This window comes from Cynocephalus volans, chromosome 1 (genome assembly GCF_027409185.1).
Source record: "Cynocephalus volans isolate mCynVol1 chromosome 1, mCynVol1.pri, whole genome shotgun sequence".
NCBI lineage: Eukaryota > Metazoa > Chordata > Mammalia > Dermoptera > Cynocephalidae > Cynocephalus > Cynocephalus volans.
The window spans coordinates 144,783,948-144,856,036 of record NC_084460.1 but is presented as its reverse complement, the minus strand read 5'-3'; the positions used below and the strand labels follow the sequence as shown (position 1 = coordinate 144,856,036).

The 72,089-nt window shown below is 37.4% G+C and overlaps 2 protein-coding genes and 2 pseudogenes across 3 annotated transcripts; 2 read left to right on the top strand and 2 right to left on the bottom strand.

Moving 5' to 3' along the window:
• Positions 1–5,383: 5,383 nt before the first annotated feature.
• Positions 5,384–5,942, top strand: LOC134364414 (large ribosomal subunit protein uL22-like; annotated as a pseudogene).
• A 21,455-nt stretch (positions 5,943–27,397) lies between these two features.
• LOC134391189 (poly(rC)-binding protein 2-like) lies at positions 27,398–31,934 on the bottom strand (annotated as a pseudogene).
• Positions 31,935–33,683: 1,749 nt separating this feature from the next.
• CLDND1 (claudin domain containing 1) lies at positions 33,684–41,096 on the bottom strand. 2 transcript variants are annotated; one of them, XM_063101078.1, is made up of 5 exons: positions 40,953–41,096; positions 39,211–39,520; positions 36,824–36,934; positions 35,259–35,396; positions 33,685–35,089 (listed from the first exon to the last, which is right to left on the bottom strand). In XM_063101078.1, exons 2-5 carry the CDS (start codon positions 39,500–39,502, stop codon positions 34,869–34,871), a joined length of 762 nt encoding a protein of 253 aa, XP_062957148.1. In that variant the 5' UTR covers positions 39,503–39,520; positions 40,953–41,096; the 3' UTR covers positions 33,685–34,868. The 2 variants fall into 2 exon arrangements, with proteins under 2 accessions (XP_062957155.1, XP_062957148.1); XM_063101085.1 differs by lacking the exon at positions 35,259–35,396 and having other exon boundaries at positions 33,684–35,089.
• A 7,451-nt stretch (positions 41,097–48,547) lies between these two features.
• Positions 48,548–49,630, top strand: GPR15 (G protein-coupled receptor 15). The gene has a single exon (XM_063076685.1). It carries the CDS (start codon positions 48,548–48,550, stop codon positions 49,628–49,630), a length of 1,083 nt encoding a protein of 360 aa, XP_062932755.1.
• Positions 49,631–72,089: the final 22,459 nt, after the last annotated feature.

Genomic DNA, 72,089 nt, shown 5'->3' with positions numbered 1-72,089 from the left:
CTATCAGAAAACTCCTAGAGCTCATAAACGAATTCAGTAAAGTTGCAGAATACAAATACACAAAAATTAGTAGCATTCTTTTACAACAACAAGCAAGCCTATTTATAATAGCTACCAAAAGAATAAAACACCAAAAATAAATTTAACCAAAGAGTTTAAAGATCTCTACAATGAGAACTGCAGAACTCTGCTGAAAGAAATTAAAGAGGACACCAAAAAATAGAAAGACATTCCTTGTTCATGGATTGGAAGAACAGACACTGTGAAAATGTCCATACTACCCAAAGCAATCCACATATTCAATGTAATCCCCTCAAAATACCAAAGACATTCTTCACAGAAATAGAAAAACAATCCTAACATTCATATGGAACAATAAAAGACCCCAAACAGCCAAAGCAATTCTGAGCAAAATAAATAGACAAATAAGACTGGAGGCATTACACTAACTGACCTCAAGTTATACTGCAAAGCTATAGTAATCAAAAAAGCATGGTACTGGCATAAAAACAGATACATGGAGTGTATTAGTCTGTTTGTGTTGCTTATAACAAAATACACAGAACTGGGTGATTTATAAAGAGAATGAAATTTATTGCTTACAGTTTGAGGCTGAGAAGTCCAAAGTCCATCTGGTGGTGGCAACAGTGACCCAGGGGTCTCACATTGCAAGATGGTGGAAGCAGAGAGATCAGAGAGAAAGAGAGACAGACTCTCTCCTCCTCTTTTAAAGCCCTCAGAACCATGCCCTTGACCACTGTTTTTTATCATTCACTATTGCACAGTCCTACAATCCAATCACTTCTTTAAGGCTCCACCTTTCAATTGCCATAATAGGATTTCCCACCCTCTTAACAGTCACAGTGGAGGCTAAGTTTCTAATATATAAAACCTGGGGGACACAATTCAAGCTTCAATGAGTTTTGGGGGGACATAATTCAATCCACTACAGGGACCAAGGAAACAGAACAGGAGAACCCAGAAATAAACCCAAGTACTTACAGCCAACTGATCTTCAGCTAAGTCACCAAGAACATGCAATGGGGAAAGGACAGCCTCTTCAGTAAATGATGCTGGGAAAACTGGATATCTGTATGTGGAAGAATGAAACTAGACCCATACCTCTTGCCATATACCAAAATAAACTCAACATGGATTAAAGACTTAAATATAAGACTTGAAACCATAAAACTCCTGGAAGGAAACATAGGGAAAAATATTTCAGAATGTAGGACTGAGGAAAGACTTTAGGAATAAGACCCCAAAAGCATAAGCAACAAAAGAAAAATATGAACAAATGGGATTATATCAAACCAAAAAGCTTCTGCACAGCAAAAGAAACAGTCAACAGAGTGAAAAGGCAACCTACAGAATGGGAGAAAATATTTGCAAATCATACATCTAACAAGGCATTAATATCCAGAATATATAAGGAACTCAACCTCACTGTAAAAAAACCACAAATAATCCAATTTTAAAAATGGGCAAAGGAGCTGAATAGATATTTTTCAAAGGAAGACATACAATTGGCCAACAGGTACATGAAAAAATACTCTACATCACTAACTATTAAGGAAATGCAAATCAAAACCACATTGAGATATCATCTCCCCCCAGTTAGACTGGCTACTATCAAAAAGACAGAAAAACAAATGCTGGCAAGGATGGAGAGAAAAGGGAATTCTTCTACGCTGTTGGTAGGACTATAAAATGGTACAGCCATTATGGAGAACAGTATGGAGGTTTCTCAAACAGGTACAGATAGAACTACCATACAATCCAGCAATCTCACTTGTGTGTATATACCCAAAGGAATAGAAATCGTCGTGTCAAAGGGATACCTGCACTCCCATGTTCATTGCAGCTCTGTTTACAATAGCCAAGATATGGAACCAGTCTAAATGTCCATCAACGGATGACTTGATTAGGAAAATATGGTATATATACACAATAGAATACTACTCAGCCATAAAAAAGATGAAATTTTGTCATTTGCAGCAACATGGATGAGCTTGGAGAAAATTATGTTAAGTGAAATAAGACAGGTACAGAAAGAGAAATACCACAAGTCCTCACTCGTAAGTGGGAGCTAAGAAAATAGACAAAGAAAAAAAGATACAACAATCACAATTATTTGTTCAACTTTCAAAAGGAGAGAACAGAACTGAGGCCAACAGAGGTGGGAATGGGGAAAGAGGAGGGGGGTTAGTGAGAAACTGGTAAATGATTACAAATGCGTAAGGTTGAATATATACTAATTGTCCTGATTTGAGTGTCACATATTGCACACAGGTATTGATGTTCAACAGTGATATGGGCAATCATATCAATTATGTTTCAATTAAAAAAAATTTTTTTTAACATCAAGGAAAAAAAAATAAAAGCTTCTACACGGCAAAGGAAACAATCAACAGAATGATGAGACAACCTACAAAATGGGAGAAAATATTTGCAAACCATACAATTGATAAGGGGTTAATATCCAAAATACATAAGGAACTTAACTCAATACAAGAAAACAAATAGCCTGATTATAAAATGTGCAAAGGACCTGAATAGATATTGTTCAAAGGAAGACACACAAGTGGCCAACAGGTATATAAAAAATATGCTCAACATCACTAATTATCAGGGAAATGCAAATAAAACCAAGAGGAAATATGACCTACCACCTCTGAGAATGGATATCATCAAAAAACAAACGGTAACAAGTATTGTCAAGGATGCAGAGAAGAGGGAACCTTTTTATACTGTTGGTGGAAATGTAAACTGGTAAACCCATTATAGAAAACAATGTAATGGTTCCTCAGAAAATTAAAAATAGAATTACCATATGATCTAGCAATCCCAGTGGGATCCATATCCCACTATACACATGCACACATCCATGTGTGTGTACACACACACACACATATACACACGTACATATACTTACACATAAAGGAAATAAAATCAATAACTCAAAGAGATATCTACACTGCTACGTTCATTACAACATTATTTATATTGCCAAGATATGGAATCAACCTAAGCATCTGTCAATGGATGAATGCACAAGGAAAATATAGTATATATGCATAATAGAATACTTATTAGCCTTAAAAAAGAAGGACATCCTGTGAATTGCAAAAATATGTATGAACCTGAAGGACATCACATTAGGGGAAATAAGCCAGATACAGAAAGACAAATACCACTATATGATCTCACTTATATTTGTCATTGGAGTCTTAAAAAATCAAACTCACAGTAGAAAGGAGTATAATGGTGACCAAGAGTTGGAACAGGGAGGAGGCAGGGGAGATGTTGGTCAAATTATACAAATTCTTAGTTAGACAAGAGGAATAACTTCAGTTGATCTAGTTGTATAATATAGTAAATATATTTCATAACAATGTATTGTATAGTTGAAAATTACTAAAAGAGCATATTTTAAATGTTCTCACCAGAAAAGAGTGACTTAATGCATATGATAATTAACTCGATTTAACCATTTCATAACGTACACATATATCAAAACATTATGTTATACACCATAAATATGTGTAGTATTTGTCAAGTTTTAAAAAATTATGGTAAAGCCAGAGCCCCTTAAATAAAACGCTGCAATCACCAAAAAAAAAAAAAAAAAAAAAAAAAAAAAAATGTGGGAAAGGTGCTACTCTGAAAACTGTTCACAGCACACCTCCTGCCCTCTCAACACCTCCTGCCGTCTCAGACAGCCAATCACAGCTCAGTTCCCACTTCCTCCACGAAGCCTTTGCTGACCACTCCAGTAGGAATTTTTTCTTCCTACTTAGGATTTTATGTTTAGATTGGTGATAAGGATAAATGGTAAAAACTCAAATTAATAAAAGTCATACATAGTCCTTAAAATTTGTTTAGCAATGAGAATTTGCCTTACTCTCTAGGTCTCAAAGGATACACTTAATTATTCCAGTCTAGAATGTCTATAGTGTTCAGAGGATTAGGTCTCTTGGCTATACTCTGATATCAATGCCGAGTAAATCCCCTCAGAATTATTTTGAGTATTTGAACCATTCTCTATCAATGACATAAATATTAACATTGACCTCTTCATAGAAATATTGCTCAGAAGAATCAAGAGAATAGAGTTTTATTTTTGGATCTACATTAAAAAATAACATCGGCCAACAAAATATCCTCTACAAAACTCTTAGGGAAATCCAGGTAAGAAAGAATTTAAACTCCTAGTTGCTAGAAATATTAACCTCCCCAAAACATGAATTTTTCTACATTCTTAAAGATTTTTTTCCCAACAATTTTGGTTTTTCAAATTTTCAAGATCCTCATCTTTCCTTTAATCTAAAGTCTTTTGTGTAAACGCTAGATAAATGACTACCAACCATTTGTATTGCTCCTGACTCAAGAGAAGCCTACATTTACCCCCCAATAAATGAGCACACTTTTGTAGTAATAACAGAATACATTAGTGAAGTTTTTTAAACCTCTTTGAATAATGTGGTTTGCCATATAACTTGCAACTTAGATGAAATAGGTTATTAGCCTCTATAATAAAATAGTGATTGAAATTTTTGTGTTAGTCATTTCCTATGTATTAAACAAATAATACTAGAAAGAAATATAATTTCAAGCCTGTCTTTTAAACTCTCAATGCAATTTCAGGGATCTTTCTATTACCTCTTTTTATAGAGAAATAAAATATGAATGTAAAACATTTTTTTCTGATCAATTATAATCAACTGGGAAAACTCAAGGGAATCTTATGTGACTTCAAGCTGGCAAGGGTAAACTATTTAACAACAACAACAAAAAATTCAAATTATATAGATTTCAAATGTTCATTTTTTAATATTGTTCTTAAAGGTATCAGCCCCAAGTAATCTGAGATTTAAAAGTTAGCAATAATTTCAGAAAAACAGAAAAGAAGAAATCTTTCTATATCTCTCTAAAATGTCTCTCCTCTGTTCCTGAAACTTTGAGTGTAGCTGTGATCAATGAATATCCAGACAACTATCAATATGAAGATGTCTAGGAGAATCAACTGATTTTCTGAAGAAAGTAGGTGGCATAGAGCAGTCACTCAATAAATATCAGATCAGTTAATAAATGATTCTCAAAGTAACAAAAATAAATGAAGAGGGATTAAAAAAATACACTCCCCAGTAGGTTAAAACTCTTTGTCTGTAAGGACATATTTGAAGGGTCAATAAAGAAAGTTTTAAAGATATGTCCTGAAATTTTAATAAATGTGAGCATCATAGAAGATCATGGAAACACTTGATATTCAAAAGAATAAAAGTTGACACCAAAGAGATATTGCTTTCCATAGAGGCAAGTGACTTTAAGAATACATTACCACATTCCTCTTCTCCTAAGCAACATAAGCTGATCTGTGAAAATGTTTCGCTATTCACTTGACCTAGAAAACCCCACAAAATCATGCAAATCAAGAGGTTCAAATCTCCATGTTCACGTTAAGAACACCCATGAAACTGCCCAGGCCATCAAGGGTATGCATATACAAAAGGCCACCAAGTATCTGAAAGATGTCACATTATAGAAGCAATATGTACCCTTCTGGCATTACAATGGTGGAGTTGTTAGGTGTGTCCAGGCCAAACAGTGAGTGGGGCTGGACAAAGGGTCAGTGGCCTAAAAAGGATGCTGAGTTTTTGCTGCACATGCTTAAAAATGCAGAGAGCAATGCTGAACTCAAGGGTTTAGATATAGATTCTCTGGTCATTGAGCATATCCAGGTGAATGAAGCACCCAAGATGTACCGCTGTATTTACAGAGCTCATGGTGGGATTAATCCTTACATGAGCTCCCCCTGCTACATCAAGTTGATCATTACTGAAAAGGAACAAATTGTTCCTAAACCAGAAGAGGAGGTTGTACAGAAGAAAAAGGTATCCCAGAACAGACTGAAGAAACAAAAACTTATGGCACAAGAATAAATTCAGCATCAAATAAACGCAAATAAGAGAGAGAGAAAAAAAAAGAATGCATTACCACAAGATGTGAGCACAATTCTAAACTATTTGAGATGCATGCAAGATTGTCAGCAAATTATTATTATTTATAACCGTTGATGTCATTATCACAAGAATGGAGCAGCACTTCCTCTACTCATCCATGTGAAGTTCTTTGCTGTACAATTCTAAAGTGCAGAAAACATTAATAGTTGGATCCTCAATTATTCTTATGGAGTTAGCCAACTTATAAAACAAAACACATCTAAGAGCATGTCATTTTATTTACTCAATAAAAGTTTTTGTTTTCTGATTATAGGAGTAATAGTCCTTGTAGAGAATTTGAAATAGAGGAAAATATAAAGAAGAAAAAAATAACCTATAATTTTTATTACATAGAGAAAATTAGTAATAACATTTTTTTAATGTATTTCTGTACTACCTTTCTTTTACGTTCATACCTAAGTACTTAACTGGAAACTAGGATTATTCTGTATATAAAACTTTGTATTTTTCATGCAATATTTTGTGTCTATTTTGTCATTACATAAAATATTCTAAGTAAACACTATTTTTAGTGATTGCACAACACACCGTCATCTGGATGATTCACTCATACTAATGAAATGGTTACCATTTAGATGTTTTGAATTTTTCACTATTACAAGTGACTTTACAATGGATATTATATGCAAATTGTTTTCTGAAGTTCAAATTATTTCTTTCTAATAGATTTATTATTACTGGTCAAACAGTGTGAGCCTTTAGGAGTTTCCTTAATCTATTACCAAATGATTTTTCAACTATTCCACCAATTTATACGATCTACCAGGAATGCAATTAGGTTCCCATTTCACTGCATTCTAGACAACACTATAAATTACCATTTCTTTTTTTTTAAATATTGCTATGTTGAAAAACAAAATAAATACACCCTCACAGATATTTTAAATATTTTTCTGATTAGTAATGAAGTGAAACATTTTTATTTTGTTAAAAATGGTTCCATTTTAAGATTTTTCTATTCCTGCCATTAACTTATTTTTCTAGTGATTATTCCTACTAATTTATATAAGCTTTTTATGAAATAAAATTATAAAAGCATTATCATATTTATTGCAAATAGTCTCCCAGTTTGTGTTTGATATTTGATTTTATTCCTGATTTTTGACGTGTAGTTATATAATTAAGATTTTTCCATTTTTAACTCAGGATTTCTCCAATTTATTTCTCAGCATTTAATTTTTTTATACAGTACACAGATGAAAAATTGTACATTGTATGCATTTTTTTTCTTTTTTCTTTTTTTTTTTTGGCTCGCTCCTATCTCTTCTCCCTACTTCCATCCACATCACCTTCCCTTCCCACCTCCCAGGGGTATAAATGCCTTGTAAAAGCTCCCTTTTCCCCAAAAGCATTTTATTTTAAAATTTGTACTCCACTAGTATTTAAGATAGTAATTCATAGAAATATGTGAATAAAAATAGCTTTTTAAACATTTTTATTGTGGTGAATTATCTAAAGAATAAAACTTACCATTTTAGCCATATTTAAGTGTACAGTTTAGTGGTATTAAGTACATTCACAGTGTTGTGCAATCATCACCATCATCGATCTCTAGAACTTTTTCTTTCTTCGTAAACTAAAACTAAGTACTCATTAAACAATAGATTCCCTTTACCCACTCTACTTTCAACTACCACGTAACTTTCAGTCTTTATAAATTTGACTACTATATGTGCTTCATATTATTAAATTCACACACATCTGTCTTCACTTAGCATAATGCCTTCAAGTTTCATCCACGTGGCAACAAGTGACAGAATTTTATTCCTATTGAAGGCTGAATAATATTCCATTGTATGGATATACCACTTTTATTGATCCATTCATCTGTCCATGGACATTTGGCTTGTTTCCACCTTTTGGCTATTGTGAATAATTATGCTATTAACAGTAGTGTATTAAAACAGTCTTTTCAACATTGTTAATCACTACATATTCAGTCACTGAAATTGTTTGAGACCATATATTACAAATGCACCACCAACATCATCCTGGTTATGGAGAAACTGATGGCTTTTCCTTTAAGAACAGGACTAAGATAAGGCTGCCTACTCTTGCCACTCCTATTTAATGTAGTATTGGAAGTATTAGCCAGAGCATTCAGGCAAGAGAAAGAAATAAAGGGCATCCAAATTGGAAAAGATGAAGTCAAATTATTGTTCACAAATGACATGATCCTATATAGATAGAAAAACCCATAACCTCTAGCAAAAAATTCCTAGAGTTCATAAACAAATTCAGTAAAGTTACAGGATACAAAATCAATACACAGAAATCAGTAGCATTCTTATATACCAACAAGGAACAAGCAGAAAAAGAAAGAAAGAAAGCAAGCCCATTTATATTAGTTACCAAAAGAATAAAATACCTAGGAATAAATGTAAGGAGTTGAAAGATCTCTACAATGAGAACTACAAAACTCTGCTGAAAGAAATTAAAGAGGACACCAAAAGATGGAAAGACTTTCCATGTTTGTGGATTGGAAGAATTAATATTTGAAAGTGTCCATACTAAAGAGATCTACAGATTCAGTGCAATCCCTATCAAAATACAAATGACATTCTTTAACAAAAGAGAAAAAAATAATCCTAACATTCATATGGAACAACAAAAAACCCCAAATAGCCAAAGCAATCCTGAGCAAAAAAAAGGAACCTTCAAACTACCTAACTTCAAACTATACTACAAAGCTCTAATAACGAAAACAGCTTGGTACTGGTTGAAAAACAGACACATGGAGCAATGCAACAGAATAGAGAATGCAGAAATCAACCCAGGTACTTATAGCCAACTGATCTTTGACAGAGGCACCAAGAACATGCATTGGAGAAAGGACAACGAGTCTCTTCAGTAAATTGTGATGGGAAAACTGGATATCCATATGTAGAAGAATGAAACTAAACTCATCTCTTACCATATATAAAATAAAATAAAAACAGATTAAAGATTTAAGCATAAGGCCTGAAACTATAAAACTTGTGGAAGATAACATAGGGGAAAAACTTCAGGAAGTAGGACTTGGCAAAGACATTATGAATAAGATCCCAAAAGCACAAGAAACAAAAGAAAAAATAAACAAATGAGACCATATCAAACTAAGAACCTTCTGCACAGCAAAGGAAACAATCAGCAGAATGAAAAGACAGCCTGCAGAATGGAAAAAAAATATTTGCAAACCATACATCTGACAAGGGATTAATATCTTGAATATATAAGGAACTCAAACAACATCACTGTAAAAAACAAATAACCCAGTTTAAAAAATGGGCAAAGGAGAATAGATATTTTTCAAAAGAAGACATACAAATGGTCAACAGGTACGTGAGAAAATGCTCAACATCACTAACCATCAGCAAAATACAAATCAAAACCACATTGAGGTATCATCTCATCCCAGTTTGGCTATTATCAAAAAGACTGAGAATAACAAATGTTGGCGAGGGTGTGGAAAAAAGGGAACTCTTCTACACTGTTGGTGGGACTGTAAAATAGCCAGCCATTATGGAACACAGTATGCAAGTCTCTCTAACAACTACAGATAGAACTACCACACAATCCAGAAATCCAACTTCTAGGTATATTCTGAAAAGAATGGAAATCATCATGTTGAAGGGATACCTGCACACTCCCATGTTCATTACAGCTCTATTTACAATAGCCTAGATATGGAACCAATCTAAATGTCCATTGATGGACAACTCAATAAGGAAAATGTGGTATGTATACACAATGGAATGCTACTAAGCCATAAAAAAGAATGAAATTCTGCCATTCACAGCAACATGGAGAACCTTGGAGAAAATTATAAGTTAAGCCAGCCAGGTACAGAAAGAGAAATACTGCATGTCCTCACTCATAAGTGGGAGCTAAGAAAGAAAGAAAGACCACAATAAAATGCTAAACTTTGAGAAGGAGAGAACAGATCTATAGTTAGTAGAGTTGGTAAAGGGGGAGGTGGAGGGAGGTTAGGAAGTAGTTGGGTAAGGGACACAAAGAATAATTATGATTTGTAATGATGAACATCTAATAATATTGATTTAACCATCACATACTATATATAAATACTGATAGCCAATTCTGTACTCCATAAATATGTATAATCAAAAAAAATTTTTTTTTAATTTACCATTTTTAGCTCATGAACATGAATTTAAATCACACAGCCCCACCTCAGTGAATACCAACTTTTCCTCTCTGATGTTCCTTTTTTTACAACTCACTGGATCCTTATTTACAGGGTGATACCTAGCTCTTACATCACTATAAATGCTTTACAAATCTACTTTTATGAAATAAAATTGGACCTTGGAACAGTCCTCAAAAGTGAAGCCTTCTAATGCATTCTCTCTGTCTAGAATTTCAAAGGCAAGTTTAGGAAAGAAAAAAAAGTAAGGGTGACACTGTTGTGGCTGCTCTGGTCTCTGTCTCTTAAGTCGACAAATCTGAACTGCCCAAGCTACTGTCTGAAATGGCAAGAATGGTCACTGGGCAAAATAGAACTACGGACAGATTCACCTGAGGATTACAGGTCATAGGAAGAAAAAAATCTCATTAAATTAATCCTTTTAGAATCTTGACCAATATTTAATAATAAGAAAAACAGAGATTTGTTTAGAAAATTATTTTGAAAAACAAAACTAAAGAATTCTCATACATAACCAAATATTAGTTATAATCACAAATGTATAATCATAAAAAGTGAATTAAGTGTTAAGGGTTTTCTTTGGTATTATTTCTCAGAAGAATGAAGTGTGATAACTTGATACCAAGTTTACTTAACTTTTAAGTTCAAGGACTAATACAGTAAAATACTAATAATAATGGATCAATGCTTTAAATTTTCCCAAGGTCCCCACTTAATTCTTCACTGTACAAATTCTTTGCTGTATTTGCTTTTATTTTTCTCATTTGCTTTTTATTCCTATTTTAATTGTCAAACTCTATCAGGCTGTATTTATCAATAGGGCTGTACATTTTATTCAAACAGTTCGCCAACTTTCATCAACTTCATGAAATCTATTGTATCTTGGTCATTTTTCGCTGAATTTCAGTAATGTTTACTATGTTAGAAAATTAATGGCTAAGATGTTGGCACAATGGGTGAAGACAGACACTAGTGTGAAGCAATGTTTAAGAGGGAAGTAATTCTACAAGTAGTCAGTTCATTTGGAAATGTTGATGTGTTATGACAATTCTTACTTCCCTAGACAGTACTGTCACTTCAGGGACTTGCATATTGAATTCTGTGATAATGAGAATCTCTGTGTTGGTGCATCAGTTAATATCAAAATATTACCTAATTATATATACAGAGGTTATCATTTGAGCTAATTTGTAAATATTTAAATGCTATTAACACTTTCTTTTTACATTTTAATTATTGGGGTTTTACCTAAATCCTAATATGCTATTTCCTAGTACCTGGCTGAATTGTCAACTCTCTGAGTATCCAGAGTTTGGTGGACTAAAGAATACTTACTCTATACACTTACCACTAGGCCCATCATTTACTCACCTACCACAGATCATTCTTCTTAAGATCATATTAGTTTTCAATTTCTACTAATTTCAGTCCAGGGAAAGTGCTCCGGAGTTGGCATTGCTTCTCGATAAAGATCTGCTTTATCGACAAGCCTAATTTCCCCACCTAATTTTAAGTATTGGTTATTAGATGATGCCCATGAAGATTCAGAGAAGAATGTAATATTTACGGTCCATTCAACTCTAGAAGTCATATCAACTATTGAAACTTTAATTCTTTAGTTTAATATAACTCTCAGGTTATATTTTTAATCTGTCAGGATAAGACTGTTAGGACTGTGTGCATGGGAGGAAATAAGCATGTGTTTTAATAGAAAATTGTACTTGTATCAGAACAAATAAAAGATCTCATTCCACCTTTGGATGTGCCAGAGTCTTGTATGTCTTTCAAAAATTGAAACCTCATGCCATCATCAGCACCGCACTCTCCCGAGTGAGTCACAGGCTGGCCCGACCTCATGCCATCATGAATTATTTCTATCAAGTTAAAGTTTTCACTAATTTTTTATACAAATGTTGGCTAAGTAAGCATGTGATTTTTTCATTTATTTGTCAAAGTTTTACTTATTAGTGGATTAGTTTCATTCATTCCTTCAAAAAATACGTATTAAATTGTCTGGAGCACCAGCAGTGGTGTAAGAAACAGGAAAAGAGGTATGCTGTGATACAGAAAACAAAAACATAGGGCCAGCACCATGGCTCACTCGGGAGAGTGCGGTGCTGTTATTGCCAAGGCTGCGGGTTCGGATCCTATATAGGGATGGCCGGTGCGCTCACTGGCTGAGCGTGGTGCAGACCACACCATGCCAAGGGTTGCAATACTCTTAGTGGTCAAGAAAGAAAAAAAAAAAAAAATATATATATATATATATATATATATATATATATATAACAAAGCAGTTATTTTAATTCAAAAACATTTTATTGCATATACTTAATAGATATAATCATAACTTAGTTCCATGACCTACAGCTCATGAGTCACAAGAAGAAAAGATTATATTTCCCTCTCATGATCCTTGGTAGTTAATGGGTAAAAATCTTTCAAACCTCAGAAAACTAAGTTTTAAAGATAATTATCAAAATATTTGTTACAATTTTATTTATGACTCTAGCTATTTCTTAAGAAAATACTTATCGGTTAACTACTCAAACTATTAAAAATCAAACACACAGCCTGCAACTCACACATGAAACTCCATCTCAGCTCTGACTGACCAAATACTCCATGGTCTCCCAAGAAATAGCAAAGATCATTTTCTTTTTTTTTTCCCCTCAAAATCTCCCTCAGGATAAGCCTCTGGCTTCTGCTGCTTTATTGTAATTTGTACTTAATACAATGCTGAGCTGGAAAAGTTCAGATTATACCATGGTACAAGTTCTTTCATGTAGCCTCTTCTCACCCTCTCTGGAAAATAACAGATAAATGACAATTTCGGTTTTCATCCACGACTGACTGTAAAATAGCACCCTTTGCTTGTTTTTCTATCTGACTATTTCCATATTCCTGTTTTCCCAACAGTTTAATCAGAGCAGAAGACTTCTTCTTTCATTTTTATTTTTTCCAGATGTACAAGACTCATCCCTTCATTCAGCCAACCTATTTTTGAGGTCTATAATATGTGAGGCACTGAGGTAGGTCCTAAATGAAAATAAAAATTAAATAAGACCTTGAATCAACTTGAAAGAGAAAAATTTGTACTCAAGAAGCTAAGCTATTTTAGGTTAACTCATTAAATCTTTTTGTAGGACAAAAATTGCATAATATTGGCAATTTCATGGTTCACCCAAATATATTTTTCATAAATAATTGGAATACTAGGTATTATCAGCAAGCATCTTTTCTTATCCCAGAATCTCACTAAAATCTCTTTGAACCATTCTGTTAGCAGACTGACAGCCTCTGCTCACTGTCTCAGCAGGTACTTCACACAAACTTTAATTCCTGCCTTTCACGTTCCTCTCTGAAGGTTCCCAAGTCCAGTGTAAGGGTCCAGAACAGAAATAAAAAACTATCATGTTCTTCTTCTCATGCCAAACCCATCTCTCACAAAAATAATTGTCACAGGCTGAATTTCCATAGAAACTGGCTGTGAAATGGAGTTTAGTTGTGCAGATGTTTATTAGGGGATGCCCTTGGGGTCAACTCTTGTGGAAGTGAGGAGAAAGAAAGATTTGGCAAGGAGAAAAATCCAGTACAATACAGACCCCCAACAACTTGGGCCAACCCCACAAGAGTCCTGGAACTAAAAGGGCTCCAAAGTTCTCATGAGAAAACAAGCAAAAAAAAAAAAAGACCACTTTGAAAAAAAGAGACAAATTAGATCATAAAACTTAAAAAAAATTATAAATCATATCATCAAAGAAATACCTTTGAGATGACTCTGGCCCCAGCCACCATCTGACTGCAACTACATGAGATATGCCGAGCAAGAACTTACCAGGCCATCTAACTGCAAAACCCACATTCTCAATTATCACATAAGAAGTCACAAAAGGTCATCCGGGGGGTGCATGGTATCGTTTAGTGCAGCCCATACAGTGCAGGACAGCATCATATTTTTATATAATTAATTTCAAAGATTTAAAAATCAAGAGAATTTTTATAAAAGCAAATTTTAACTTTTCTTGAAAAGCTGGGAGATCCGGCAACAAGTTGTTCTTATGTCACCTGTCTGGCCCTTCTGAACATTTGAATCTACAGCCTTGCATTACAAAATGCTGCCTCTCATTATACTTTATTATTTCAGTACTTACTTGCAATAAGAACATTTACCAAATTGCTATTGTAAGTTATAAAAAATACTGATTTAAATAATTTCTCATTATCTCAGATTTCCTTTTATAGTGAAAACATTAAAAAGGAGAGAAATAAACAAAAAGGTCCTGAATGAATAATTGATTAACTCATTTACAGTCATATATATAGTGGGTTATAAAAAAGCAAAAATAATAAATAAATAAGCTAAATACATTAATTCTTTTTTTAGAAGAAAATCTTTTACAGTATACAGTTAACTATTGAGCTGTACTATCTCTTTTTAAATTTATTTCAGTTTTACTAGGCAGGGGTATAGGTATGCACTTGACAAAAGTATGGCAGAACAGTAGTCAATATAATTTATTTTAAGCAAATATATGTAACCTTTTATTAACTATGAACTTAACTATTTGTCGGGTTGGGTCACAGACTCCTCTGCCCTGTCCTGTGCAGGTCACGTGAGTCAGGTAGTTGAAAGAAATATTCTGGCAGCTGATAACAGGATAGACATGCTTTATTCCAGACACAAAGTCCACCAGCTGGTGGTTCAGAGCCACTGCCTTATGGAAAGCACACAATAGCGGCAACAGCCAAGGGGTACACGGACGCACATGCGCAGTTACACCACTCTTACCTAACTTGTTTACAACAGATGTGCTGAATCATACCCATCTGGATATGAGGCGAGAGGGCCTGACGAAACTAACTCCATTTTCCTCACACCCTACCCCTCAGGGTCTCCTGCCATACAATCTATGCATCTGTGATCTTCCATAATGTTCCCTTAGCAAGGATGGCTGACCCTTGCATTCACATAACCTTCGTACCTATTGTACGTTCAATACACCTTGAGGCTTGTCCCTTTAGTTCTATCCTTTCAACTGATAGCCATGAAAACCCCACCCATACACAAGTCCAGTTAGCAGTTGCCATTGGGGTGATGTTCCATGGGAATCCTGCAGCCACACTGGTAGGAAACTCGGTGCATATTCAGTAAGCCGACACATTGGCCACACGAATGTATGTATGTATTCAGTCGACTCTGGTGCCTGCAGCCACAAGACTATGGGTGAAAAGACGAAAGTTACTGGCACCAATAGAGGGAGGTCTCATCCCCCTGGCAGAACACCTGCTAGCTTACTATCCTGGAAAGAATGATTGCAGGAACAGGTGCTGCAGCTCTATGCAACAGAGACTCCACTGGAGAGGGCCCATCCTTGCAGGGTCTCTCATTCAAGGTTCTGACTGTCAGCAATAACAGCCATGTCTAACCCATCAGGGATGGGGGTTGCACAGATAGCCCTAGTCCCTTTTTAAGAAGGCCACTGTATTGTTCAATCATTCCCACTGCCTGGGGATGATATGGCACATGTAACTTCCACCGAATGGACAACTGAGAAGCCCATTTCTGTAATTCGTATCCGGTAAAGTGGGTTCCATTATCACTTTCTGTGACCAGGGGCCAACTATAATGTGGCTGTAAGGCTATTCAGTGCCTTAATAGTGATTACCTGGTCTGGAGCCTTTCAAGGCCATACAAACAGAAGACCTGCAGCCATATCAATGTCTGTAAAGATATACCTGAAATTCTCTGACCTGGGCAGTGGTCCCACAAAATCCACTTTCCATGGAGTCAGGGGCACCCTTCCACGGGTTTTTGCTATCAGTATGTGGTACTTGCCAGGGGTGTGGACTCTCTCGAGCTCATGCAAGGCAAACACAACATGCATTTACTACATCTTCCCATGTTATGGGCAGGTTCTGCTTTTGAGCCATTGGCCACACAGTCTTGCAGCCAGCATGCTGCATTTGTCAATGTAACCACTGGGCCATATCAGTCACTGGGGCTCTCTCCAGACATCTTACCTTAGCCAATGCATTGGTTTCATCATTGCATGGAGTAGCTAAAGGGAAGTGTCCTGTGACATGGAAAAGAGTTACTTCCTTTTCATGTCCTAACTCCCATAACTCTTACCAAATGGCTTGTTCCCACAGGGGTTGGTGGCCTACCATCCACCGTCGATATTTCCAAGTAGAAATCTAAAGGGTGAGACCCTTATATACAGCCCACTCACATTGTTCCAAATGACCTAGCAGCGTTGGAGCCACCTTGGTTAAATCTGCAAAACAATCAGAGGTTAGTGAGACATCAGTAACTGTGCTGGGCCTAGTCAGCTTGGCTAGGTACCCAGCCACTAAACTGTGACAGATGTTTGGGCTATGCAAGTAGCCTCGGGGTAACACCTGAAAAGTCCAGTGCCTTCCCTCCCAGGTGAAGGCAAATTGATCTTGGCTATAAGCCAAGATTGGGATAGAGAAAGAAGCATTTGCAAGGTCCAGTACATAATGGTAAGTTCATAGCTGAGTCATCAGCTGATCCATTAAATTGTGAACTGAAGGCACAGCAGCGTGAAAGGAGGCACTACTTTGTTCAGTTCTCAATAATCCAGTCATACTCCAGGTCCCATCAGGTTTTATCATTGGCCATACCCGGGTGTTAAAGGGACTGTGTGTGGGACGAATGATGCCAACCTTTTCTAACTCCAGTATAGTGGCACCTATTTCTGCATGTCCTCCTGGCAGGCGATACTACTTTACATTAATCACATGCCTTGGCTTGGGTAACACCTGTGGATCATGCTTGACATGTCCCTGCAGCACAGGCTTTACTCTCTGGATCTACAACCAGAATTCCCCAACTGTTGTTTGCAGGTGTAGCCCGTAAATTATATCTATACCCAACATATATTCGGCTACTGGGGATACATACACAGTACGTACATGAGGGGGCAATCATCCAATGCTCAGTGGCAAAGACACAGCTTTGACTGTTAGAATGTCCTCCATAACCATCAACATTCACTGTGGCCCCCAGAAACTTATCTGGGTTGCCATGTATCAGGCTACATTCTGCATTGGTGTCCACCAGTACCAACACACTGCACATTTGTCTCAGACCAATGTACTGCCAGTTCAACATGGGGCCTCCAGTCCTCATCTGCCCCCAAAAGACAAGCACCCGGGCCTGGTCCCTAGCCAAAAGAGAACAGTCTGTCCAACTCCATGGAAGTAGCCATGAAATCTTTCAGATCCACTGGGCATACCTTGTTATGTGCCTCTTGGGGAAGTGTGGTATTATGCTGTTCAGGGCACAATTGTTGCCACAAGGCAAACAAGACCACATTTGGTTGCTGGTCAACTTTTTCCCTATCAACCTCTGCCATAAGAAGTCAAACCACATCTGCATATGGCTGGTCTTGCTCAGTCCCTTCAGGGTAAAATCCTGAGCATTTCTTGGGGATTTAGTCTTCACTGCCTTTCAGACCCCCTTTGCTTTTCTCTGCCTGTGGGGAAAATAGGATAATTTTAGTCAGGCTCCCTGGACATTTCTTGTAAACAGTTGTGTGTGAGTAGAGTGGAGTTTGTGTGCATGTGCACCCATGTATCTTTCTAGTTAATTGCTATTGTGTATTCTTCAGTTTGTGAAACAGGTTGGAGACAGAGCTGGTGTCTAAGTGTCTAAAAATAGAGTATGTTTACTCTGCTGGCAGCTGCTCAGTTTCAGTTTTTCTTTGGACCTTGCCAGTAGCAGTTGAGTTTTGGAGTTTCTCTTTGTACTGCTTAGTTCTCAGATGTGTGTGTGCTGAATAAAGACTATTCCTACTTCAGCCAAGGCTCCAAGGACCTTTTTACTTGTGACCTAGCTCGTAGACCTGCGTGTGAAGGGTTTGTGAACAGGCTCGAGGGGCCTGTGAGCACCAGAGACCCAGCCCTAGCTCTACACCTCCCCTCTGCCTCACCCAGACTGGCCATCATGGTCATCACTTCATGTATAGGACAACCAACATATGGGGCCAGTATGGCCATCAGTGACCCAAAGGATGTCGACAGAGCATTTTGCAGCACTATGTCTCTCATGCTGCTGGTAAAACATTCATTGTCTGGGCCACGGGTGTTCACATTAAACATGGACTGCTGCATCCCCAGCTCCTGAATTATTTGAACCAGCTTGGCATATGTTTGCCATCTACTCAGTTTCAGGCAGCTCTCTGGCAATCATTCACATGGTCCAGACAACTGCATTCATCCATTCCATCAAGGAGTGGCTGTCCTGTACCGGTGTATATCTGTGGCTGTTCTGTAGCCACTCCCTCAGGGATGGATGTGTGGTAATGGAAGCCAACTTTTCCATCTCCTCACCAGAGTACATCACACAATCCACCCCTAGGTCCCACAGCTGCAAAAGCCAAGCAGCAAGGAGTCTGCCCTGTTTCTGGGGAAACTGTTTCCCCGAGTCCATTAATTTGACCTGGGTATATGGGACATTGAGTCACTTGTGGGTTGCCTACCAGTTGTCCGCCTTGTCATATGGGCTATTCATGCTTCAGTTTGTGATGCACAACTGGTCGTGCCAGGAAACGCACAGTCTCCCCCAAATCACCATCAGGTTCATCATCATCCCTGGTGTAGAAAAGCAGGAGTGACCTGTTGCTGTACTTCAGCCTCCAGAACAAGTATCCATGCGTCCAACAAGTCTGCTTTCTGCGGCAAATCTCAAAGCTGCGCCGCTTCATGGAGTACCTGCTCCACGTTGACTCAAAGTACAGTGAGCAACAGCCAGACCTCGGTCAACAGGAAAGCAGCCACCGGATACCACACAGTCAAGGGTAGCCACATTTCCTCCCCCTCCCAAGGGGCTAGTGGCTCCCTTACCTGCTCAGAATCCTGATGACAACTATACCAATTGGCTGGATCACAAACCCCTCTGCCCCGTCCTGTGTGGGTGGAGTGCGTCAGGTAGCTGAAAGAAAAATTCTGGTGGCCAATAACAGGATAGACATGCATTATTGCAGATGCGAGCTCCACTGGTTCAGAGCCACTGTCTTACACAGGGAAAGTACACAATAGCGGCAACAAGCCTAGGGGTACATGGGCGCACATGCGCAGTTGCACCAGTCTTACATAACTTGTTTACAGCGGATGTGCTGAATCATACCCAGCCGGATATGAGGCAAGAGGGCCTGACTAAACTCACTCCATTTTCCACACACAATTTTACTTGGTTTAAATTGTCTTCATCTCTTTGTATTATAATTTTATGTTTTGTTTTTGTTGGTGAATTAATATCAATCCCAGGGAACAGGGAGAACAAAAACTAGTTAGTCCTGTTTAACATGTGAAGAAAGCCAGTCCCTTTCGTAAAGGTTTAAATAAAGCCAACGCTAATGTAGGAAAGCGGCTACTATCAAATTAGTATGATAATTTTGGAGAAATGAATCATACACTGATATGACTTACAGATATATTTTGTTTGATACTCCCTTTAGAAGATAAGGATAAAAGTACATTATGAAATAAAGGAAAACTGTGATAAAAACCCAAAAAATTTTATTGGGAGAAAAAACTACTGGGAATTTTTAAAACATGATTTCATACTGAGGTATGTATTTTTATGTAACTAGTTCTTCATAAAACCACACAGTGAACATAAGAAAGGTAAAGAACACCTTTTTTCTGTGATAGTGATGGGCATGTTAGGGCATTCTAACCAAAAACAGATGCCTAAGCTTACTGGCATACCATCTAAAAAGGGGACTTGGAGGGAGACATGTTTTAAATGTTTGCAATAAATCTGAACATAGACAAAATGAGTTACTTCAGGTTACCACAATTGGAGACAACACAACACAGGGCAAGGAAAATTAATTTATTTACCCCTGGAAGGCAACTATGCATATACTAGCTTTATGTGTAGGTAAAGTAATGTCATTTGAGGGGCACCCAAACTACTCTAGTCAAAATATTTCTTCATCTCTATACTAACAACATATTCCACCACTAGAATACCAAATTGAGACAAGCATGGTGAATAGATTTTATTTTTCCTGATAAATGAGCAAGTAAGAACACAATTGATTGTTTAAAGATACTGTTCATGGACTCACAAATGAAATGTGTTATGCCTCCATGTTCAAAAGATTATTCACTTTATTTTACTTTCGGTTGTAGCCCATGTTCCACATTATTTCCATAAGGGCAGGGGTGCAATCTGTATCTTCAGGGTTTATTATAATGCATGGAACCAGCTGAGGTGCTCAAAAACTATATTAAGAAAGAAAGAAAGGCAGGAAAGAAAAAAGAAAAAAACTAGAATTAAGATCTCGAAAGTTCAAGTGCTATAATGGAAATAATTTTTCAGGAAGGTGTAACTCGCTGTCTCAGTAGCACAAATCAGTTAATCTATTTTGCTAGCTCTTCAACAAGAAGCAGCCCAGATGAATAAGGCACATATTGAAAAAGCTATTAAGTCTCAAACACCGAGGCCAGATAATGCCCCAAGTGTGAGGTTCCTGGAAAGCTGGTGGCAGCCTGAGGACACTGGGTTTATAGGAAGAGACAGTCCTAAAAGTGGCTAAGAAGAGGAACCTCAAACAAGTTCTCTTCTTCTCAGTCTCATGTTGGCTGGACTAGAAGTGTGACTCTCCAAAAAACCCATCACCTAAGCACTCTCTTAGTTTTTTTCATTGTCACGAAAAACAAATATAAGACTGAAACTTATCATGACAAGAATGCATGCGGAGAGCCAGCCTAGGAACACCACAGAGATGAAATTGTTAACCATTTTCTCAGCATCTGTCCTCCTTTGTTACTATTCTCCATTGTCTCCTCCTCATCCCCTCCTGTAAAGTGACTAATCTTTCTTCCTGTCCTCACCAGGTAAGGGTGTGCTGAGTTTAGTTCCTCTTAGTATGGCAAATGAGGAAATGAAAGGAAAAAAAAGGTATAGGATATTTATAGTGCATTTAATGTAATCGACTAATAGAAAACTAAATAGAACTTCATTCTCCACAATACTTCACCTTTCTTAATTTTCTCTTCTATTTAACTAACTTCGTATTTAAACACATAGCCCCTTCTTAGAGAATAATATTAATTTTTGAGATAGATAGATATATTACTCTTTCCCTGAGGAAATATACACCAAGAAAATAACTTTATTAGTCTGAGGACTGATGGAGGAAAAAAAAAAGCTCAAAATCTAATAATTATGTGTATATCTAGGCAGTTAAAAAATGAGTATTATGGGTAACCAGACAAATGATTAGTTCATAGAGGACAAAAAAGTCAAACAGTTGTATAATCTAAACATATTTACTCATTCATGCATCATTCAATACATACTTATTAAGCATTTTTAAAATCAGGCACTGTGCTAAGCACTATGCCCTAAAGACAGACAAGATTTCTACTCTCGTGGGTTTTATGGTAGTCCTGGGAGGAAGATGTTGAACAAAAATTATTACAATTTAATAAACATGTAACAGGATTTAAGTGCAATTTCTCCTGCTATTTCAGTTTAATCAGAAGTTCCCCATTTTAAATTGGGGGGTTAGATCCCTGTTCAGGATTTGCAAAGAGGATGGTCTAAAAATCTGTCTTATGACCTTTGGCTCATCATCTCCCTCAAGGATCTATAAGTGTCTCGGGGATTAATCAGAGTTTGGAGAATTCAGAAACACATTCTCTGGAGAGATACTGAAGATTTATGGGCTTTCCCTTTGTCCCATCCGTTGCAGTAAGGGAGGGCTTGCCTTTCCCTTGCTCTCTTAAGCCAATTGAGAGGAACTTTATTCAGGGAGCTTGACACATGTCCCCTGAAGTTTGGGAAACCTATGGAAGAATATATAACTCACCTTGGAAGAGTCCAAAGGTGAAAGGGCTTGGTTACTTGGGCCTGAAGCTGCAAAGCAGTGAGACCCCAGGTTTAGGTGGGAGACACCTGCATTCCCACTATCTAGATATCTGTTAATCCCTCAGGGTCCTTAGGTGCTAAATAAATGTCTTCCTCACAGAAGGAACTGGCCTATGGCCCTAGTAAAAGAGAACTATTGAATAACCTGAGGGCAATGTGATCCCAACAGAGAGGAACCAGCCTGCAAGGTATAGGATGGAAGGGGGGAATGCTAAGCAGGAAGCTGGAGGACAGTGATTTCACTTGTTAAAAGAGCTTCATGCAGCCTGACGATGTGCAGGAGGGGCCCTGGTAAACTCCCAGAGTGGCTCTTAAAAGAGAGCCACCAATTGTGCATGGTCCCTCCAATGCCCCAAGGTCAGATGAGCATAGGTACAGCCATATTAGACTACCATTTTGCCTAATCTATTCTCCCCCCAGTTTGACTATAGAAGATCAGAAACAGTGACTGTAAATTACAAGCAAGTGATTGAGGACAGAGAAAAGAAGCTGACCAAGTCTCCTCCCCCATTGTAGGCCTCCCAGCCAGAGGCAAGCCTAAACTGAGAGAGGAGAGGTTTTAACCTTGAATGGAATTAGAATTTTTATACTTCATTAACTAGATTGACATTATTAGGCTGGACTGAACTTTTTAGTGCCCACCCCCTCCCACCCCCGCTGAAAAAGGGAATACATCATTAATTATTAAGTGACTCAAAAACCCACCTTAGATTTTATTTATTAAGGTTTGGGTAGAATGGATTTATGGAATTTAAAAGGAGTGGTGAAAAGCAGAATCACTCTTATTACATGACTTTATTTTCCACTGCATTCAATAAACTACTGCATTCAAGAACTTCAGAATGCTGTGAAAATATGAGAACTAACCCAAGATAAGTGGTCAGGGAAAACTTTGCTGAAGAAGTAAATATTAAGCTTTGATCTGAAAAATAAGAGTTAGCCAGGTAAAAAGGAGTTAGGGGGGTCGGGGGAGAGTAAAGGTCAGAAAAAGCCTTTTAGGAAGAGATTTTTAAAAAGCTTTTGAAAGCCTGTGGTAGTAAAGAGCATTGTTTCAGATACTGTGACTGCATAACAAATGACCCCAAAATGTAGCAGCACAATTTGTTATTAACTCTTACAGTTCTGTAGGTTTATTGCGCTCAGCTGATTGTTTCTTGATCAGGGCTCATAAGGCTGCAGTAAGACAATAGCTGGGGCTTCAGTCATGTGACAGCTCATCAAGGCTGAACATCCGAGATGGCTCAAGCACATGGCTGGAAGACAATCTTAGATGTCACCTGGGAGCTTAGCTTGGGATTTTGACTGGAGCACCTACACAGGGCCTCTCCATGTGGCCTGACTTCACAGCATGGCAGCTTGGTATTGAGAAGGAATGTCCCACAAGTAGTGTTCTAAGACCCAGGTTCCAAGAAAACAGGTCTGAACCCCATAACCTTTTCTGACCTTATAGTGTCACTTCAATCAAACTCTATTGGTCAAAACAATCACAAGCCATCTCAGATTCAAGGGAAGGGGAATCTCAATGGGAGGATGATCAAAGAATGCTAAGGCTATGTTTTCAAATGCCACAGACATGAACCACTGGGAAAACTAAAAAGAAGAACAGAAATTGCTAGTGAGCATGTAAGGCCATTTAGAGAGCTTGGAAGCTTTCCTACAAATAATGGGACAAAATTAAAAGACTGTTGATAAATAATTATGGAGGCTAATGTAGGAAATCATAAAAATTATTCATTGAGCCAATAATCTGACAAATTTCTTTCAGAAGGAAAGAAATTATTGTTTATTAACAATCTATTAATCAAAATGAGCACATCTGTTGAAATTAAGATAGAAATGCATAATATTGGGAAGATTTTGGCAGGAACAAGGACTAAACGAAAATGTAGTATAAAGTTTCCTCTTAATGAAAAGTTAGCTCTCGATGAATACGTATTTGAAATAAGGGACATCTTTTTTTTTTTAAGTGTTTATTATTTTAAAATTTATTTTTATTAGCATATTCATTGTTACAAATTGTACTTATTCTTTATGTTCCTTATCCAATCTCTCTCTTCCCATCTCTCCCTCCATCCTTCCCCCATCCCTTCCCTCTCCCCTTCTTTCCCTTCCCTCGCCCCTTTCCCCCTCTAATAACCATAGATTTGTTCTCTCCATCTGATAGATTAACTGTTCCTCTATTGGTTTGTTGCCTAGATCATCTGTCCAGTGCAGAGACAGGTGTGATCAAGTCCTCCCCTATTATTGTAAATCAGATGTTTCTTCTATTACTCGAAACTGTTTTGTGGAGAGAGAGAACATCTTACTTACTTACTTACTTTTATTTATTTATTTATTCATTCATTCATTCATTCATTCATTCACTCACTCACTCACTCACTCACTCACTCACTCATTTATTTATTTATTTTTTGGTCTCCACTGGTGCCATTCCTTGTGTCAATGCAGTTGAGAGTCTGGTGTGCCATCTGAATAGTGGCTGTAACTGCTGCTATAGCAACTGGCCACTTTTGCAGCAGCCATGGCAATTGCAGTTGCTGTGGCTCTTTACCTGGATGTGGCTGGGTTCAATTTCTCCCAGCTCCATGCCTCAGAACCCTAGTGGGGCCCAGGGTACTGGTGGCAGCTTGCCTAGCTGCAGCTGGTTTTGGCTTCCCCTGGCTCCACGCCTCATTCTAAGATGTTGTTGCAGAGCAGCTGTCAGGGAGAAGGAGAGGGGAAGGGGGAGGGAAACAAGATGGGAAAAGGGGGTAGGAGTGGGGACATGATCAAGGCCTGTAGCCTCCCCCCTCATTCCAGCAGGGAAGACCAGGGGGCTTCCAGCAGTGGCTGGGTCATTGCTGGGCTGGATGCAGATGTCAGGGGGGTGTGACCGAAGCCCTCAGCCACTCACCACCTTGGGTCAGGAGCATGGGGAACTTACTGTGGCAGCTTGGTGGTTGTCACTGGGCTGGTTGTGGATGTCAGGGGGCATGGCTGAGGACTTTGGCCCTCCCCCATCCCTATCTTGGAAGCCCAAAGGGTTTCTGGTCTGTCTAGGTTTCATAGGTGTTCTTGGTGGTGTTAGACCTTTACTAGTTAATATGAAACTTTGTCTCTGATATGTGGGTATTTGGGGTTTTCTTTCAGTTCTGTTTTGGATTATTTGCTGTTCCCACTACTTAAACTCTGTATTAGAACTAATTTTTTGTCCTTCACTTACTTCTAAAATGGAGGAACTTCCTGTGGGGACTGGCACTTGAGCCCTGTGGTTGAGCTAAATTGCTTCATTGCTGCTGATTCCCTGGGAAAGACTTTTTGTGCAGCTCAGGTTTTAATTGTTGACTTTGTATGTACTTCTGGGTCTTGTGAGGTCCTATATACCTGGGTTGTTTGGAAACTCTGGTCTGGGCTTGAGACTTTTCAGCAAACTGCACCCCATGCAGATCAGTATTCCTGACTAGTCTCCACTGAGTGGTCCTGCACTGATTGGAGGGCAGATCAGCTGTCCATGCTGTGCTCCAATGTTCCACCAGTGGGCCCATCTCCCCCACCCTGCACTCCAAACACTTACCATGGGACAGGCCATGTTCCAGTCCCTTGCAATGACTCACCAGCCTCTGTGTGGTTCCTTTTTTCTGTTGTCTGTGGCTCCTTGCTCCTATGTGGGTTCATGGGAACCCTGTTAGTGATCTTGCTGTCCTGGGGGCCACCAAGGCCCTCTTTTCCTCTGCAGCCTCCAAGCAACTTCATATGAAGGGCACAGCTGCAGGTTTTGTCAGCTCTTGCTCTGTGTGCTCAGCAGCTCCAGCCTTGAAGTGGCAGGGACTCGAAAGGCTGAGAATGATCCTTTTTTTTTCTTTCATTGTGGCTTCTCCTGCCTTCATGAACTCTGTAGGTCTCTCCTCCTCTTCCCCTTAGCTCTAGTGGCCCAGCTTGGCTGTTGTTGCTTTTTAATAGTTGTAAATTGGTTGATTTATGGGAGATAGTGATGCTGGGGACTGTCTATTCTGCCATCTTGACTGGAAGCCTGAAATGAGAAACATCTTTGAGTTTGAATTTGGACTTGAGTTTTAGGTATCATGAAAATACTCAAATGGAGCTGATTTGAAAGCAGGTTTGGACTTGGAGTTTAGGAGAGAAAGCAGGGCTGGGGATTTGAAATCATCTGCAGATTAATAATGGTCACATTTACTGAAAGCTTACAGTGTGCCAGACACAGTGCTAAGCTCATTACATGTATTATTTTATTTAAGCCTCACAATGAACATAAAAAGTAGACATTATTACTCTACCAGGACCTAAAGAATGACAGAGCTTGCCCAAAATTTTTCAACCAGTAAAAGGAAGAGCTGGGATTACAAGCAGATGTGTTTAAATCCAAAGTAGTTCTATAGATGTTAAAGTCAGGAAATAACTAGAGTAGCTCTACTCATTCACCTAGAATGGTATTTAGCAAGTAGGAGGGAGTTCACACCTACTCTTCTGTGGTGGAGAGGGAGAGGCCAGAGCACCCTCCACTCAGACTCAAGGCCTTTCTCTCCCTTTCCTTCCTCCAGTCATCTCGTTATTTCAAATACTTGGAAGAGGGGGGTTGTGGGGGAGGTGTAGGAGGAGGGGGTACTGCCTGGGGTGATGGTTGGATGATTAGAATATTAAATTGGGTTCTGCTGCCTCTCAATAAGTCCCAGAGGGGGTGTGAGGAAGAATCCAAGCGTCTAAACTCTCTCCAGAATTTTTTTAGATAATTTATCTTTCATATCTTTGAATTCTGCTTTGAATCCAGGGCAACAAGAAAAGTGCCACTTGGGAATTTTTTTCCCCTCAGCCTATCCTTTAATTTTTTTTGAAATATTTCTGACACTACAGAACTAAATAGAAATGTATTAATATTCCATTCTTACATTTCTATGACAGACAGAAAAATTCATGAGCCGAAAACAAAGAACAACAACAACAACAAAGAAGCCAGTGAGACGTTTTTAAAACTAAATATGAATCTCAGCATTAACAGCTGAACAGAGAAAGGAATTAAAACCCATTTATTAAAAAATCATGAGTGGATGATAATGTGTGCAAAAACTGAAAATTTACAAACTATTTAAAACCTAGAATCACTGTCTGTTTGGAAGCTACACAGATGGATCATGGGTGGTGGTGAAGAGCAGAAATGGATTAGGGATGAATCTGCATTGTTCTAGCTGCTCCACAGGCCTCCGAGAAAAGCCTGACATTGATTACTGTTGAATATACTAATTATCCTGATTTGAGCATCACATATTGCACGCAGATATTGATATTCAATGCTGTACCCCACAGATATGTACAACCAATTATGTTTCAATTAAAAAAAATGAAAAACATGTTGTTGAAGGGGGAAGAAAGACATTGAGCACTGGCAGCAGATCCAGTGATGGTAACCTATCAGTTAGATCCTTCCACTGAGTTCACGGTTTTGATCTGTGCCCCATACATCTGCCAGATCTCATTGATTTTGGCACCTTGATGCCAGATTATGTAGCAAATCAAATTGTTTGAAATAGTGAATCCAAGAGAAACAGTCTGAGCAGATGTATCCAAACCAGCACTGAATTGGGTGTTGCAATGCATCATGTGAAAATGAAACTGTTGTATTCCAACTGGTGCAGCTCGGTCAAATCTGGCTGTGAATGGCATACCATCCTTGTATGGTCCTCTAGAGGTGGTCCCTCCAGGTCAGGGTTGAGGCACATGGACAGGGAGATGTGGAGAAAGCTTGCACTGTCGCTGTCTGTGCTGTCCCTGTCCTATCTGCAAAGATGACCAGAGAACTGGACAGCCTGGGCTGATATGGATGATCACGCACTTCGTGGGGACTCCAACATGACCACACAGATCTGTTTGACACTCAGTAATGGATTGTGATTGCAACAGTGACTGATGGCCTGCTCAGTTCAATTGGGTAGCATATCTCCTGCCACCTGGACCTAAGCCTCTGTATTCCCTTGGTATTTCCTTGATCTTGCAACCACCTTTTCCATTAACAGAGCCACAATGACTAACAGGGACCACCGGCCTCAGGGTGACTGAGGGGTCTCCCAGCAACTATGCTATTGGAGCTGTTGATGTCCTCTTCCAGTTTGTCAGTGATCACAGCAAAGGCTTTGAAGATGGCATTGGTGGGTCCTGCCAAAATGATAATTCTCTCAGGACAATTCGCTTCTGAGATGTTATGTGCACCACTCTCCTTGTGCATCTTCTTACCTGATACTCCTTTCATTTCCACAATACTGCTAGCTTCCTTTTCATGCATAAGTAGCCAGATAGTGAGAGTGACATTTAATCCACCTTTAATTACAGCGGTGTCCCTGTTGAGCAGTGTTCTGGGGAGCTGGACTCTGAGTAGTCAAGTCATTGGTCACTGGTGGTGGTGAAAGCCAAAAACCACAGGTGCGAGGCAACAGGGAAAAGGGGAGCAGGCAGGAAGGGGTAGTCGGGAGGCCCAGGCAGAACAATAGGGGCAGGCTGGAGGATGAGGGGACCCCCTGCAGGTGGGTGGAGGAGGAAGGGTGAGTGGTGTGGAAGAGGTAGGAGAAGGAAAGGGGAAAGAGACTCCAGGGTAAGTGGAGGGCAGACAGGCAATGACGAGGGTGAAGGCTGTTCCAGCTGCTGCCTGTTAGTCTGGTGCCACTTGGCATCTTGTTAAGTGCTCATGAAAAAACCCACCATAACTCAGCAGTTGGACCTATGGTGGAGCCCCTGAAATTCACTGCCAGCCTCAGAACTTAAAATGAATCATCCAAATCAAATTGGATTCCATAGTAGCTGATTTTGGGAGCCTGTGAACAAGTCACAGGAATCCAAGTTCTTCCAGCTGCCTAAAGATAAAGATAGTGCAATGGTCTGAATGTTTGTCTCCTCCAAAACTCATGCTGAAATTTAATTACCATTGTAATAATATTAAGAGGTGGAACATTGTAGAAGTGATTAAGTCATGAGGGCTCTACCCTCATAGGTGAGATTGGTGCCATTATAAAAGGCTGACTTTGGCCCCCTTGTGATCTCTTTCGCCCTCTGCCCTTCTGCTCTTCCACCATGTGAGGAACAGTGTCCCTCCCCTCTGAAGGATGCAGCATTCAAGGCACCATCTTGGCAGCAGAGACAAGGCCCTCACAAGATACCAAACCTGCTGGTGCCTTGTTCTTGCACTTCCTAGCCTCCAGAACTGTAAGAAATAAACCTCTGTTCTTTATAAATTACCCAGTCTCAGGTATTCAGTTTTATAGCAGCACAATAGGCTCTAAGACAGACATATTTTTGATGTAGCTAATCTCGATTCACCAACTGATGATTAGCAAAATCACTGAAAGGCCAAAAGTCCCACACTAGTGCAGTCCTATTTGAGATAAAGGATAAAAAAGTAAGTTTTAAAAGCAAAAATTCTTCCACCCTGAGACACATAAACATTTAAAAAGCTCACGTAATGAAGCTCTGCCTTTTTTGAAATGAACCTTAACTGGAAACCAAAGACTCTCCCCAATTATGTAACACCAGCCCAGCTCTAATCCCTGCTAGAGGGCAGCCACAAGGTAAACCCCAACAGCTCAGCATCCCACATGCACCAGAACCTGACCACACAGTCGAGGCAAAGGCTGCCTCCTCCACATGTGCTGAATCGGCCTCCAGATAATAATAAGCCCTAACATTTACTGAGCTCTTCTGTTTCAGAATCTGTTACTCACTTACATGCCTTTTTTTTTTAATGAAACATAATTGATTATACACATTCATGGGGTATAGAGTTGAATATAAATACCTGTGTACAATAGAATCAGGTTAATTACATGTATATCTTCTTATTTAACCCTCACAATAACCGAGGCAGATACTATTTTATAGATAATGCCATCTTGCATCTTTTCTCAAGAATTTATGGCGTGTGTAGAGGCTAACATCAATCACTCATGCCTCTTTCCTTCCTGATTCTAAATTAAGAGTATGAATACAGTGAACTGATACACAGACTGAGATCATTATATTCACTTTCTTTATGGAGGCCTAATCACCTCATACTAAAGTGTCCCTGAAAGTACTGAATTAGAGAAGGTAATTTGGAACTGAAGCCGAAACAAATGAGGCTTCCTATTACCTCCTGTCAAATCTAAACTGAGGACCGGACACTAACATATCTCCAGCCAGCAGTGATGTGATAGATTAGGACCTGTCTCAAAGAATCAGTAGTCAGCAGAAGACAGTGCTAGAAAGCACAGGAGGGAAGTGGCTTCTAGAAGGCAGGCACTGTGCCAGGTCTGTTTACTACACAGTCCACTGTCTCTAAACATCTGCCTAGGAAAAAGAATCCTATTTCTGTCTCTCCTAGCTTTCAAACACAGCTGTTAACCTTAGCTTTCAAACACAGCTGCCCACTGGAATCACTTGGAAAATTTTTTTAAAAATTGAATTGACCTGACCACATCCCAAACTAACTAAATCAGATTCTCTGGGACATGAGTATTTTTTTAAAGTTCTCTGGGTAACTCTCATGCACTGCATAGGCTGAGAACCACCACTTTCTGGGTTTCACAACCCCATCCCCTTACAATGCAGCCAGTCAGAACTAGCATTTTTTGAGTGACTACTTTATCCTGAGCAATCTACATATTCCTCATCCCAACTCTATGAAGCAGATATGATGATCGTAGCATTTCACAATAATTGCTGGGAAAAGGGGGGCTTGGAAAGGCAAAGAGACAAGCCTGGGATTACAAATTTAGGATTGTCTTCCAAGCTGGATACTTAACCACTAAACACCATGCTGCTCCTGTGGATGATCCCAACAACCTCTCCAATTATATAATACATTCCTTCTTCTATAGGGAGGAGCAATTATGGGCTGGAGATATGGGAAGAGTTCATTCCAATATTCCCTTCTCAAAGAGAACATAAATTCCTTCCATGGAAGTTGAGGAGAAAGAATAAGAATTTCCAACAAGTAACTTTTGTAGAGATTTGGAAAATGTGCAGTAAGGAGTAATAAATCAACAGATGGTTAGGTTACCAAGCAGTTAAATGACAGCACAATTTTGTATAGAATCAACTTTATAGTTCTGAACAGCCATCCCTAGAATCTTGAGATTAAGAAAATTGAACAGCACGGTCTATGAAGATAAGGCTAAGGGTTGTGAAGGAAGGTGCCATGGGAGCTTATGGGAGCAAGAAAATCAAAGATGCTTGTGAACATATGATGACACCACAAGCTAACTAAAGAAAAATGAGAAGGCTAGAAGAATATGAGGGATTGAAAGGCTTTAGGACAGGTGAGGTAAAGTTCACATCCTGAGACACTAACAGTGAATAATCAGTAGATAAACGATGATGCATTACCTAGTAACTCAGATATTTTAAAAGGCAAAGACAAAACAGAATTCTATTTCACATTTCTAAACCTCTACAAAGGTAGATGGAAAGTAATATAAAGTGGACCTTGCAAACTTTTACATGTTTGCTGAAAGTATATAAATGTTTATAAGTCAAATAATCTATTAATTTTGCTAATAATAAAAACTCTGGCACTAAAGAGAATTTAATAACTCTTTGGTAACTTCTATAGGGCAAATAATAATTTTCAGGTTTTTTTGCAATTTAGGATTTCCACATAATGAATTGACAGATATCTATAATTTGACCCTAGGGAAAAATGCATCTCATTACAATGGAGTATCAGAACACCTGATGAGCAATAGAAAGAGACATATACATAGATGTAGTTCCTTGTTTTATTACTTTCTTTTCAATGTATGAATCATTATTCCCTTATGAGAAGAGAAAAGGAGGATAAGACTCCACCCATCTGTGCCAGGATAGAGCTGCTCTGAGCTTACGAAATAACAATCTGCATCTTCAGAGCAGCACCTATTAGCTGCTGTTAGCTGCTAAGAAACTCTGTGAAGTGTTGCAATCAGCAAAAATCAGGTTAACTCAACAGGTTGTTTTCATTTTGGGTTAAAGCTTATATGAGGGCTAAGTACTAAAAGGCCTATGTATTTTAGTCAACTGAACATGACTGGACCTATAAGTTTTGACAGTGCTAGTCTGCAATTTGGTGATGTTTCTGGAATGGAAAAACAATCAAATTGTAAACGGATTTGTTGTATGGACATCTCATTCTTCTTGTGACTAAGTGACTCTAATCCTCCCCCCAATAATACACACACCCAATACTTAGAGCAGATAAAATTTTAACACATTATCATCAGATTGTTAAATTGAGACCCTAGTGCATAATGATATAGTTAGTAGGAACACTTAAGTGTTATCTGAACAAATGAATTCTTCTAGAATTATTCTGCCTGTTTTACTGTACCATCTCGTTTTTATGTTTACCTTTAACATTTTTAAAATGAGTCTTTACCTAAAAAGCACATAGAAGATACTCATCCACAACATTTAGTTAATTAGAAACCATAAAGTCTTAAAACACATTTCTTAAGGTGCCATAAAAGTCATGTTCTGAAAAATCTGAAAATTAAATTTTTTACTTTGGGGGTTGCTTTCAAAGATTAAATGGAAAGAGATTAATAGGATTTATCTTGCCAGTGATTTTATGTATTAGGTTGATCAAAATGGTCTGATATCATCAATTTCATGGTTTAACCTGATTAGAATGAGACAGGTAAAAAAAAAAACACCTGTAATTTTCACATTAAATGAAACAATATAGCTCTATATATTCCAAAGAAAAAAGTCTTTGCAGAGGATGACCTCAGCTACTATGCAACATGCTAAAAATACCAACTGTAACACATACTCAGCACCAGGGGTTATGGTGCTAGCTTTCCATACTTACAAATACTGTTGATGAGGCTGTAACTCAAAAGTGCAATTCTGACTCAGTTTCCACACTGCACTTTAAAGACTGGCATAAATTAAGTCACAGGTAATTCTGGGGGTAATAAGAGGCAGGGGCAGTTTAAAATAACTTCCTAATACAAAAATGTCATGCTGACAATAATTTTTAAATCCCATTCCCAAAAGTGTGTTGTGCTTGTTCACTTAGCTTCTCTCCTGTCCACCTTCCACAGCAGGTGATGAAGAGCAATGAAGTTTCAAGAGTTAAGAGTAGGTAATATGCTTGTATTGAAACAACACACTGGACTCCACAAACATGTACAATTAAATTTTAAAATAAAAAAATTAAATTAAAAAAAAATAGGTAGAAACCTTAGTAACCAGTCATTTCACAGGCAATAACTGGCTACAGAGTAATGCTGACTTTGTTGTAGGTCAGAAGCTGACTTGATTATTTCTTTAATATAAGACACAGACATCCATGGCCACTAAATGACTTTATAGTAAACTAGTCACATTAGGTATGACGTGGAGAACACAAAACTAGTTTGAAAACATGTTTCAAAAAAGATAAAGATTCTCTTATTTTCTAATAAGAGAAAGGGGTTCCCACACTTTCTGGAAGATAAAAGAGACCCAAACACAGGACACATAGACCTGTAGAGCAACAATGCATTTTCCACAGAGAATCACAGAGATTCCCATTCTGAATCCTCTAGTTTTTTGTCCTAGGTATTGATATTTAAATTAATTGAGACACTACACAATTCTTTGAGTCTCTTCTCATTTTTATTTTTTAAAAAAGACAGACTTAGGATATGGTAAGAAATTACTGTTACATTTTTTTAAAATCTGTCAATTGCTACAGTAATGGAATAAATAAATAAGATTTTTTAAAGCTCAATGTTTAAAGACATATTTATAAAAAAAATGACTGAATTAGAAGACATTAAATAATGTTGTTGATACACACCTGCAAGGGATTTAGGCAAGGAAAGGCACATCATTTCACCACAAGAAATAAAGACCATAGTTGGAGATTAATGGACAGCCAAAGCTTTAGATCTTGTGGTGGTTTTCCCAGCTCTGGAGGGTTATGATGGTGAAACCTTCTTTATAGTATTTAGGTGGAATAAAGAGATAGCAATTGGGGAATTTTACTCTGTAACCCTAATGTAATATTAAAAAGAAAGCACTATTTTAATAAGCCTGGTGTGTAAAGAGGGAAAGAGAGCAAACCCAAAATGATTTGGTGGTACTGAAAATCCTATTGAGTTTAAAAAAAAAAAAAAGGAAAATAAAATAAGATTAACCCTCTTGTCTGGTTGAACTGGAATTCCTGCAGTTACAACGTTAAAATTTCAAGTAAACACTACTTTTCACTGTTTTTCTTGTAGACAGACACAGTGTAGATATAAAGAGCTGCCATATTTCACCTCAGCTGAAGCTATGTGCCAATGTTTAAGGAAAAGGATCTTAGATAATATCCCAATTTATAGAGGTTAAATCTTTGAAAATAGCATTAATACTGCTAGCTGACTGGCTACCTACAACAGCAAAGTGAACATGGAGTTTTGACAATGATAACAGGTTTCCCAAAAGAAACTAAATAGTTTCTAGTTGAACAGATACAGTTACTTTACTTTTACTGAAAAGTTTAACAGACACTAGTGGAACTTGTTTTGGGTCAATTTCCTCCTGCCAATTTTCTTTCAAAATTTGTGCCAACTCTCTATCCTTTTCTATCTAGACTCTGAATCTAGATTAGAAAGATATAATCACTCAGAGTAAACCACATCAATTTTAGTGGTATTAAGTGTGGATTTAGTGGTATGAGTGTATAAATAAAATGGATTTTCAAAATAAAATGGTATCTCCACAAAAAAAAAAATTAAAAATTGAAAGCAAACGGGAGGGAAGCAAGTGAAAATATTAATATTAAAAAGTCATAAAAATGGCAATTGTAAAGCAGGCAGCTTCCTGCTCATGCCACACGATATGCCTTCATTAAGGTGTACTCTTTCCGGTTGGTGTGAGCAGCCCAAATGAAGAGCGCAGAAGCCATGAACTGCAGGGGAGCTGAGACGCAAGCCAGGCAGAAGGACCATCCAAATTCACCGGACACATTCTCAGGCAGCTCTAGTTTCTGGTGGAGTAGTTCAATTCCAGCAACATAACAACTTACTGAACCCAGTGTACACAGACCTTGGGGGGAAATTTAGAAAACAAAACAAAACATGTCTAGGTAAGAGCACAGTAAAGAGCTTTTCAGGCAACATGACAGGGAAGTAATCTGTGAATGTTTAAGAATTAACTCTTTGATCCCCAAGGAAACAGGAAGAAGCTAAAAGGTAAGGATAATGATAAGACCCACCTGCAAGGAGATGGAGAACGCCCGTGGCAATGGTGGGATACAAGCTTCGGCAGATACAAGCACAAAGTCCAATCAAAGCCCCAAAGCACATCAAACCTAGACTAACAAAAGGTAAAAGGAACTGGCAACGCCAAAGATCTGATTTTTAAAAAGAGAGAGAATAGAAATGTTACCGTGATTTCAGGCCATTTTCCACAATGGCAATTTCTTTCATTTTCTAATTAGGTCTTTTTGCAAAAAGAGAGAGATAAGTATTTTAATATTGACGCCTCTTTTCTAAAACACATCGTTCAAAAAGATGCTAAATTTGTTCTGATAAAAGTAAAAGGATAATAACAGGTAACAATTACTGTAGTCTTATTATGTGCCATGCAATGTTTGTTCTCTGTGTTTATCCTCCCAACAACCCTAGAAAGTAGGTACTACTATTATGTCCATCTTACAATTGACGAAACTGAGGCAAGAGGCATAAATAACTTGTACAAAGAGGCATAGTAAGTGGTACAGCCAGGATTTGAAGAGAAAAAGTCTGGCTCTACATACAAACAATATCCTTACAGGATCTAAAGTCCTTACAGGATTTAAAGGTAGTAATAATAAGTAAATGAATGGTGATTATAAATGACCTGTCTTGCAGGGCTGTTAAAAGAATATACATAAAGAACAAAGCAGAGAATCTGGAATATACCAGGCAGTTTTAGTTATCATAAATTCCCTCACCAACATGGGAAGAACACTGACGACCTTACAAAGCATCCCATTCCATTTCTAGATAATTATTAGCAATGTATTAAAATCAATCTTAACCAAATTCTACCTTTTGGTACTGGTTTTACCTTCTGGAACTTCATGAATCTTTTTTCTAACTTCCCTTCAAAGACTGCTAGTAATAAATTTTTCCTATGCATTCTCATTGCAAATCTAACACCTTCAGTTTATTCAATGTTTCCCTCATAACATGGTCGTTCTTGCAGGCAGGCTCCAGTAGATGTCTGTATCTCTGAAAACTGAGGCTCAAATCTGAAGGCAATATTTCACAGGCAGCCTGACCATCAAGGAATAGAATGTTCCTAATAAATACTTTTCTTTCTTTCCTTCTTTTGACATCTAAACTTTTGTTACTACCACTTAAGATTGGATTAACTTTTTTGGCAGGCCTGAAACTCAGTGACTCACTTTAGAACACGAAGTCAACTTTTCTCACATATGCCTATCCAAACTCAGGCACTGGAAGTGTTTAACTCAAATACAGGAATTTATTACTTATCCCTACTAAATTTCCTCTTAACTAAATGGGCCCGTTAGTAACATCTTTTGGAGGTCTAGAGTCCATCATCCAATGTATTAGCTGCCTCCCTCAACTTCAAATCACTTAAAACTTGATAAGTACTTATCTACCCTCCAAAATAAGTTATCGATAGAACAGTTTGTTAAAATAACTGTTAGAGATCTTATTTCAAGTTGACACTATCTTCTAACTCACCTTCTTCCAAAAACAGAGTTCAACAAAACACAAAATTATTTCCTTTTTTCCCCCAATTGTACTGCTGAGATCAAATACTCACAGGTCCGAAGTAGATCAATTCCACTATTGTGGTTTCCGGGATCAACAAATTTCTCCATGAACTGCTCATTTAGTGTGAAACTCATGCATTTTGTGACCACATCAAATGACTCTGGAACAAGAACAATGATTGCTTGTTGTTTTAATTATAAACATTTAACAATAATCTTTCAGTAATTATTCTCTGAGGTAAAAATTGATGTAGAAAGATGTTCCCAGAGGTCAGCAACTTCTTTGGGAGAGAGAGGGAGTTGGGTATGCTGTCAAACTCTGGGGTCGGGAGTGGGCAAATTATGCAGGACTGTCTAGGCATGGCGAGGACTTCAGTTTTTACTCTGAGTATAGTGGAGAGCCATTGGAGGGCTTTAGCCAGTGGGGAGACATCATCTGGTCATCCTAGCTGATGTGAAAACAGACAGACATCAGGCAAGAGTGGAAGCTGGGAGACTGGTTAGGAAGCTACTGCAGTAATTCAGGTGAGAAATGATTGTGACTCAGACCAGGGTGGTAGCACTTCGCAGCAGCTGGATTCTGGATGTATTTCAAATGAAGAACCTCTCGGATTTCATGATGCAGTGTATATGAACCCGAATAACTCTAAAGTTTCTGGTCTGAGTAACTGGAAGGGTAGAACTGCCATTCCCTGAGAAGGGGACAATGGCTTGTAGAGCAAGTTTGGGGTAGATCAAAGTTCCTATTTGAGTCTTTATCCTCTTTCTCTTCTTCCTAGTTTTCTTACATTTCTATTCTGTTTTACTGCTCCTTTTATTTTTTCTCCCCCCGGCAATGTCTTCAGCCACTGGGCATCAGTGGGACCTGTGTGGCCTGTCAACATTGCTGCAGTTCATAATCAACTCTCAACTGAATTATTGCACTAGCCTCTTAACCAGTCTCCTAGTTTCCACTCTTGCTTGCTACCAATCTGTTCTCAAATCAGCCAGCGTGACCAGATCATGTCTCTTCACTGCTCAAAGCCCCGCAATGATACTCCACTGTACTCAGAGTAAAAACCAAAGTCCTCACCATGCCTAGAGAAGTCCTCACTATAACTAGACAGTATTCCCAACCACAGAGTTTGACGGCATACCCAACTCCCCACTGTATTCATCCATTCCAGTCCAGTGGCTTCCTTGCTGGTCCTTGAATATTTCAGGCATATTCCTACCATAGAACCTTGGCCATAGCTGTTCCTTCCAACCTAAATAATATCCCTCCCAAACCCAAATAGCTCATATGGCCAACTCCTTCATCTAGTGTTTATCTACATCAAGTCTTTACTCACGTGGTGTCTTCTCAATGAGGCCTTTCCTGACTATCCCCTTGAAAATCGTAACCCATGCCCACCAATATTCCCCTTCCCACATATTACCAAGTCCCCTTTATTTTGCTCTATTTTTCCACAGCATGTGTCATCTTCTAACATTCTGTATAATTATTTTATACTGTTTGTACTTGCTTTTTATACTTTATACTGCTATACTTATTCTGTTTATTGCCTGTCACCTTTTATTAGAATGCTAGTTCCCCAGGAGTAAGGATTTTTATCTGTTTTCTTTCCTGATGTTTTCTAAGCTATGAGGCCCTGGAACATGGAGGCATGCAATAAATATTTGTTGATATATGGTAAGTCAAGTTTGTTCTGCTATGATTTGAATATAATGCTTCCCCACTAAGAGGCCAACAGAAGTAGTTATAAATGAAAATGAACTGTAAAGTTCTTCCTTACACAGAGCTCTAAAACTTCTAATTTAATAACTGGAAATTAAAATCTTTACGTGTTAAATAAGAATGCTTGCAAAAAACCTGAAAAACAACTTAACTTGTTTACTTCTGTAATACAAATGTATTAACCTACAGACTCTATATCAAAATTGTTGTAAAATAATCTCAAATAGACACAGACTTAAATGTAGAGTTGGTCGAATTACATCCTGTAAGATATAAGGGACAAATGATAGATATCTACTATAATACATCTGACCCATAAAAGGACAATCAATTACATTTATTGACTTGATTTTAGATACTAGTCCTTTTATTAGTTACCAGATATTTAAAGTCTTCCAATGTACTTTTCCAATTATTTCCTCATGGCATGTGTGAGATTAATAAAAAAGTATTTTCATGAGTGAGTAAATAAGTACAAACACTTTCAAGGGCTTTCCCAAAACAAGGACAGTTATTCATTCAACCAATATTAATGAGCATCATGGCAAGCCATAGAAGTTGGGGAGAGAAGGTGATAGGAAGAGAAGAGACATATAAGATTTATTTCTTTGGGGAGGGAGAGAACCCACAAACCTGCTTACACATAACAGGGCAATCATCAGGCCACATTGTCTATTACTGAGTAGGTAAAGGAGAGAGAAGTTAAAACAAGAGGAATACCTGTCCTTTCTGGTGGGCTATACCAATGTGTGTTTTTGGGTATGGTGATACACCGTCTCCACAATCCTACTGTCCCATTATATCGGAAAAGTGCATCATTGTAAGTCTTTTCATCTGCCTCTTCACTAATGAAGTCTTCCCACATGCTTTTGTTTAAATCGCTGGCATTTTCTTGAACTGGACTTCGATATTCATACCAGAAGTCTGTGCCAATTGAGGCAGCCATGTAGATGGTGGAAATTAGGCTAAGCACACAAGCAATTACAAATGCTGTAGCAAAACGGTTATCCATTCTGGCATTCAGACTGCTCTGTTTAAAAGTTGAAGAAAGAAGAAGAGTTAGACTTCAAGAACAAATAAGAAAGATTATTTTGAAAGGAATTATCTCAAAATCACCCTTTACGCTATTCCCAATCCCTTGGTTTCTAAAAGTAATATAGAATCATTAAGAAATTTAAAAAAAAGAAAAAGCTAGCATGTTCTTAATTAAATTTAAAATGAAACTTATTCTCACGAAAGTACTTATTGAATGCTCACATACCCAGGATGCTACGGAGACAGAGGTCTTGTTCTCTAGTCTATCACCTGCATACTAAAACAGACAACACTGAAATGGACAGACACATTACAGATACAAACAACAGACGTGCCACGATCAGCAGTGTACAGTGCACACATTTTTAATTACAGACTGAATTTTTACACGAGCTGCAGAGCATTAAGTTTGAGTGTGTGAAAAAGGCATAGGAAAAAGAAAGCAGTGGAAATCGGCTCTTCCCAGTTTCCTCTGAAGAGGGAAGCCTCCTAAAACAAGAATAAGAGTCAGGAGCTATATGGAAGACAGAGCTGAAGATGTTTCATAACCCCGAGGGAAAGGTTGCTCTAGGCATATGGAACAGCAAAGAGAACAACATATAATACTGCTAGATATCAATCTCCCCCTAATCCATTAAAGCTAAGACAAGCTTCTTTACACTATCAAGGTCTTCACTCCTATCTCCTCCCCCCATTCCTCACACTTCTGAACCTCCTCTACTGCAACTTTGCTCTCCCCTAAATCCTAAAATGCAATATAGGTCCACAAAAACTAAATGATCCCTACTGAGCCAGATAGAAGACTCCCAAATTAGGCAAAATATGAACATTCCCAAGGCGTGGACAGGACTCAATGGCAGTAGTAAATGGCCGCAGTAAAATGACTCAAGGCGGATCACGCTGAGTCAAACACTGCAAGTACAGTATCCACTGTGACTGTACCAAACACCTTACAAAGGTGCATGAAAACAGGCTCGCAAACTGGGTGAGTTTGGAATATGGGAAGTGACTCAGGGAAGATCACAGCAATTACAATAATTAACGATAACTCAAGAAGCAGGTTTGTATTTAGATTTTTTAAAAAACCTTTCATCCTGGTGCTTTTAAATGACCTTAAAAGGTCCCGGCACAGGAATAGGCGGCTCGCCCAAGGCGGACGGCTGGCGCGGTCCCCTCGCGGGCCGCACGAAGGGGCCGAAGGAGGCCAAGGTAAGCAGGGGCTGGGGCGGGGCAGCCCTGCGCGGCCTCAGGTACTCGATCAGGCCCCTCCCCAGACCGCTCGCCCCCGGGAACACCCCCGTCCCAACCCGCCGCTCAGAACCCGCCCAGCCCCGGCCGCGCACGGGAGGGGGGCCCCTGCTGAAACCGCCGGGAGCGCCGAAGGGCGATGCGACCCCCGCCCGGCAAGGCCGGACCCGCTCACTCACCGCCCATCCTCTTGCTCGGCCGGCTTCACCCTCCAGCTCAGACCACAGCACCCTACTCTCCCCGCGCCTCCTCTGACGCACTTCCCTGTAGAGCCCGCCTTCTCCATCACACCCGCACCGCCGCCTCCGCCTCCAGCCCGGGCCGGGCCGCGGCCCGGGACCGAGAGGGCTTGTGGGAGTTGTAGGAGGGACGGAGGGAAAGCTGCCGGAGGCGGCGGTGGACATTCCTGACGCCGCGCAGCGCATTGTGGGGGATGTAGTTCGCTGCCGAGGGCAAGTCGGTGCGCAGAAGGGACGTTTGGAGTGATGGAGTCATATTTTAGAAAGAGACGAAGGACTAACGAGTTGGTGATTGTGACCTATATAACTTTCAGTTCTGTGCTCTCCCTATCTCACAACCCTACCTGTAAATATAAGTACAGTATAAATGAACAGCAATGGGGTTATACTTTTGAAATATTAACCCATTTTTTCCACTCTCCTACAACCTAAATACCATTGGAACAAGATATTCTTTCTGGTTTTATTGCTTAAGTTTGGCTAAGAAGGATGTGTCCTAGCAGACAATATTCACCTAGAATGTAATAACATTATTTGGGTTTCTATCCAATTTATGTTTATAGCTGCCTTCTTTTTGTGAAAAGTAATATTAGTTTTCTATTGTAGTAATGTAAAGTTTCTTTTTAAAATAAATTTCAGTTAATTTTTTAAATACTAAGTTATAATATTGAGGACACTAGGCATATCAAAAAATGTGAATAAAAAATTGTGACTATAGTATGAAAAAGACAAGTTTGGGGAACATTGCCTTAAACAGATAAGGTCATGGACAGCATCAAAGATTGCAAATGACTGTATGGCGCAGAGGCAACTGAATGGTTCTAAGCCCTCAAATATTGCACAGAAATTCACAAACAGGAAGCAGGGACATCTTAGCAATAACATGTGGACCAACCCATGAACATGGCCTGGGACCAGCGAATGATGGGTTTCTCAACAGATACCCACAGAGACAGGTGACTCAAGGAAAAGAGGGGCTCTTGAACCCCCCAACCCCCTAATGCCTTGACATTTAGCCACTGCACAGGGGTAAAGGTAGGAACCCCAAGTTGATATAAAATTTCTACCACCCTGAAAGATTGAAGGCATGATACCTGTTTTTCTATGTATAGTTGTATTTCTTTTATCTGAGTTGGTGAACTGATATTCATATCCAATACATAAATAAGATAATAGCAAAATATAATATTTAAATATGACTCTGGGTTTTCATGTATAGCATCTAATCAAAGGAGAATTTTGTCAGAGGCACCAATAAAGAAAGTGTTGGAGGTGCACAGGCAAATTGCCAATACACAATAAGACTCATGAAAGCATTTATGCACCAGAAAATGTCTTTATCATCAGCCTTAATTAGAAATCACCTACTTTGCAATCTACTGCTGCACTGAGATCACATGGTCAATAAACCCAGGTAAAAGGGACATTTGAAGAAGAGAGAAGAAACAACCTTGAATTACAGATAGAGGAACTGAGAACCAGAGAGAGTAACTGACTTGGGAAACTTAAATAGTGGAGTGAATATACTAGTTTTGTAACTTTGGACAATTTACTTAACCTTCTTTAAGTCTCAGTTGTCCTTTTCTAAAATATGGATGTTGATAGTAGCGTCTGCCCCACATGATAAATACCCAGCACAGGACCGGGGGCTTAGTAAAGAATCATTAAATTATTATTTGTTGAATGCCTATCATGTTTGAGTGAGGTCAGTACAGCTTTTTAAAGCTCCCTGATTCCCCCTAGAGGCTAGAAATAAGTCATTTATACAGGTAGGTATCCCCGCTCACTTACTGGGTTTACAGTCCTCTGGACTAATGGTCAAATGACTAGGAAAGACCTGCTAGGACCAGCATTTCTGGCTGCTTGTTCAGCCCTGCTCTGGAGATTTCTAGGCCTGGATTCACCTCATACACAAGTTGTCATGACTCAGGAGGTGGGTGTTTCTGGGGAGATCTGCAAAGGAGGATGATATTTTCACCCTTCAAGTCTACAGAATGCCTAGAAAACACTCAGGACACATTTTATGCACCAACTTAGTGTCAACCCAGAAGTGCTTGTGTGTTTGAGGTTTTGATCATCGTCAGCACAGAAGACCTGAACTGCCTCATCACACCCAGTTCCACCAACCACACAACAATATTTTTTATTTATCTCTGCATCTTTGGTGTTTTCTGATTTCTACTTATGCTTGCTTGTTGTATGATTGGGTAAAACAAATGCTTAATTAATTAATGGCTCTAAATTTCTGCTTCTGTTTCTTTCTTCACATGAGAATTCCCTTCAATACAAAATTCCCTAATATACTTAAATATGACTTTATTTTTTAATCACATATTGTTAGGAACTAAAAATTATGTTAAGCCAAGATATAGCTACATTATGTTTTTCTCCTTTAGTTTCATCCTGGTTGTTTTCCTTATGAACTTTAGAATTCAGGAAGAAAGAAAACAGAAATATGTGTGAGCTCTGGGTTCCAACCAAAAACCATCCTCAAAACAATGTATCAATCTTTGAATTCCCTTGGACCCATTCACTACAGAACAATGGCAAAAATCAATCAAGGACATGGCAAATAGAAAAACGCATCTAAAATAGTTCCTTTCTCTAAGCAATTCCTGTCAAGTGCAACTGAGAGTAACAAACTATAGTTGTTTGGATGTCCATGCTCCTGAAGGATAGTGAATGGACCATATGTAGATGAGAATTTTAAATTTAAATTGTCCTATACTTTGAAATCATCACTATAGGTCTTTAGTAAATGACCCCTGTCTGGGCCCCAGTGTCCTTATTAGTAAAATGGTTGTGCTGATGATCTCTAATACCATGTGAAACTCTAAATTTTATGATTAGTAATTCTACTGGAAGAAGAATAATGTAAACTACAAAATATGGTTGTCAGCTACACAGCATTAGCATTTCATTGGAAAATTTGCATATTCTAAACCCCCAGCCTGGGCAATGTTCAAGAAGCAGAGATAGTTGGAAAATGCCAGTGGAAAAAGGAAAAGGAAAAGGAGGAGAGTTATGTGCATCCTCACTAGAAAAGACACAGCAACACCGCCCTAGTTGTCCCAAAGATGAACAGTCATCATGGGGAAGGTAGAAATTATGAAAGGAAACATTTTCTTGATTTTGTCTAATTGTCTAATAATTCTAATTATTAGTATTGAGCTGTAGGTATGAAATTTTGGGCTCCAAAACAAAATCTTTTCAAAAGGTAATCTTTATTGGAGATAAGAAAACAATATGATCAATTAATTTGAGTGGCTCTATTCTTGCAAATCTTTAGCCTGCCTTTGAAGAAGAAGCTGCAAGCCACAGTTAAAGCCATGTAATAGATAATAATGGATTCACTTAAGCAGATGTCTCAGTGGACAAAACCTTACTCTGTCCCCATCTTCAACATCTGATCCAGCTATAGAACATATATCAGGGATTGGAACATGGAATAGTTAGGGCCCAATAATCTAAGTTAATTTCTAAAATTTTGTGAGATACAGGCTAAAGGACTTCCACAAATTTCAAATTTTGAGGTCATTTTTAAACTTAAAAAAAAAAAAAGCCAAAATAACAACAAAGCGTAACGTATAATGTTGGTTAGTTTATGTAAATTAGAACAGTAATTCTAAACAGGTGTGTAAGAATCACCTTCGGTTCTTATTAAATATAGAGACCTAGACTTCTTCCCCAACCATCCTGATTTAGTAAATCTAGGAGAAGATTTGGAAATCTACAGTTTAGTAGGTGTCACAGGTGACTCTACTGTGGGCAACGTGGTCTGGCATCCACCAGTTCAAAACAATGGCTTTGAGAGTCCAAAAAGGACTTTAGTTGGGTAATTGCTATATGCTAGAGGACAGTGGATGGAAGGAGTCTACTTTTAAGTTGCTCATGATCAGCTCAGGGTGTCAGATACCAAGACCACTAAACCACGAAAAATGATTTTATCTACTTTTAACTTATAAAATACTTATTACCTTAGGTACCATAAAAGTGGAATGAGTATTTTAAGGTGGAAGCAGTTATTTCTGCCAGGGATGGGAGAGGAAAGTTTAGCATTTTTTTTCCTGGGAAAAATTCTTAAGAGGTGGCACATATGATGTAATTGACATTTACATCTTTTTTTTTGTCATCACCCTGTCTATACTGCCTTTTCACATGCTTATGGAACCCCCATGTTGCTTTTGAGTTTTGATCTATGTGTATGTGATTATTTTATTTTATCTTCGTGGTAATTTCAAAGAGCATTCAAGGTCCTAAAAATGCCTGTTGCAACCAGCTTATTTAGAACTATGGCGTCCTCTACTTAGCTAGCTTTTATTGTGGGTTCTGTCTTATACTAGCATTGTGCTCTGAGTTATTAAAAGCCTGGTATGGTATTTATGACTTTTTTGGTTAAAACAATTTGTTTTATAAATTGGATCCCAAGATGCTGTTGATCCAAGATAAGAATTCTCATATAGCAGCATTTTAGCACTAAATATCATACTTCAAAGTGGCAAAACACTTTATCTACATATGATCTATATATGATACTTTATCTATCTATACATGATAAAGAGAAACACTTTATGTACAACTGCTTCAGTAGTTTGCTGAGGGTGTCAGATTTATTTGAGATAGTTTACATCAGCAGGCCGGCAACTTTTGAGACTTGAAAGAAAACTTAAGGACTACAGAATGAGTCTACAGGCAAATGTGTTCCTCTACAGTGTAAACGTGAACTCTTTTCCTTTTTTTTTTTTTTTTTTTGTGGCTGGTCTGGATGGGGATCCAAACCCATGATGTAGGTATTGCATGGCTGTGCTCTAACCAACTGGGCTAACTAGCCAGCCCAAAATGTGTTTGGGCCCATTTAGGTGTTTTGGCACTTTTATCAAATCAATTGACCATAAGTGCATGCAGCTATTTTTGGACTCTATTCTGTTTCATTGATCTATAAGTCTAACCTTATGGCAATGACACAGATTTTCTTTTTTCTTTTTCTTTTCTTTCTTTTTTTTTTTTTTTTTTTGACACAGATTTTCTTACTGTAGCTTTATGGTATGTCTTTTCTTTTCTTTCTCTTTTTTTTAAAGCAGCTGGCCAATATTGGGATTTTCCATTTTACAGTACTTTTATGTTCTATGCTACTTATCAGAATCACACATAGTAGCTACGAAAACCAGAAAGTTGGTGGAAGGAACAGGTTTCGGTGATACAGGTTACACCTGGTTTTAATTTGTCAGATGTTACAAGAGCAGCCTTATAAGACTAAACTTGATTTCTACTCTAAACCAATAGGGAATTATTGCTGATTTATTTTAGCAAAGAATGTTTCATACTCTTGATTTCCATTCCAGTGTCTGTGCTTAATAAAATAAAGTGTCATGTATTTTAAAAAACAAAAACAAAAACAAAAAAATACAAATCCTTGTATGTTTAATTCTTGAGACATATTTAAGGATTAAAAACAAACAAAAAAAAGTTCAGGCCCAGAATCAACCTTATTTTCTCAAATGCCTAAAGAACTTCTGGTTGCAGAGTACAAAATTCTACTATTACAATTAAAGTACAATTATAAGTAAAGTATATATATGATTGGTTTTTTAACACACACACACACACACAGATGAAGTGTTTAAATACTCTATGTTACCCTATTAATCCTTTAAAGTAAATGTTGCCCTACTTCAAACTATTTGACAAAATGAATAATTTTATTAAATAATTAAGGCTTACTCAGTGGGAAAGATTTCTGTCCCAGAAATGTCAAAGCTGCTAATTAGTTTCTCTGATCTGCAGTCTATATTTAGTGAAGGTTATGTCCTCCATTAAATTAAATGAATAGCACAGACCATCCGAGACCCAGGAGGTGGCAGACCCAGGCCCATAAATCAGCTCCCAAGTGACTTCCTGGGGCTGCCCAGGTCAGGAGATTGCTCCTCCTTCCCTGTCCTTGACTCACTTGCCTGAGACTGAGGTGACATTAGACCACAGGAGGAGAAGAGAAAAGGAGGGAGTACAAGAGGCAGGATCAAAATTTTCAATATACTAATTACTGAAGAAATAAAAATTTGGCAGAAAGGACTTCAAATGTTTAACAATTGCATTTTCATCTACAGGCATACATTTTTCTATGCAATGATAATATCAACCTGAAACTGGAATTTTAGAGATTAAATGAGATGCAGAGAAGGAGAGAAGGAGAGAGGGGAGTACAAGAGAGCCTTGAGCTTCTTTGGCCAGTAAAGACTTGAAATCAATGAAGTCAGTTTCAAATGTTGTTATATTTTACTATGGTCTTCATAATATAAAAGGAAACATATGAGAGAAAAATATGATAGAATCCTTTCTGTTTTAGCCTGTTTCTCAAGTGTTTTGATTGTGCCAAAAATGGAAGCGCCATTACGACATCACTTAATATAGGTACATATGTTGCCAGGTCAATGATTCCAACAATGAAGTTTGATGATTTGTGGAGGTACTTAACAAAAAGACATGGCTCAAAAACTAAAAATTCACCCCGACAAATGTGTGGCATAATGAAGGGAAGATTAGAAGTGATCTAGAGGCTGACGAAAGATAATTATTTGAGGGCTAGAACGGAGAAAATCTAATCCAGTTAACTCTAGCAAAAGGGAATTTCACTGGATAAATTATAAGAGCAAACAAGAAGTAAAAATAGCAGAGTCTGTGATTTTTAAACCTGTGTTTAAAAGCTACATAAATAACAACAATGCCTGCAGTTAGACTGAAATGAATTTGTCCCTGCTAAGCGTAATGGATCACAAAATAAGAAATTTCTGAATCAAATCTAATTAACGTTTCCAAAGCATCAACTGTGTGCAGGGTGCTGTGTTAGTTGCACTGGAAAATTTGAGAAAATAAAATCACAAGATGTGGTTGCAGCCCTCAGGCGATTTTAAAAAACATATTGGTTATGTATGAAATGAAAGAGCTAAATAAATGGGAATCATCACGTTTGCCACAGTTGTAAACTGGTATAATTTGGGAAACTTTTAACTCACTGTTTATGCAATGAAAAACTAATTTTCTTCTTGTTTCAATGATGTAAAATAGAGTATCTTCCTCATCATCACTTTACAATTCTGAAAGTAAAACAGTATCTTATACGTGAAACAGGAGGCCAGATCAAAAAAATTCTGAGTCAGAAGAGTAAAGAAGGTCTATTAAAGGAGGTGAGGGGAAAAAGCCAATTAATTTCTTAATTTCTAGACTTAAAGAAACAAATCAAATATCTTGAAGAAAGAAGTCAAAAAGCACCTCAGTTTCATGGGCAAATGCAAATAAGAAAACCACAACCACAATCAACCAACACCAATCAGGGTGGTGTTCCTTGTGGGCCATTTCTGAGGACTGGTAGCAACTGCATTTTTTGATCTCTGTTCCTATGTTTGTCCAAGACCTTTAAAGAGAGGGGGAGAAAAAAGAAGCAGTTACTATACAAAGCAAGCTCTCTTGAGATTTCTCAAGTTCATACAAAAACCTCATAGGTAAGGAAATTTACCAGATTTGGCATCTGATTTTTTATGATGGACCCAGAAGCAACCTCGGTTTATTTGGACTATTACTATGCTACAAACCCAATTCCTGATGTCAAGAAGACCCACTCCCATGTTCCTTACACATCTGTCTGCCTTCCCATCTTCTACACAACTGTGTTCCTGACTGGAGTGCTGGGGAACCTTGTCCTCATGGGTGCATTGCATTTCAAACAAGGCAGCCGAAGATTGATAGACATCTTTATCAGCAACCTGGCTGCCTCTGACTTCATTTTCCTCATCACATTACCTCTCTGGGTGGATAAAGAAGCATCTTTAGGACTGTGGAGGACGGGCTCTGTCCTGTGCAAAGGCAGCTCCTACATGATCTCAGTCAACATGCACTGCAGCGTCTTCTTGCTCACTTGCATGAGTGTTGACCGCTACCTGGCCATTGTGTGGCCAGCTGTGTCCAGGAAATTCAGAAGGAGAGACTGTGCATATGGAGTCTGTGCCAGCATCTGGTTTATCTCCTGCCTGCTGGGATTGCCTACTCTTCTGTCCAGGGAGCTCATGTTGATTGATGACAAACCATACTGTGCCGAGAAGAGGGCAACTTCCACTAAACTGACATGGGGCCTGGCGATCTTGATTTTCACCTTTTTTGTTCCCTTGTTGAGCATTGTGATCTGCTACTGTTGCATCGCAAGGAAGCTATATGCCCATTACCAACAGTCAGGAAAGCATAACAAAAAGCTGAGGAAATCCATAAAGATCATCTTCATTGTTGTGGCAGCCTTTGTCTTCTCCTGGCTGCCTTTTAATACTTTCAAGCTCCTGGCCATTGTCTCTGGATTGCAGCAAGAACTCTATTTTTCCTCAGCCATTCTTCAGCTGGGCATGGAGGTGAGTGGGCCCTTGGCATTTGCCAACAGCTGTGTCAATCCTTTCATTTACTATGTCTTTGACAGCTACATCCACCGGGCTGTTGTGCGCTGCTTGTGTCCTTGCCTGAAGAACCATGACTTTGGGAGCAGCACTGAGACATCAGATAGTCACCTCACTAAGACTCTCTCCAACCTCATTCATGCAGAGAATTTTTCCAGGAGGAGGAAGAGATCTGTATCACTCTAAAAGGAATTGTGACATTTCAAGTTCTGTTGATGTGTTAAGGAGTTAGTTTTTGTCAGCAGCAAAGAAAAAAGAAAAGTGTTAATGATAGAATTCATATTGCTTCATAGATACAAGGAAGAGTTAATTTTTCAAGACAGGAATGAAAGGTCTCTGTGTTGTGGAAATTAGGCTGTTGGCTGTTTTTTTCAGTCGAGTGGCCTTATTTGACCCTTGCCAGTCAAATTCACTAGGTATAATATAATTCCCATTTGTGCTTGAACTCTTAGTTGAAGGCTCCTGCTTGAACCAGTTCCTTTTTTCATGATTGTTAATGACATTCGGGCCTTTACTCTCTCAAGAACCATCATACCTTCATCCACACCACCCTTCATGCTGGGCTCCAAATTGTACTACATTTAAAAGATTCTGCCCACTTTCATCTGGTGAGAAATGTGGTGACAATGAAGGTAACAAAAAATATAATACAATCTGCACTCTGTAACTAATTGTTCCTGAGTTACTAAGCTAGATTCTGGCCTCAGTTTTTAAAGTTTTATATGATGATTTTTCATCATCTTCTAACATTGTCTTTCATCCTATGCCCATTCACAATGGCTTTGGATGACAAAAAAGCTCATGGGAATAAGATCATCTTGTATTGTGCTTATGATTTAGGACTTACTTTATCATCTGTTCTTCTAGTATTTTACCAAATAAGTATAGGGCAAGATTTGACCATTATTTGCCTTACAAGATATATTGGTAGAAATGTATCTCATTATAATGGCGTAGTAACTACTTTTCAGTGGGGTTTTACTATGCTCTTTGTTTTCATTGCCTTTATAAACTAGGATTTGATTTTGCTTTAATTACATGTTTTTAAGTACACAGTTATCTAGTTAACAAATGAAAATGTTACTACTAATATAATTGAAGCTCATCAAATGCTTAGCTCCACCCCCATGCAGATTATCATTTTGTATTTTAATTAAAATGTTAGTGCTACACATTCCCGATGGCATCATTTGCTTGGTGTATAAAATTTCAAGTCATATATATAGGGAAATAGGATGCTCTGTATTCAGCTACAGTAAAAAATCAGGAAGGTGTTATTAGTATATAAGGAAGAGGTTGCTAGTATTGTATATACATTTTTCCAAACCCAGAGATCTTCCTGAATTCCATCACTAAATAAATATTTATTGAGTCAATTTGTACCTATATTTCTTTTGAAGGCTTTAAAGTGAAAAACATGTAATTAGTGGCAACCAGGGAGGGGTTTGCAGCAACAAACATGTTGTTGTAAACATCTTTTGATTCAAGAGAAAGTGGGCTATGTCTTTTATCCCTACTGTTAATCCAAGTAAATTACCTTTTTACTTCTAAATATTAAGTTTGAAAATCAGAAAAAGCTTAGAATCTTTTCACAGACTGGGTAATTTAATTTTATGCCGTTATTTTTTAGATTAAGAGAAATCTCAAATATTGGACATCTTCTTATATTATAACCTGTTTAGAAGTGGGAAATAGTCTTTGTTTTATAAATTGGCCGATTTGTTAATTTCTCTTAAAATATAATTTCCTTATGTAAGTATTTTTGTATATTGTCATTATTACTTTCTAACATATTAATATTAATACTGACATTCTAATAGCCTTTTTATAAATTATCATGGTTACAGAAAAAAAGAAGAAGAAGGCTTCTTGGAAAACTTCAAAACTAAATTCAAAGTAATTAAATCGATTGCTAAAAGTTAAACAAGAACAAAATACAGAAGACAGAAGACATGCATTTCTTTAAAACAAATCAACAAAAGCACTATTACTATTACTAATCATGCAAGTTACTGCCTTTGAGAAATACTACCTTTAAAAAACAGCTGAATCAATCAGCTCAGGTATTTGCTAAGGTATTAAAAATACAGTATCTGTGGGGAAATGAGGAAACTTGGGTTATTAGTTTCAGCTTCAGCCTTAATGTCGGAACATTGAGAAAGTCATTTAAATCTTTCGTATCTAAATGTAGTTGGTAATATCTATGTATATAGAATTCTCAGTATTGTAAGACTAATAAATATAAATGGAAGCTTTCTTAAAATATGGAGTAAAAAGTTACTGTATAAAGTGATTGATTTCTTATTACTAATTGTTGAATGCTGCTTAAAATTTCCAAACTAGAATATATTTAATCACTCATCTAACAAATATTGAGAATCTGTCTTCCTTCTATTTCATTCTTTTAGATTTTGCTGGTAATATTTAAAATAACACCAAATAAAAATATATTGTTGAACTTTTTAATACTTTAAATAAATATGATAATTGTATGCCTTAAGAAAGTCTTTATATATTTTAGATTTATAATAAACCAATTGTGGAAGCAAAAATAGATGTAATTTTACTGATAGAAAAAGTTTCAAAACTTGACTAAGTTGGCATGTTATAACATCATATGTGAATTCCTCTGGTATGAAATGTAATTTACATTATAATATCATTAAACGTTTATTATAAATTTAGTTATGTGCCATTTTGCATACTTTTAAAACCATACTATTTCCCCATCTTTAATATGAACCATTTTTATTTATATACATATATACATACACATATGTAGAAACATAGACAAACGTTTATAACTTTTCAAGATTTTTATTACCTCAATTAAACTACCCAGAGGTCTAATTTGTGGTAATTTAATGTCATTATAGAACAAATCAACACATTATCAAGAATTTTCAGATTAATAATCTGAGGTTCTAACACAATCACTCAATGCAGGTTACATCCAAAGTTAGAGAAACAAAATAAAACTTAATAATCCAGAGTAAATTTGTAAGGAAATCACTATGGGTCAACATTACTTATGATTTGCTTAAGTAGTACAAAGCTACTTCCAGGACTTTAGTGACAAGTATAAAAGGATAGTAATCTCTCAAGCATTTCTAAACTAATTTTTCTTGAATTTATCCCAGAAAAGCTCGTCATTAAACCCTGGGTAATATGTTGTCTGATAACCTATAATTAATTTTGAAATAAATGTACTCTAAGCACACATAGATGCAAATACACATTTACTCCATTTGGGCCATGTTGGAAGAGCTAACCTGATATTCCTGGGAGTCTCTTCATTCATCTGTCCACTCTTTAACAAGTCAAAATCACTTCTGTGGTGAAAGTAAGTTCCAATAACGGTCTTAAACGGAAGCCGTGTGCGTGACAGAGAGTGGTTCACGAGTTAATTTTTAAATCGATGCAGAAATGCACAGTATGATGGTAAGGTGAGTGGAAGAAATCTTCCTCTATGACTCATTTTGACTCCTCAAATCACTCTCTATTCTCCCTAATGATCTCAGATGTGACAAATGACTTGTCAAAAGTGCGTGTTACAGAAAACAGTAAGCCGCGGTTTTCCTACAGAGTTCATTCACAAAAGTCAAGCTATACTCAAAGAATCACAAACTTCTAAAACCAGGCCACTGGTGTAACCTGCTGGCACAGTGATGGCTCCAGCCCCATCAGAGAGAGCAATGCGGCAGCAGGAGAAAAAGCGAGAGAGTAATTCTTCTACTAAAATATTTGCAAACATTTACTGGATACTGTAAGTTCCCTTTTGCCTTCCACAGAGGTTCATGTGCACTGGATTTTTCCCCGCAAATGCCCATTCTTTTCTTTGAGTCAGCATTCTTTGTTTTTAGCAATTCCAGGAGTAAACAATTATGTCTAGACTTTGCATATAAGCGTACAGGGAAAAACAACAGTATTTCTGACTTGATTTTATATTGCAGATGTAAAATGCCACCTTAGGATGAGTTACCCTCTTTGCTTCTTGTTATTTTTGTCATTTCCTTGATACAGCTACATTTCTTAAATGTATTTGATAAGTGGGGATTGCATTCTGAGATAAACCTACAGCATTAAAAAAAAAAAAATCTGCTTTATGCAATGTACCAAACTAGTAATAAAGGTTCTCATAACAAGTTAAATCATAGTGAAATATAAACTCACAAAAAATGTCCATTTATTAACCTAAAAGCCACAATTCAACTTAACCACGTGTAGCCAACTCAAAAGGAAACTTTGGATCTCAGAAATTTGATCCTAATATACGTGAATCAATAATTTTTCAGTTTAATATGTCTGCGAAGTATTGTTAGTCTGGAGACTTTATTAAATTAAATAATTCTTGGTTCATGTATATAAGTACCAAATTTCCAAGATCCAAAGGCTCATTTTGAGTTGGCTGCATGTGGTTAAGTTAAATTGGGGCTAACTTAGGCAAGTGGTTCATTTAAAAGATTTATGATACAATTTTCATTTTTTTGTATAATTCTCTGAAAACCTAGTAAAGGGTGACATCAGTCTGACATTATTCAGTGATTTTTCTTACCTGCTAATTAGAAAGATTTAATAATTACCTAGTTTCCTACCACTCCCATGTTTATGAAAGTTAGGCTTCATCTATGAGCATCTCATATTTGTCAACATTAATAGGAAATTTAACATTTTTATCTACTGGTGTCTACCAATTCTGATTAGAAAGATTTCCTTTCCATGTTTTTATTAGTACAAGATGAAATATAAAAAGTTCTCCTGCTAGCATATTTGGGATCTGTATTCCATTAATGCACTCTTCCATTTGCTCTTAATTATATACAAGGCAGAAGATACTCATGTAAGATATTCTTGTGATGTTTGTAGAGCAAATAAAATGTTATACATCAAAATTCATGTATGAATAAAGACTCTATTTTTAATTTTTTTAAAAAAATCTGTTGCAAAGTCTTCAGCAAGCAACTCTGCTCTTTTCCTTATAGAGTATAGGCCCTTTGTACTTAATGACTGTCCATTGAAAAACCTTCACAGATCCCTAAATTTGCCAATGCCAGTATATCATGTAATCTTCTCCATGTAGATTTAAAAGTGTAATGTTTTTTGCACTACTTCATGATGTATAGAAAGTAAAGTTCAGTTGAAATATCAATCTTAAGTGTTTAAGTGATTCACTAGTTAGGTGACTCATTCCTCACAGCATCATAGGTCTTTGGTTTAAACATCTGCATGCTTTGCATGTCATAATCCTATAGTCCTATGGAGCTCCTTGAAAACAGTCCAAATCTCAAATATCAAACTGTGAATGCAAACTCTATTGTACACAATGCACTGTGACAGCCATAAGTTTGTTAAATCTCCTTACTGTAACTGATGGATTCTAAAGCAGACATATTGCAGTCAGTCACTCAGAAAAATACAGACTGAGAGAACTTGAAGGTAGATGGGAAAGGCTACTTCCTTTCTATTGAAAAAGGTATTCACGCAATGCAGATCTGACTCATGTGCATTAAAAAAAAGTTTAAAGTCAGAAAATTTCTTCCTCTTACATGAACACACAAATACACAAACATATCATGGACAATAGCAGCTGATAAACATCTATTGAATTTTGTTGATAATATTCAGACTAATAGTACTTAAGCTGAATATGGCTATTTTACATCTACCTGACAGAATACAAGAAATGAGAAAATAAAGCAAAGAATAAACATAATAAATAGAAAGCACAAAATAAAATTTCATATATAACAACTATATCAGCAACTACAAAAAAAACATATAAATAGATTAAAATTTCTTATTAAAAGTTTGAACAAATAAACTGCTCCACAATCGACTAATATAAATATCACTTTATTAGGCTCTGTAGAATTAAGAGAGATAAATGTAGAACTTGTCTCCTCATGGAGTTTATGATCCACATAGATACTTTATTTTTTTGAATCAAGGAATGAAGTACTGACACCCTAGTAAAGGTTGATAGAAGATTGTGAGTCAAATAACTTTCCTTGGTCTTTTCCTATGTTTTGGGAAAAGCACATCCTTAGTTCATATACATGTAAATTCATGTTCCTGCCATTTTGATATAGCTATTACCAAAATGTTTCATTTCCTTAGAAAAGTCCTCACATTGGCATCTCCAAATGAAAATACCGTCATTGGTCTTAAAGAATTTTAGACTCAAGAGATTATTTTAAATACAAGAACACATCTTGAACACTATGAGGTTTAAATTCATTTTCAAATGACAAACTAAAAAAGGTATGTAAAGCAAAGTAGATAACTCTACATGAAACTTGCCCAGATACAGTGATTTAATGAGATGCCCTCTAACTTACCCTCAGTTTAGAGCAAAAGCAAAACTGACAACTCAGGTGGAGAAGTCATAAATGAGAAACAAAACTCAGCCTGTGGTTTCATGTTTAAAGCAAAAATACAGACTCAGAGAAGTTGAAGGTAGATGGAAATGGCTACTTCATTTCTAATGAAAAAGGTATTCATGCAATGCAGATCTCACTCATGTGCATTAATAAAAATAGTTTAAAATCAGAAAATTAGTATATAATTGAAAAAAAACAATGCAGAACTGCATAATTTAGCAGTCCTTAGGATTTCAAACCACAGTTTCTACAATTCAAACATAAAAAAAGTTAATAAATTTATTAAAATATTTACCACTATAATTAATAAAAGATAGCCAAATTAAAATAACAAAATATAATTTTTACCTATTAAACAGGCAAATATTTAAACATTAGATACTAAGATTGGTCAGGATTGGGTCAGTGGGGTGTGAGGCAGGCTTAATCAGTGCAATTTGGTTAAGCTTTCTAGAGGATATTTAAATCAAAATCTATATCAAAAGATTTCTATTTCTAGGATTTTACTCTGGAAAATAATTATGGCCATGTGAAAAGATTTATGTATACGCATTTTTATTGCAGCACTGGTTGTAAAAGTAGAAAAGTTAAAACAACTTAAATGTCGAGAACTGACTGAATAAATTAAGATTCATGTACATCCTTACACTAGAATATCATGCAGCCTTTAGAAATACTGTACCATATATGGTGAAATGGAAAAGTCTTCATAGTAAATTAAATAAAATTAAATGAAAAGAGCAGACTACAAAACAATATCTACAGGATGATCACATGTTTGTGACTATTTCATTTACGTAAGAATACAAAAATATTAGAACCCTATATAGTCGTCCCTCTGTATCTGTAAAGTATTGGTTCCAGGATATCAAAAATCCATGGATGCTCTAATTCCTGAAAAAAAAAAAGGCACAGTTCGCCCAGGGTCCTGAGAGATAGGGGTCATGGGCCTCAGCCCTGCACCCCCACCAATGGAGAGCTTGGAGCCAGCCTGAAGTTGGCCAGGGAATCCTGAGAGATGAGGGGGGCTGTCTGACCACCAGCCAGCAACAAGTCAGCCTGATGCCTGAGCTGGGGTTCCTGAGAGAAGGGGGCCAAGGGCCTTAGCCCCACCCCAACCACACATCCAGGCCCCCAATGGAACCAGCAAAAGCCTGGGATCCTGAGATGGGGGCCAGGCCAGCCCCACCCCCACCTCCAACCAGATCCTAGCATGTACCTATTAACCACATGTGTTTCTTTGGGGTATGTGACTTATCTGTTCAGGTCCTTAACCAAATTTCTGCTTAGCTTTTTCTAATTCATTTTTAAGAGCTCTTTTTGCAATAAGGATATTAATCTTTGTGTGTTCTAAAAAAAAAAAAAAAAAGGTAGAGAATGGAATAATGGTTACCAGAGGCTGGTAGGGGTGGGAGTGGGCAAGAAGATTAGATGTGAACTAACGGGACAAAACTACGCTATCTACCTTAAGTGAATCATTGTGCAGCGTATGCATGTACTGAAACAACACACTGTACACCACAAAAATAAATACAATGGATTAAAATTAGAAATCAATAACAAACGAAACTCTGGAAACTACATAAACACATGGAAATTAAACAGCATTCTACTTAATAACATATGGGTCCAAGAAGAAATTAAACAAGAAATCAAAAATTTATTGAAACTAATGAAAATAATGACACATCATACAAAAACCTGTGGGATACTGCAAATGCAGTACTAAAGGGGAAATTTATCTCATTAAATGCTTACATCAGAAAAATGGAAAGATGGCAAGTAAACAACCTAATACTTCGCCTTTAAGAACTAGAAGAACCAGAACAAACTAAACTCAAAGTTAGCAGATGGAAAGAAATAATTAAGATCAGAGGAGAACTTAATGAAATAGAAACCCAAAAAATGATACAAAAGATCAATGAATCAAAAAGTTGGTTTTTTGAAAAGATAAATAAAATTGACAAACCACTAGCAAGTCTAACTGAAAAAAGAAGAGAGAAGACCCAAATAACAAAAATTAGAAATGAAAAAGGTGATATTACAACTGATACCTCAGAAATACAAGAAATCATTAGAGAATGCTATAAAAAAAACTATATGCCAACGAATTTGAAAATCTGGAGGAAATGGATAAATTTCTAGACACACACAAACTACCAAAACAGGGCCACGAAGATGTAGAAAATCTGAACAGACCAATAACAATAAAAGAGACTGAAGCTGTTAACAGAAGCCTCCCAACAAAGGACCAGACGGGTTCTCTGCAGAGTTCTACCAAACCTTCAAAGAGGAATTGATACCAATTCTCTACAAGCTAGTCCAAAAGATTGAAACACAGGCCATTCTCCCAAACACATGATATAAAGCAAACATCACCCTGATACCAAAACCAGACAAAGATACAATAAATTTAATTCAATTTAAAAATAAATAAAAAGGCATCGTATTGTCATTTAGCCTATGCACATCCTCACATATACTTTGAATCATCTCTAGATTACCTAATACAATGTAAATGCTATGTAATGGTTGTTAAGCTGTATTGCTTTTTAAATTTGTGTTATTTTATTATTATGTTGTTCTTTTTTACTGTTTTCTTTCCTGAATATTTTTGATACTGGTTTCTTGATTCTGAGCATACAGAACCTGAGGATACAGAGGGCTCACTATACGGCAAACCATTAACTTTCTCTATTACTAGGTAGTGAAGTTTCAGGTGATTCTTATCCTTATTTTTATTTTTTACCTGTACTTTCTAAAAAGAACATGTATTCATTTTGTAGTAAGAAAAGAGGTTAAAGTTTAGTTCAGTTTTTCAAAATGATCTACACCAGATCAAAATAGTAGCTAAAGTAAATTTGCTGTAAAACATCAATTTTTTTGATAATTTAAAATCAGATTTTGTTCATGAAGTATCTATGTAATCTCTACTAAAAGTATTGCAATTGGCATTCATGTTTTAAAAGAAACTTCAAATGTCCCACAATTTGAAGATCTACAATTTCCATATTGCTTACATAATGGCGTAAGTAATGAGAAAAACACCAATAAGTAAAGAAGAAACTCTTTCTGCACAACTTTGAATGAATTGCTAAATTGAATAGGCAAGGAGTTGGAAAATCCTTCAGTTTATTACAAGGATGTAGCCCTGAACTAAAAATAAGGTTGGAATTACTCATGAAAGATTTAAAGAGCCAGCTCATTTTGTGGCTTCAATAATAAAATTAAAAACTCTACTAAATTAAATTATCTGACTAAAAACAATTCATAATGGCTTAAAATACTGGCAGGGTTACAGTAAGACATCACCTATGCATTCCAATTCTTCACTGTACTGTGTTTCTGGTCTGTGAGTGAGTCCAACCCCTGTATTGCCCTTGAGACCTCCCCTAATAATATTTTCATTCTGTTTAGGAAGGCCCTCGTTTACCTTTACAAGTATCCAATTCCTAAAGAGCAACAGCTTGAGAACTGTTACGCATTTAAAATGTTAAAATGATGATGACTGTCCCAGCACTCAGGCAGCTTTTCCTCATTCCCTCATACCTGCACATAGCACAGCAGCTATTGCAGCCTGCATATCAAATCATCTGGTGCCATATCTGTCCACCAGCTAGGGGGAGAGCTCCCCACCACCCTAGGTGTGGGGGTGGCAAAAGCCATGTCTTCATTTTTGTATATCCATATCCTTGTTTGTTCCATATCAGGCGCCCATGATTATTGAACTAAACTAAACATACTAGAAACATCACACCATTGGCCAAAATCAAAATGAAGAATTTTTTTTAAATGTTAAATATTAAAATTTTGTATTTCTGTTTCTTTTGTTTGAATTTCTTTTGTTTCTGATATGTTGTAACTGAGGGACAAAGAATCTATTTCAGTCACAGGTCATTTGGACATTACCTGGCCATTCTTTTTTAAATTTTTAGATCATCCTACCTGTATTATGATTAGAGAAATAAATAATGCACTAACTTTTACTTGATTCCCATTCAGCCCTTTCTGTATGTGACATTGATTTTATGATTTAAATGGAAGACTTTTCTGAATATAAACCCAATATGACTTGTAACCAAAAATAGTGATTCCCAATCCCTGCGTCATAGTCAAGAGTTCCTTTGGCTATTGCCAAGGTATTATAAATCTTTCCACAAACTCCAAACCTATATTCCACATTAGATAATAAGTAACATATGTGATTATGTACTTCTGAGAGGGAGTGAGAGTGGTATTACAGAGTCAAATACTGTAACTGATTGGAAGATAAACTTCATAAAGGCTATAGAAACACTTTAACTGCTAATACTCCCTTGCTGGCACTTTCTGAGAAGAGCAGAGCTAACTCAACTACCGTGGTATAAAAAACCACAGTACGAAACATTTAAATCATTAGTTTATAATAGTCATCATGATACAGTTTCTACCACTGGGAGGATAGTACAGCATTGTGGTTAAAGAACACTGACAGACCTGAATTTGCCATTTATGAGCTACAGAAGATGAGCAAATTTCTTAACTTTCTTGAATCTGATTTCTCTCTATAAAAATGGGACAATTACACTTGCCTTAGTAGATAGTTGTACCTCTAATTAACTGAGATGAGAATGTAAGAAATTTGGCATGCTACCTGGTACATACTGTCAGCTTAACAAATGATAGTTCAGAAACATCCCAATTTTATAGATGAAGAAAATAGGACTCAAGAAACCAGACATAATTATTAATGGACTTAACCAAAAATTAAATCCTGATTTTAATTAAGCCCAGGCTTACATGATTTCAAAGCTTATGCTATTTCCACTTCAACATATTTTTTCTTTGATTCCCAGATTCATCCCTCTTTCCTTCTCGCTCTCTGTCCTTTGGCTAATTGCGATAATTTTTCAAACAAACTTTTTTTATTTTTTCTGATGCAAATATTTTAAATAATGAAACTCTTTGCCTATTCATGAGTACTAATAAAAAAGATGCTGTTTGAAGAAAGAGGTAGTCCATTTTATCGAAAATATAATTTTTTCAAAAAAAATTTTCTTGTGGGCCGAGCCCGTGGCGCACTTGGTAGAGTGCTGCGCTGGCAGCGCGGCGACGCTCCCGCCGCGGGTTCGGATCCTATATAGGACTGACCGGTGCACTCACTGGCTGAGTGCCGGTCACGAAAAAAAAAAAAAAAAAAAAAAAAAAAAAAAAAAATTTTCTTGTGTTTCTGTTACATGATCTCTTAATTGTGATCTATTATCATCTATCATCAGAAGTCATATTCTATCCCTTCTGCTGGCCACTGAAAGTCTTTAGTAGATTCAAAAGTATTTTGCACACAAGAAATGGACAGTTATCTGTCTTACTCAACCTAACACCCCAAACCACATTAAAGCACCAATGCTAAGACACCTGTGACAGCAACCCCCACAGGAAAACATTTTTTTAAAGAGTAGATATGTAATGTACTAAGGAAGTTTTATAGTCCCATTTTCTCTCTCCCTTAAAATTTTTCTGGTCACAGATTTCTTGTACACCTATGGCAAGAAGAAAAAGTAAATCTAATCCTAAAGCTCACACTACAGACTAATCTGCCCATGGGATATGCAACCTAAACTGGCATCCTTATGACAAGGAGCTGCACTGGGCCATGTGCTACAGAAATTCAGTAGACAGTATTCTTGTCTTTCAGGAACTTCATTTACACTTTTTGGACGGCACATTTGTATAAAAGACTTCCTGATTTTAATAATGAATCCCAAATGAAGTTTTAAGAAATAAGGGTTTTTCTAATAAGGAACATTGCAAACTGCCCCATACATAAAAAATAGATTTAAATTTACTTAAAATAAGAAATAATACTTTCCATACAGAACTTTTAAGAGGGGGAGTTAAGGATGCTATCAAGTGAAATGATAATAGGTTAATAATTACTGACCCACAACCAAGGAGAAAACTCAAACATAATTTTTAAAAAGAGAGCATAGTACTAGAGTATTAAACCTGTTACTTATTTTTTGACATTAAGGAATAATTACCTGAGCTTCCTTTACTTAGAGCATATATCAAAATATTAACAATGATTGTTTTAGGTAGAAAAAAGGACAAATTTAACTTTAATTTTAACTTGATTGTCTTCATATTTTAAAAAATATTTTACATTTTCTATAATAAATATGTACATCTTTCTTAAACTTTAAAAGATGCTGAAATAAATGCCATAATGTCACACATATTAATATTTCAGTACAATTTTTGCCTCTTCCTCCAAAGTCAAAATAGGAATATTTTAAAATTCATGTTCAATTTTAAATTTAACATCTATGATTTTGGGATAATTTAAGTTTGGACAAAGTATGTATAATTAAAACTCACTCAAATAATATTTGTTCTCATATCAAAGCTTCCAATTTGCTTCTACTAAATTGTCTATTAAGTCAAAGGTCAGTCTAATTTGTGTATTCAGACATAGTTTTATTTTATTTTTAAATATTTCAACTTTTCAACCAAGTTTAAATTAGAATTGATTGGAGTGGATAATAGTTTACTATAAGTTTTACTGTCTGTTTCAAATGCTCTATTCTAAAATATCTACAAACCGATGATATAATCCTATATATTGAACAGTAAGCATAAAGCCTCTATAAAAAAAAACTCCTAGAGTTGATAAATGATTTCAGCAAAGTTGCAGGATACAAAATCAACACACAAAAATCAGTAGCATTTCTATATTCCAACAGTGAACATGCCAAAAAAGAAATCAAGAAAGCTAGCCCATTTACAATAGCCACCAAAAAAAATAAAATACTTAGGAATAAAGCTGACCAAGCATGTGAAAAATCTCTATGAAGAGAACTACAAACCACTGTTGAGAGAAATTAAAGAGGACAAAAGAAGATGGAAAGATATCCCTTGCTCTTGGATTGGAAGAATTAACATTGTGAAAATGTCCTTATTACCCAAAGTGATCTACAGATTCAATGCAATCCCCATCAAAATTCCGATGAGATTCTTCTCTGAGATGGAAAAAGCTAATCAGACATTTATATGGAACAACAAAAGACCATGCATAGCCAAAGCAATCCTGAGTGAAAAAAATAAAGCTGGAGGCATAACACTACCTGACTTTAAACTACATTACAAAGTTATAATAACCAAAAAGCATGGTACTGGCATAAAAATAGACACATGGATCAATGGAATAGAATAGAGAACCCAGAAATCAGTCCATATGCCTAGAGCCATCTGATCTTTAACAAAGGCAACAAATCTACATACTGGGGAAGAGACTCCCTTTTCAACAAGTGGTGCTGGGAAAATTGGATATTCATATGTAAGAGAATGAAACTAGACCCATATCTTTCACCATATACCAAAATCAACTCAAAATAAATTAAAGAATTAAATATACATCCTGAAACAATAAAACTCCTTAAAGAAAATATAGGGGAAACACTCCAGGAAGTAGGAGTGGGTACAGACTTCATGAATAGGACCCAAAAAGCACAGGCAACTATAGGAAAAATAAACAAGTGGGATTATATCAAACTAAAATATTCTGCACAGCAAAAGAAACAATCAACCAAGTAAAAAGACCACCAACAGAGTTGAGAAAATATTTGCAAAATATACATCTGACAAAGAATTAATATCCAGAATATGTAAGGAACTCAAACAACTTTACAATAAACAAAATGCAAAAAAACAAATAACCCAATTAAAAAATGGGCAAAGGAGCTGAATAGGCATTTCTCGAAGGAAGATATAAGAATGGCCAACAGACACATGAAAAAATGCTCAACATCACTCAGCATCTGGGAAATGCAAATCAAAACCACTTTGAGATACCATCTCACTCCAGTTAGGATGGCTAACATCTAAAAGACTAAGAATGATAAGTGCTGGAGAGGTTGCAGTGAAAAGGAACTCTTATACACTGTTTGTGGGACTGCAAAATGGTGCAGCCTTTATGGAAAATGGTATGGAGGTTCCTCAAACAATTGCAGATAGATCTACCATATGACCCAGCTATCCCACTGCTGGGAATATACCCAGAGGAATGGAAATCATCAAGTCAAAGGTATACCTGTTCCCCAATGTTCATCGCCGCACTCTTTACAATAGCCAAGAGTTGGAACCAGCCCAAATGTCCATCATCAGATGAGTGGATGTGGAAAATGTGGTATATCCACACAATGGAATACTACTCTGCTATAAAAAAGAACAAAATACTACCATTTGCAATAACATGGATGGACTTGGAGAAAATTATATTAAGTAAAACAAGTCAGGCACAGAAAGAGAAATACCACATGTTCTCACTTATTTGTGGGAGCTAAAAATAAATAAACACACAAATCAAAGGTGTGTGTGGGGGGGAGACAGAATAATCACAAAAATTCCTTGAACTGTTTAAGTCAAATGAACAGATATGGTGTGTGGGGGGTGGTAGGGGAGGGCATGGAGAGGAATGGGAAAGAGGCATGAAAATCAACTACAATGTACATTGAGAAGTAAAATTTTTTAAAAATAAATAAATAATAAAAAATAAAATAAAATATCTGCAAACAACATGACATTTCTGGAAAAGTGAAAATATTTCAAAGTAAAACATTTGTAAAATAAAAGTAATAAATGTTTTATTGGAGCAGTCATAACAGGAAGAATGTTGACTTTGAACATTTTTCTCTTTCACTTGGGTTTACCTAGAAAGTTTTCTAGCTCCAAGAATGTCTGAAGATTGCTCACTAAGCCATCAAGGAAGGAGAACCACTGACCTGACCTCAATTTTCCATTGAAATGGTATAGCTCAGTCACAAGAAAAATGCACAGGGAAGACAGCTTGTCACAAGTATCTACAATCATCATTGCAATAATTTTTTACAAATGGAGACTGGGAATAAAACCTATGTTTATGAAGAATTTATTTAGTACCAAGGAACTGTTAAATGGTTCACTATGTTATCTGACTTGATTTAATCCACAAACAGATCTGTGAAAAAAACCTGCCCAGTCCTCCTTCCTTTTTCTCTTTTCCCATAGGAGTCAGACATTCATCCCAGTCTGAAGGTCTCTCCCCACTTTTTCTAGCTCCTTCCCCAAGTAAATCTCTTGCTTGATTCCCTTCTGGAGTCTGCTTTTCTGCAAACATAAGCTAACACAAAAGAAAAAACATCTTTTTTCTGAGAGAATATAAATTTTCTGAATGTTCAAGCATCCTTTTGAGAACCAGCATCCTCATTTGTGGTTAATAAATATATTTTAGCCTGGGCAGCAAATTTTATAAATTATATTTGAGAACTATTCTGATTGAAAGCAATACGAACACATTTATTGTTTAGCTCTGTCTAGTGCTGTAACAGAACACACACTTAAGAAGATAAGGTAATCAGTCCTATCCCTGTGACTCTATGTCTTTCCTTAGAAGCTTCTATAAGGAAGGTTTTTCAACTGAGTTGATGAACAAAGATGTGTATATACATATAACTATATCAGAGATTATATCTAAGGAGGAAGGGAGAGATCTGAGGATCTACTGAGCTATAGTTTTGCTCCAAAGATGGGAGAAAATACTAGCTATACACAAGAAGTTCTCTCTTCAAAGGTCAAAAGCTTTTCTTGGCTCTGACATTTTTGATGACTTAAAGTGCAGAAAAATCTACAAATATAGATCTGCAAATGTTTGAAATGCTCCATCAGACCAAAAATTCAAAATATCACAAGTATTTTATGCATGTCTCTATGTAGAAAAAAATAAGAAATAGACATAATATTTCTTCTTGTCTGTATTTCTGTTGCCTCTAACACTGCCTTCCAGAATAATCAACTCTAATTTGGGTGGGGTGGGTAGAGGAAAACAAAAAGGGGGTGGGAATAGGAAACAGCATCATCTTGTTGTTGATTTTCCATTCATTTTACAGAAAAAAATTCCTCCCCTGTAGTTTCTGTATCTAAGATGACTAGCCAAGTGAAAACTCAAGAGGCCGGGTAGACTTCTCGGAAAGCGTTAGAGCAGTAGGTGAAACCCTAAAGAAAGACAAGGCAAGAAAGACGACCCAGTCGGCAAGGCAAGGGCCTTACACCTGATCCCCCTCCCTGTCCCTCCATTCTTCAGTAGCCCTGCCGAGAGCAGCTGCCACAAATGGCTACTTCAGCCACTGAACCATTTTCGGGCTAAAGAATGGCCTCCATCTTTACTCTGATTTCCTTTAGCCATTTCTGTTTTTTGCTTCTCTGTTTTCTGTTCAGGTCAAAACAGCATTAGTGGTTTTTAAGGTGTTTAATGGTTTCCCTCCCCCGCCCCCTCACCTTGTTTCACATGCAAAACACAGAAAATGAGAAACAAAAAACACTTCATGGACTTAGAAACAATGTTTTTGAAAATTTCAATGTCAAGATCCAGTTAAATTTAGTTAAATTTATTGTGCCAAACTTATTTTTTCTTCTTTTTGGGGGGGGTAGGGGCTGCAGCTGGCTGGTACAGGGATGGAATCTTGGACCTTAGTGTTATCAGCACGATGTTCTAACCAATTAAGTTAACCAGCTAGCCCCATCCCAAATTTAAAATGAAAATTTGGTTCTCTGCATTTTAATATTTGTAACAACTGTTTACAATATTCTATTTAAGGCAGACATATCACAATGTGCATGACAGAATTAAAGACTCATTTATATAAATTGTTACAGAATACAACACAAACATTGCTCTCAGAGGAATTGTTAAAATCATCTCATTCAACCTACTCATTTTTCAAATTAGGAAACAGAGAAATGAAGAGTCCATTCAGAAGCAAAATCTCATGTTTTTAAAAAAAAATCATTCAGCTAGTACACATGGATACAATTATAAGGGTTGTTTAAATACTGATATATTTTTGTTTCGGTTGGTAAATAGCCACTGCCCTGAGTCCTCTGACTGTCCCACCCTGTCATGGGCTCCTGTCCACCTTCCCTAGGCACTCTTGGACCCTTCAACATTAAGCAACTAAGGAGTTAACATCTTGCAAGCAGAAGAACTTTGGGAGCTAGGTTCTTGCCCTGAGAGCTGTGTCCTTTGGAATTGGTTGGTGCCAATGAGGATACAGACTGTTAAATAGTTTTGGGTATCACCCCTGCATGCAGTCAGTGACAGAAAATTTAAATTCCCAGCTATAGCCAACACTTATTGGTTGACCCAGCATCCATTCTCACACTTTCTTTTCTTTTAACAATAATTCAAGACCCCCACTCTCATCCCCAGGCAATCATCTACCTGTTCTTTCCCACACAGCTAATGAGTTCCGATAAAAGTTGAACCCACTCTCAGCCCCATGGCAAAGCCTTGATGGACTTCAGGTCCTCGGTACAGTCCATCCCTGGCCACAGTCACCACAGGAGGAGCATGTGACCACTAATCAGGCTGTCTGGAATGCAGGACAGTATTGCTTTCCTTCCCACTGTACCCTATTAAACTTGCAACCATCTTATTAACAACAAGGCAGCCAGTCTAAGAAGAAAATTTACATTGTTGACTGTAAAGAGAAAAGACCAAAAACAAACAAAAAAAAAAACCAAAAAACCCAAAACTGAGCAATACAAAACAATGCATAAAAATCTGCTAGCATCCTTGCTAGCATGGCTAAGCCTCTAGATCAACCAACCCTGAAGTCCTCCCTACACCTGGGCCTTCCTATTACCTAGACCTAAAGATTTCTTTTGTGGCTTAATCTCATATATGTTGAATTTTCTTTTACTTGAAACTCTAAAGGACCTAACTCATACACTAGTACCCCAGCAAAGTTTTGCCAATGTTCTCCAGCACAGCCCGTTAGTTACTTATACCACAAAGTTATACCACAAAGTAAAATTTCCCCAAAATGTTCAGAACAGCACAAACTCCAAGTTTATAGTTATGGTCCTGGGAGAAACAGCTCAATAAACAAAATTAAATGGATAGACCTGGATCATTTAACAAAGGAGATTTGTGGTACACTCAAAACATAATTTTTATTTTTTATTCTCATCCAATATTTAAAAAATTTTTTCAGTAGGGAAATCTTCCCCTGCCCTAACCTGAAGAACTTGGCAAGTCCATTGTCTTTTCTGATTACTCTTTGGGAAGAGCTTTGAATCACAAAACATGTCAATTCAGAAAATAAAGAACCACGTCTGTTCTTTCCTTCCTCTCTTCATTCACCTACTCACCAGCTGCTCGGGGAAAGGTGGAGTGAGGGTGAGGCTGCCAAATTTAGTAAACAGAATTACAGAACGCCTAGTTAAATTTGAATTTCAGATGAATATCAAATTATTTATTTTTAGTATAAGCATGTCCCAAAGATTCCTTGGGATATACTTATAATAAAAAATATTCATCGTTCATCTGAAATTCAGATTTAACTGAGCGCCTTGTATTTTATCTGACAACCCAAGATAAAGGCAGGAAGCAGAGGTAAGCGGATTTATAGTCCTCACTTTGCTGAGTGACTTCATGTTCTTTGGGCGTGGCAGATGGTGACTGGTACTTGGGTGGGCCAATTTTAGGGGTTCATTGAACATTCCATCACAGGCAACCTCTACTGCATCAACTTGCAAGACTTAATGATACTTTTCATTCCCGCAGAATGTCTGCCCCTCTACAGCCCCTGGTCTACCAGCAGGGAGGCTCTACATCAGTTATCACACTCTGCACCTCACCCTTGGTGCATGGTATAAAACGAGGAATCTTCAGCCCCATGCGGCAATGAGCTCCTGGCTTGACCACAGAGGGCTAATGGACCAGCTTTTGCATTTACATTTCCCAGGAGGAAATCAACCTGTCTACAGTGTCGCAGACATACATACAAGCTCTCCAAGGAGTTCCAGTGAAGTCTCTGCTTACTGAGCTTGGTGTAGGAGGTAGTAACTTTCCAAAGGGGAAAAGATTGCTGCCACATATCACAGCTGCTAGTCACGGCTAAGGAAGTCTCACAAAACTCCTCTCTCTATTTTCTGCAGGGATCCAAGAGGTATGGAATACATTTCCATATGCTTGTACCACTTGGGAGATTTGTGTTTACTTGGGAAATTTGTGTTTACTTTATCTTGATGCCTGGTTGAAACTTTAATTTTGATATTCTGTTATATAGGTTTCTTTTCTGGGACAATTCTCATGACTTTTAATATAGCATGACTAAAGAAAACCTGGAGGAGGGACTGAACTGCTTCCCTTGCTTCCCTCGGCTGGTTGTCACATGTGTGACCTCTGCCCCTGACTATTTGCTGAAAATATCCTGCCTATAAAAAATTTAGGGGAATGTTAGTGAGCTGGATTGTTGTAGGATTACTTGCGAAACCACAGTCCTCAAACCATATCTCAGAATATTCTTGCAGGAGTTAAAAACATTTCCCCTTGTTTGTATTCTTCTCTTCTCCCATCTTATTTGGCAAAACTCCCCCACAGAGGACTTTGCTCTTCAGGCCTCTAATCTAAGTAGTGCCACGTGTCAAGTCTGAGGTGTCTGAACAGAAAGATTAGACTGGGGGAAACATGGGATCTGGCACCCACAATAACCTCTCATCATGGAGACTTCACCATCTGACTACAGAGACCTCAGTTTCTCATGTGTGAAAGGAGGGGGTTAGACTGCATGTCTTCAAACGACCCTTCCAACTTGAAAACTCTATGGCGTTCATTGTAAATTCACAAGGGATTAGGGTATATAATGATCTTATATCTTAGGTTAATTTTAAGAATTAAAAGAATCCTCACCGAAAGACGGTGACATTAACAAAGGAAGGTGCACAGAAAGAGAAATACCACATGTTCTCACTTATTGGTGGGAGATAAAAATAAATAAATAAATTCACAAACACACACAAAAAAAAACTGGGGGGAGAAGAAGACATAACAATTACAATTGCTTGAAGTTGACACGACAAGCATACAGAAAGGACATTATTGGGTGGGAGGGGGGAGAGGCAGGAGGGAGGGAGGTTTTGGTAATGGGCCACAATAATCAACCACATTGTATATCAACAAAACAAAATTTTTAAAAAAATTTTTTTTAAAAATTTTTTACCAGTCTGATGGACATGAAAAAAAAAAAAAAAAAGGAAGGTGGAAAGTTTTTGTGGTAGAATTCTAAGGAAAGCGTTACAATACTAAGTGATTCTACCTGGAAATAGAGAGGTAAGACTTCCAACTACAGCAGATCATGCCATCCCCAGGCAGTGGATCCCACTGGGCAAGCAGAGACCTTGGTCTCCACTTACCTGGCCCACTCGACATGGCCCATTTTCCACATCGCATGTTCTACCAGGTTTGAGTACAAAGCCCATCACAAGTTGAGTGATCTATTAGTGGAATCTCTCTCTCTCTCTCTCTCTCTCTCTCTCTCTCTCTTTCTCTCTCAGACTACACAAAACTCTTACTTCACACTGAAAATGCCTCTTATATGCTTTCTTAATATTAGGTGATATATCTGGATCCCAGGAGCAAACAGATGGCTTGCTAAAATTATGATAATCCAAGGGGGGCTTTCTAAAGTGGGATCACAAGGAATAGTGCTGTAGCCTGAGATTGGTGACAATAGAGCTTTCATCTATGTCCAAAAAGAAGAAGAGACAACAATTTCCAGTCCTGGAAAGCAGAGTGTGTGCAGCCCCTCTCTACACATCTCTGGAGATGGCAGCCAGCTTGAAGCCACCCCACAGGGAGGGTGCCAAGGGAGTAAATACCCTTGAAGCCAGTATAAGGTGTTTTGAAAACATCTGAGTCCTTGCTAGTTAGGGTACTTCCTGAAGCAATTCTCTTAATGTCCCCAGTCTGTTGAAAGTGTATCCTTACTGAGGAGAAGCTAGAGGGAGAAAATTCTACCAATGCACACTCAAAATAATGCCAACTTTCTGAGATGGGATGGATGTGAGTATATCACTAACCTAGAAAGATTCCTTAACCATACACCAGAGATTAAGATGCTGGGGGGAAAATAGTTCTGAAAGTTTGCTACTTGTTATTCTTTGTAATGAAACACATGAGAGACTGATTTTTCTCTGGATACATTCAGTGTGAATATACTTGACCTGGGACCAAACTCACAGGATTAAAACTAGAAGGATGTCAGCTCGAGAGCTTTCTCTTAAATGCTCAGCATCATTTCAGAAGCCCATTAGAATCAAACTTCCACAGTCTTACCATAGAGCTATTTCAATCTGAGGACCTTATATTGTGTCCTGCTCTTTCCAGTATATTTCTTCACTTAAAAAACTCCAGTTGGATCTATTAATTGCATTTCTACCCAAAAGAATAAGCCATTTTCTCTGCAACGCCTAACCTAGATTAAGAAATACATGGCGAAATACTTCCTCTATTCACTGCCGTACTCACAGCAGATGTGATTGATAACCGTTTCTAGTTCCTGGAAATTGTAAAATATAGTAATGAATTTCTCTGTCTACAAGTTCTTTATTGGCCAAAGGAATCAGCTTCTGCTTCCTTCCCTTTTAGCCCCACCAGGCCTTTAAAAATGGTATTAATATATACTATAAAAGCTTTGTTAGGGTCTATTGCAATAAGTCATTACCACATAATAATAGCTAATTCCCCTGTAATTAACCTTCTACCAGCACTACTAATTAATCATGCTTCTCTTTCTTGTCTTCTCCTGTTAACTTTGTAACATCCTTGGTGTTAAGAAGTAGTCATAACTAATTAACATTTATCCTTCAGGTAGGCCACCCTACTTACTATAAACACTCTGCAAAACAGTTTGTCTTCTTATGGGTTTATTGTTTACAACCTAAGCCAGAGTTCTTCCACTTTCAAGTAATACTGGGGTTCGACTGGGTTGGGGAGTATATCAAAGGGGATTATAATATTCCTTCCTTGTCTTAATCTTTAATACTAATCAAATCAAACCCTGTAACATCAAAGTTGCAAAATTTCTTGATGTTTAAGACAGGTAATTTTTAAGACAATGTATGATATTTAAAACGAAACACCTATCATACACAATATGTAGCATAAACTAAGATTACCATCATGGGAATGTGGATAATTACAGGACAGTGGATTTTATCTTTCATTCATTTGTTCAACAAATATTAACCATTATCAAGCCAAACATTTGCCAGGTACTGATCTAGGCATTGTTTATAGGCTCTCCCTAAACTTTAGAAGTTGTCTGAAGAGCAACCAACAGGTCAACATACATATGAGGGATCTTCAAAAAGTTCATAGAGAGATTCATATTATCTTTTAAATTCATTTTTCCATGTACTTTTTGAAGTCTGAGGTAGGATTAGGATGCATGGATCATAGATCTGGC

Excerpts from the sequence above, each read along its gene's own strand:
- CLDND1 (XM_063101078.1), bottom strand. The coding sequence starts at position 39,502 with ATGGATAACCGTTTTGCTACAGCATTTGTAATTGCTTGTGTGCTTAGC. Across the intron at positions 36,935-39,210 it reads TAGCCCACCAGAAAGGACAG|AGTCATTTGATGTGGTCACA; the intron begins GTATTCCTCTTG and ends TTCTTGTTCCAG. Across the intron at positions 35,090-35,258 it reads CGTTCTCCATCTCCTTGCAG|GTCTGTGTACACTGGGTTCA; the intron begins GTGGGTCTTATC and ends TTTCCCCCCAAG.
- GPR15 (XM_063076685.1), top strand. The coding sequence starts at position 48,548 with ATGGACCCAGAAGCAACCTCGGTTTATTTGGACTATTACTATGCTACA.